Genomic DNA, 72,089 nt, shown 5'->3' with positions numbered 1-72,089 from the left:
GCAACTAGGTCCATGTAACAGCCCATTTTCAGTGATATCAAAATAGTGGTTTTGGGACCACAGTTTCATTGAGCAAATTATTATTTTATTATTTATTAGTGTCTACAGGATTTTATTAAGTTCGTATTAAAATTTCGTTAAAAAAATTTAATGTTTAAATGCTTAATTAATTGAAAATGATTCAATCGTAAAAGGTGAAAAAGTTGAGTTCTAATAGTTAAAAGATTCAAATGGTCTTATAAATGAAATTTAATGGACTTGAATGGTAATTATACCATATATGTCGATAATGGATGTACATGGATTTTGTATTATTGAAATTTTGATAATTTTTAAAGGGAAAAAAGGTAAATTAGTAAATAAAACTAAAAAAAGCTAAGAAAGCATTTTCATCATCTTCATTTCATCCTATCTGCACTGAAAATCACCATGGAAAGAAGCTAGGGTATTTGGTCAAGCTCATTTCATTGCATGTACCAACTAGCCTATACCTTTGTTTTTGAATCTGTATAAAATTTTGGAAGTTACCATTGATGAATCTTGAATGTTTGTTATGATAACCATGTGCTTGAAGCTTTGATTATGGTATTTGGTTGAATTGTGAAGTGATTTTTGTTAGATTTTGATATCAGGATTAAATTGTTAAAATGTCAAAATCTCAAGGTTTGATAGTGAATTTGATGTACAATAGGGACCTTTAAATGGCCTATAATATTCAGGTGTAACTTTATTATAAGAAAATAGTTAATTTGTTGATTTTCGGGTTAGAGGACTAAATTGCAAAAATTATAAAAGTTTACGAAAAATGTGCAATTAATGAGAAGTTAAGGGTTATGAAAATTGAATGGAATGTGTAATACGTATGAGATTAATATATTATATTTAATTATCATATAGATCAAAACTTGGATAAAAAAATATAATAACCAAGGAAAAGGGAAAATAGTGGATTAGTCCTTATGTGTTGGTCGAAATCAAATAGTTGGTAAGTTCATAGTGTTTCAATACGTAAATAAATTTCTACTTGCATTCTTATAATATAGTCCTTTAATTAAATGTCCATAGTTAATTATTGAATGATTGCACTTACATGCCCCTGTTTGTACTTCGGTACCCCTGCTTGCACTGACGTGCCCATATTTGTACTTCTGTACCCTGATTGCACTCTTATGCCCCTATTTGTACTTCGGTACCCCTGATTGCACTCCCGTGCCCCTGTTTGTACTTCGGTACCCCTGATCACACTCTCGTGCCCCTGTCCGTACTTCGGTATCCCTGATTGCACTCTCATGCCCCTGTTTGTACTCCAGTAAACCTAGATCAAATATTATATGAGCTTTACATAATGGTATTTAGATTAAGTGTTATACTATGTCCTTACTAAGCTTTGTAAGCTTATTGGTTTTTGTCAATTGTTTTGTAGATAGCCGTCACTGACACTTTGGAAGGATTATTCAACCGGCTCACACTATCCATTCAAGTTGGTAGTTTTTGTCTCTTAGGGTAGTGGCATGCATAGGTGGCTAAATATGTTGGTTTGGTACAATTTGATACTTTACTAAACTATGTCAATTGGTATTTTAACATTCTTGTAATTAGGTTTCTTTTTGGTGTAATTAAAATGGTATGAAAGTGAATACTTGTGGTGTATTTTGGTATATGTTTGAACTAAGTTACTATACATGAAATGAATCAATGTTGATATGTATTAATTGTAGATGTTTTGATATAATTGTGGTGCCTATGAATGGCACATTGATTGGTTGATTTTAGGACATTAAAATGTCATGTTTGTGTAGTGGTGAATGATGTTTATGTCTATTGGATGCACACTTAAATGGTTAGATTGGTTAGTTGTGAATTGCATGTGAAATGGCTTGATTATAGGTAATTTTTGGGTCCATGCGGCCTGGTGACACGATCGTGTGTCATCTGATGATATCCTTAGGTTGCAAGTCAGTGAGTTACGCGGCCTAACACTCGGCCTGGCACACGGGTGTGTCACACACCCGTGTGTTCCTAGTTCGAAGGTTAGACGACCTGGCCACATGGGCATGTGACCCCTGTTTCCAAATTTTTGAGACTTTTTCCTAGACTTTTCAATTTGTTTCAAATTGGTCCCAATTTACTTCTAAAATATTTCTAGGGCCTCGAGGGCTTGATTTAGGGATGAGATGTATGTATTTGATTATTTTATGATGTGTTTAATATTCTGATTTCTTTAGTTTAATTGGTTTTGATTGTTTGGTAATGCTTTATAACCCTAATTCAACGATGAATACGGGTTAGGGGTGTTACATTTAGTTGTATCAGACTTACGATTTAGTCGGTTCTAGGACTAGCGTAGTGGAATATATATTAGACGTCAGCTGAGTCAAACCGGGCTGTAGTTAACAAAGCTAAACGTAATGGTCAGGATTCAAACCCAGAAGTAAGTAATAGTGAATCAATTCCATAGTGCTTTGGGGACGAGATGAAAAATGTGTTTCCCGAAATGATGAGCTAGTGGTTCAATTAATTCAAACAAGCAAATCTTGCAACTCCGCCACCTCCACCTCCTACTGTGCCTCTTCCAACACCCTTGAATCCTCAAAATCCTGTACCTGTGATAGTTACTCGAGTATTTGTAGATAAAATATGGAAATGTAGAGTGGAAGAATTCAGAGGAAAAGTGGATGATGATCTTGCTAAATTTGAGTACTAGTTAATGAACACAGAGAGAGTCTTTGTGGAGTTGATGTGCACTCCTAAATATTTTTTGAGATGTGCTGTCTCGTTACTAAAAGATGAAACGTACTTATGGTGGGATACTTTAAGCATAATGACATCACATGATCGTGTTAGTTGGGACTTCTTCCAGACTGAATTTAAGAAAAAGTATGTTAGTCGGCTATTCATTGACAAGAAAAAGAAAGAATTTTTTGAGCTAAAATTAGGGAATCTGTCTGTAGCTGAGTATGAACGAGAATTTGTATAGCTAAGCAAATATGCTCATAATATTGTATCAAGCGAGGAGGAAATGTGTATTAGATTTGAAGACGAGTTGAATGATGATATTCGTATGTTTGTGGTAGCATTAAAGTTACGAGAATTTCTAGAAGTTTTAGAATGGGCTCAGAAATTAGCAAAAGTAAACAATAGTCAGATTCAAGATTTCAAGATTTTAATAAAAGAGGGTCATTTAAGCGTACACAATCGTCACCATTGAAGAAATTTAGAAGTGAGACAAATCAATCGGCTGCCCTTTCAGAGTTCACTAGTAGAGATAAATCGAGGCAAGGCAATTTTAAGTATGTTAATTCTCCAGCGGCTAGTGTCAGAAGTGTAAGGAATATTGAGAAAACTATTCTTGTTTATGATGTTTGCAATAAAAAGCATTTTGGTGACTGTTGATCAAAGTCGGGAGCTTGTTTCCATTTTAGATCTACCGATCATTTCCTTCGTGATTGTCTAAAGAGGCAGAATGATTTTGGCTATCAATCTAACAAGCTTGAAGCAACATCATAGAGATCCCGACGATCTAGAAACGCTAGAAACACTACTCCTAGTCGAGGGAAGAATTGCGAGATGAATGAACGATCTAAAGTGAGAACCCTAGCTAGAGCCTATAAAATCAGAGCTCCTGAAAAAGCTACTACTCCATATGTTATTGTGGGTACTTTTTCTCTCTTTGATATTAATGTATATGCATTGATTGATCATGGATCAAATCACTCCTATATAGATTGTGTTCAATGAATATACTGTCAAAGTTACGAATTCCTTAGGTCATTGTGTTTTAGTTAATCAAATAAATAGATTGTGTCCACTAAAAATTAAAGGTTATGATTTTCCCGCTAGTTTGATGTTGTTAATGACTAGTTGATTGAATAGGAACCCGAAGCAGGAATTAGTTATGACCACCAACGCGTGCTAACCACCTATAGTTAGATCTGATAAAGTTTAGATATTAATTTCCCAAAGTCTCTTTATTTATGCTATTCTCTTTATTATTACATAAACTGCCAAAAAAATCTCTCTTTATGTTTGTTTCTAATATAATTTATTTAAAGTACTAATTAGATCTAGTTGTGTTTAGGTTAGGATTAATTTAGTGCTAGACTCCCTTTGGTACGATCATCGGAGTACTTACCTACTTTGTTGTAACTATATTACAACCTGACCCATATACTTGCGAACAACATTTATTTCATATCTTTTGTGCAGACTTCTTACCCTGGACGTTGGTACATCCGGAGGTGATCATGTAGCACCACATAAGACGAAATACATCAATATTTAGGAACTTGAGGTAGTCTTCACCCAAATTTTGCTTACGATTTTATACGAAAAAGAGTTGTTACCTGAGTGACAATGCCCATGGCTTTATCCTTCCCTTAGTGTTATTGGAGGTCAGCTTTCATCTTCCACTTCATCCATTCTTTTGTACGATATTGATTTAATATGATATTGCACTTGGACAACTGTCAGCCTTGTCATAGTGGACATTGGTAGCTTACTTCATATATTAATGTATGTATAATAAACCACCATTGTTGGGCTTATTCCAAAACTTTTATCAGGTGAAGATAACAAGACAAGGGACTTCTACTGGAAATACCCACTTCAGTGTACACCAAGGTTGCGAGCCTATCATTCAGAACAGTATTTTAAAGTTACACTTAAAGAAAGAAAATTCGTAAGAGTCATCTGTAAACTTGAAAATGGCTTTTGGTTTTCCCACATGTTCATCCCTTCTTTAGGAAATTGTTTGTGCCCACTGCCAACCAGTCGATTCTCAAATGTCCTTGGAATAATAAAAATGAATTAAAAGGGGGCATGTATTGGACCACCAGTACGCCCAGTGGCACAGTGGAAAATATTCTGGCAATCCTCAACCATTGATCCATGTATCAAGAATGAAGCGAGTTGAAATAAGGTTGAAGATATACCTTCTTACCTAAAAAAAATGAAAAGGTGCTGCTAATTTGATGTCGATTCCAAGCCACAACAAAAACGTATCATCCTCTACATAGTCCATCCAGTATTAAAACGAACGATAAAAACTCTCGTAGAACTTTTCCGGTGAAAATTTCTTAAGACGGCTGCTAGACCTTTTCATATTTTCTTTTAAAACACTCTTACCCTAATTTGAGATTTTTGGTATCCATATAATGAAAACGAAATAATCCTATAGAGAATATATGGAAAGCATTAAAAACATTTTTCTTTCCAAAAAGAATTATAACTACCATGTTTCAATGTTTGATCGATATCATAATTATGATAATTCATTATAATAATTTTGGTAGACTATATTCTAGTAAAATTGAATATGAATCAAATTCATATATTATTTCTAACTATGTTCTTTATTTGAGTACAACAAGATTGTACATTTAATTCCTTTAATATTTAGCTGTCAAATTAATTTAATTTAATTCATGGGACAGTTAACCACAATACCAATTGTGTTTGGATTTTGTTCGTTTTAACCATAAGGTGTGACACTATAGGTTCTTGTAACATTAATAGTGTAACGCCGTAAAATCTCTTATATATTTTTTCGTATGTTTATAACACAATTTTATGTCTGCTTTAGTGGTTAAGTGTTTGGGGAAGTGCCTGAGAGGTCTTAAGTTCAAGCCTTAGGTTAGGCAAATTTTTGTTTTGAAATGAATAAACCTCTATCTCTAGTCAGTAAGCTTTTAAATAAAAATTGGTAAAATATATCAGAATGGGTATACAAGTCTGATGGTTAAGTGGAGAGAAAAGGAGCAGGAGGTTTGGGGTTCGAATCCTTGCGCAAACATGGAATTTATTTTTACTGCTTTTGTTGTGTGGGTGTTGTAGTTTGATCGAAATTTTGAAGAGTTCGATTGGAGTTTGGATTCCGTGGTTGAGGGGATTGTGTTGGAGGGATTTGGGGACAAAAATATGGGTGGAAGAGGTTGGATAGAGCCACGACTCATCATTCCCGTTTTGTTGTTGTGCGTTCGGTAAGTAATATTTCTGCCTCTTGTCTTTTGTTTCTTAGTTGGTGACTAAGGGGATTGTTGTACTTGTGGTAGGTGAAAGGCAGTGATCGGTTTGTGCTATTGCTAAGGTTGGAGTGTTAAGGACAATGTTTATCGTTGGTAAGTGAATCACGCGTATTGAATCATCTTCAGAATGGGGGTCTTGCCTAAATGTCAATTTAAGATTATTAATGGTGTTTTAAATGTTTGGTTTTTAAATAAGTAATTGGGGACCTTTTGTTAATTGTGATGATAGTTGAAAGTCTGGAGTGAAGGGCTGGGCTGGTGCCGAATTGTAGAGGGAAACATCCGAGGTTCATAAGGTGGGTATCATGCGATTGATTTGGAAGTACATTCGGCTTTGCGTTGTTGTGCTACTCATGAGTTGAGATTAACGATTAAGTTGAAATGTTTAATTGTAGGTATTACTGGTCTCGAAAGTGTTTTTGTTGCGACACCATAATAGGTGTGTAAACACAACTCTGAAAAACAAATAGCGGCGAAAAGCTGAAAAGTCACCCGTGTGGTAGGCCGTGTGACCGAACATGGGCGTGAGATCGACAAGGCTGGCCATGTAGGATTCATGGGCCGAGCCGAGTTGGACTGTGTGGGCTACTTGGGCACTTGGGCCGACATGGGTGAACCACATGTGCGTGTGGAACGTATTGGGCCAAGCCGTGTGATCCACACGGCCAATGCCATTCTAGGCCGTGTGGGCCACAGGGCCAACAACATGGGCATGTGGGCTCATTTTTCACTGTTTTGATGTTAAGGTTGCACGGGTCACCCAATACGGCTGTGAACCTTCTGTAGGTCGGTAAACTTACTTAGACCCCTAATTGACTGAATAACTATTATATCTATGAACGATATATATTGATGACTGTGTACAAAGCATGCTGTTAAATTGTACTGAATGCATGTATGATACCATGATATGACATGACATGATTGTATGATGCATGGCATGGGGATGGGTTATTATTGATCAGAGGAAGTGTTCTGGAAGGCTTCGAGCCTAACTTACTGGCAGCTCAGCTACATATTACTGTATAGTGTCACAATCGGTGCTACTTGGAGTGTAGGGATGGGTGGGTTGATTATATCCCCATATGAAGTGTAATGTTGGACGAAGTTGGAGTGTAGAGGCTGGCTGGGTAGGAATTGATACTGCATAACTCTTACTATACTGAATATTGATACTGTAATGGGCTAAGGCCCTAACTGAAATTGAAACTGTTACTGAAATGGGCTTAGGCCAGACAATGATTGCATTTTGACTGCTTGTTTTTATGGGGATTACACAGTGAGTTTTCATAAACTCTCTCTTTTGTTTTATCTGTATAGGTGATCCCCAAACTTTGGTGGATCTGAGCAGTGGAGGACTCAACAATGGCCACATGACCCCTTTTTACTGTTTCATACTTAACGATGATTTTAAATTTCATTTGGGAATTTTATTGTAAATATGGCCCCTATGGATTTTTCTTAAATTTTGGACGCTTAATTTATATCTACTAGTTTTAGGAAAACTCGAGTTTTCAAAAGAACCAAACGTTTTAACAAAATACTTACGATTATGCCATCTATTTTAAAAGCTTCCGTATAGATTAAACGTTTTGAAAGCTTTTGAATAATTAATTAACACGATATTAGAATTAATAAGTAATGATGAAAAGATTCTAAACGGAAAATGTTTTAAGCTAAGTTACGATTTCCCAACACAAGTTACAGCTTTCAAGCTCACTACCATGTGACATCACCAGATTTGGCCATAACATCCAGGCTGGGTTTGGGGTGTTACAAGTAGTAATACTAGAACATTTCTAATAATGCAAGCAATGAAGGGCATCTTTCAATGCATCATTTCTACCGAAGTTACAAGAAGTCGTAATTCGACATAACCTTTCTATGATAAACCTTTCATGTATTACATACTTTTGTCATTTATATCTAGATTGGACATAAGTCATGGAACAGTCACACTTTCATAATCCAATCTCATGTTTCTTGATATCTCGAGTAGACTACATTAAACAAATAAGTATGATATCGCATATCAACTTATTCGAGCATGGCCATGCATTTCTAGTCTCACTCAATTAAGTGGCCTAAGATATTTATCCCATTACGTAGGAGGGAAAATCCTATATTGATAAGCCATATCCCACTACATAGATTATGGCATATCCAACATCAGTTTTTTTAGTACAAACTGATACAGAAGATATTTTACTTATCAAAATATACGACTCACGATGTTTGGATAATGATGATCTCAAGTCTAAGAATAGTATACCTAGTTATCACTATGAGTAATGTTATTACCATTACATAATAATCCAAGAAACATACTCATAGCGGGTTAGTCCAATATGTTGTTCTCTAGCACATACTCATGTATTGATTTTGACATCCCTATGTTAATGACAACACTTTGTCATCAATCAACTACACATTAGTCTCAATGAATTATTGTTGTCGAAGCCCAAAATAATACTTGACTAAGGACCTTTCAAGAATAATCATATTTTTCTTAAGACTTTATTGGAATTCAATTTATTTCTATACACAAAAAAAGAAAGTGAAATAACAATGGTAGTGCCTTATATTAAAAAAAAGGTAAAAGAAGTATGTAGTTACAATCATCTCATGATTGGTCTTTGGGCATACTATAACAACTTGTACTTAAGTTGATGGAAATTGTTACAATTAGAAATGTCTTCCAAAATTGCTCACAGATTTTAAGCCCAGACGATCATCGGGTGACTAACCCCATCAGTTGGTTAGATCATTATAATGTGCCCTCAGCTTCAAAGGCTTGGCCACATAATGCTACTAGCAATTTAGCACAAGTCGTAACAAGGTGTATAGGGGAACCTCCCTTTTCTTTTAAAAAACTTTTGGAATTCGTTCTCGTAATTAGATTATCACACCTCCTGGTACTCTTTCGTCTTCCTCATCAAGTCAAGCTATTTCTCATATTGATGGGGCAGAATTTTCTCCGAATTCACAAAATATGACCGATCGAGCACCAAACATGGATATCACAACTCTCTTTGGTGAGGCTCGTGCAAACTTCTCCCTCAAGGAAACAAGTAGTGAAGAAAAATAAAAAGGCCTAAAGTAGAAGAGATTACTCAAGAAACTAAAGAGAGTGACCACGCCCAACTAAAGCAGCATAGACTTAGGAAGGGGCTCCCTACTCCTGAAACTCCTACCTCTCTAATACCTACATTTCCTACAGTAATAGTGGAGTCCACCCACTCTATAGATTCCCCAGTTCACAATGTTAATCCTATTCTGACTGAGTCTGCCCACTCTATAGAGCATCCTACTGTCCCTACCAGTTTTCAAATGATTTCTTCTAATAGCGTGAATTATTGAAATTAGGGCCATCTTCAATTTCTCTAAGCTCTATCTTCCAAAGTCAAAATAACATGATACCACCTTAGGTGAAAGTGTCTCTTTGCTCCTATCCTTTTTCCAATCTAGGACTATATCCTCTTTCATTATTGGCGAAGTCTTCACAAGCCTTCTCTGTGGAGTATGGGCTTTGGAGTGGGCTTCTTCAAGAAACCAGTAATTTTCATAATGTTAAGGTTGTGAGCTTAGTGGAGGCAGTCAAAGCTGGTGAATAGACTATAGCTGAACTTCGTCGAACTATTTAGATTTATAAGTACAAGATCAAACATTTCAATTCCTGTATCATGGCCTTGAAGACTAAGTCCAATGACACACAGAAAAAATGCACTTAACCAAAAGGGGAAGTCAAATCATTGAAAGAGAGCAAATTCTCTCTAAAGTAGCAACTTAAGGCTCATGAGCTACATCACAAGGCTAAGCTAGATGGTCTACTCCAATCTAGTGAGGAAACTTTTAGAAAATATTAGGAAGACACTACAACGAACTTGACTAAGGCCCTGCCCAAGTTAAGGTCTAACTTGGTTCTTCAATCTCAAGTGGCTGCTGGCCCACTGAATCTAAGACAGGTAAACTTCAACTTTCTTCAGGATATCTCTACTGAATATCTAAGCTTTAATGTTTATCACCCTAAGGGAAAAGATTGGGAAGATTTTCAAAAGAAGTGGAAACAAATAGTTGGTTTCTTCTTTCCCAATATGCTTGAAGTAGAAAATGAAGAAGAGAATTCGAAAGGTTCTATTGACTTGTAGAAAACTCCAGAGTATTATCCACAAGCAGGAGAGGTTCCTGCTGAACCCACAGACTATCATGCCGAGGGAGGAAACTAATATTTCATTTTGCTCTGTCTTTTACTTTTCTTGTAACACTTTAAACTTGATTTTTAAGGAGGAGTCGAGAATGATGTGTCACTACCTTAAAATCATTAGCTTTAAAAATTGTATCTGGCATAAACCAAGTCAACCTACGATTTAGTGTACATGAAATATAAACCATTTTCCATTTAAGGCTAAATAAATTATTGCACTTTAAAACCATAAGAACTCCACTGTGATTTCATTGGAATCATAGTTTCATGAGCACAAGTTTAAATACAAAATTCAGTCTTCAAAGTAAGTATCTTGACACCACCCCCATGTCATGCATAATACAAAATATTAGAAGTCTCACGACAACGATTGTCCTCTGGCCTAGTCTTTAGAATTTCCCTTACTTCGTTGGCAAGTCTGAGAAGGAAAGGTAACTAAGTAAGCTCAATGAACTTAGTAAGTTCCAGAGGAAAGCATTACAATAGTCATATATGATCCAAGCAAAAACTTTCTAACTTAACACAGTTACATAGCTCGCCAGATGGCAAGTGCCAAGCACAAACAAACTATATACCGAGCACTATTCCTCTGGTGTGTACACTACGCCCATACAATCATACAGACAACCTTCTTCGTGTTAGCCACACCCAAGTCCAGAGCCAAGCCATATCATTCGTTTCATCCATTTTCCTTTGTCATGATTTACCGAAGTGGTTTGCAACAAGTTTTGCCCTACCAAAGACTACACGACCATTTTCATGTATCACGATTTACCAGTTAAATGCTCATTTCATTGAAGGCAACTCCATTGACTCATTTTCCTTTTTCGATCCATATTGTTCATTGTAGAAGAAATAGGGTAATGACTTAAACTTTATCATTTTGACTACGAATTTAAATTTCCAAAAATTAAATTTGAATAAAAATAATAATTGATTATTACTCATAATTAAACAATCTTATCATTTTAAATTACTTAAAGAGAATGATAAACTTAACCATTCTTGTTCATTATTAATGTGCGATCCTATATGTTCAATTAACATTGGTAGTAGACCCAAATCATATTTGGTCCTACAAGTCATAAGTGGCCTCTAGCAAGACATTACGACTACCCAAGTTAAATAAAAGCTCATGATCCGAGACAACCTAAATACAGCTCATGACATAATCCTTTTGTCTCAAGATATCTAGATAGAATATAAGGCATGGATAAGGTCAACCTTATATCGTTCTATCTTTAATTTCTCGATACCCAATTAGACTGACAAAACAAATGGCATTGATCTCCATCAATTTATTCGAGCATATCCAAGCATTTTTCAGTCTCAATTGTCGAGGGGACTAGAGATATCTCTCTTATAATAAGAGGGACGAATTTCATCTTAATCACTCAGATCTCACTACATGATTCTAATTATGTTCAAGCATAAATTTTATAGTTGTCCGGTTAAAGACAACATTTGATTATGTCAAAACATAAAATTCCTCATGTTGAGAACTCTAGTGATTTTAGGTCTAAGGATTTAGTGACACACCTATTTAGAGATTTAATTTATGATTTTGATCCATGTATTAATCTCAGAACGGGTCAGTCCAATATTCATTCTCAACAAATACATATGAATATGATTTGTTTCTCAAACACATATTTCATCACACGAATATCTATCATATTCCATACTAATCTTAATTCATTGTTGTTCCCACAAAAACGACCTATTAGGGACATTTAGAATAAAATTATTCAATGATATTATTATATATTAAATATGCAAATTATAATAATAAATTCATTTAATCAAAATGAAGTGTCTATACAATAAGCCTAGGGCATTATTACTAACAATCTCCCACTTACAGTAGGCCCAATTATTAATGTATCTCATACCTATGATCCTAGCATGACGATCATGCTTTTCTTGTGGCAAAGGCATAGTTAATGGATCAGCAACATTATCATCTGGTGGAGCTTTTTATATCTTAACATCACCTCTTTCAACGATTTCTCGAATAAGATGATAATGCCTTAGAATGTGTTTGGATCATTGATGTGATCTAGGTTTCTTAGCTTGGCAATAGCACAATTATTGTCACAATAAACATCAATAGGATATGTGATGCTAGGAACCACTCCAAGGTCACTAATGAACTTCTTAATCCAAACTATTTCCTTGCTGTATTAGATGCTGCTATGTATTCAACTTTTGTTGTAGAATTAGCACCAGTGCTTTGCTTTGAACTTTTCTAGCTGATAGCACCACCATTTATACAAAACACATATCCTGATTGTGATTAGAAATCATCTTTGTCAGTTTGAAAGCTTGCATCTGTGTAACCTTTTACAACTAGATCATCTTCCAAACCGCCATACACGAAGAACATATCTTTGGATCTTTTTAATTACTTAAGTATGTTCTTTACTACTGTCCAGTGACTCTCACCAGGATCTGATTGGTATCTACTCATTATGCTTAAAGCATAAGAGACCTCTGGTCTAGTGTATGACAAGGCATACATGATGGATCCTATTACTAAAGCATAAGGATTTTTACTCATGTGGTCTCGGTCATCTTTTGTGTTAGGACACTGAGTTTTGCTAAGATTAATACCATGCGACATAGGCAAGAATCCTCTCTTCAAATCTTGCACACTTAACCTTTTCAGTATTTTTTCTATGTAAGCACTTTTACTTAAACAAATCAACCTACTAAATCTATCTCTATGGGTCTTTATCCTAAGGATGTAGGCTGCACCGCCTAACTCTTTCATTGAGAAAACTTCCCTAACCAAGCCTTGATATTCAATAAGGTAGGAATGTCATTCCCAATGAGTAAAATGTCATCGACATATAAGACAAGAAATGCAATTGCGCTCTCACTAATTTTTTTGTAAACACAAGGTTTATCTTCATTTTTGATAAATCCAAACTCTTTGACTAATTCATCAAAATAAAGGTTCCAACTTCTTGAAGCCTGCATCAAACCATAAATGGATCTTTGAAGCTTGTATACTTTACCAGAATTCTCTGGTTGTACAAAACCCTTGGGTTGTGTCATGTACACATCCTCAAAGTAAGTTTCCATTAAGAAATGTAATTTTGACATCAATTTGCCAAATCTCATACTCATAATATGCAACAATGGCAATGAGGATTCTGATGGACTTAAGCATGGCTACAAGTAAAAAAGTTTCATCATAGTCTATACCATAAGTTTGTTTGAAACCTTTTGCAACTAACCTTGCTTTGTAAGTATGCACTATGCCATCCATGTCAATTTTCTTCTTGAAAACCCATTTGCACCCAATGGTCTTTGTACCTTTAGGTGGATTGATCAAGGTCCATACCTGATTATCATACATGGATTGCATTTCAGACTTTATGGCCTCTAACCATTTCTTAGAGTCCAGATCTGACATAGCCTCTTGATTGGTAGTAGGTTCATCTTGATCAACTAATATTGTGTCATGGTTATTAGTTACAAGGTATCCATATCTCTCGACTCATGACGTGTCCTTTCACATCTACGTAATACTTGTGTTACTAGAGAAGTGTCAACAATGCTTTGTTGACTCTGAGTATCCAAAGATGATCAATGTAGTTTTCTGGTTCTCGAAATTCTTTGAGTTGTATCTTGCTCCCACTGGTTCCTTCAATAATAAATTTCATTTCTAGGAAAACACCATTCCAAGTGACAAACACTTTGTATTCGGTGGGATTACAAAAGTGGTATCCCTCAATTTTTGTAGGATACCCCAAAAAAATACATTTGTCTAATTTAGGCTCTAGCTTATTAGAAACTAGACGTTTCATATAAGCCTCACAACCCAAAATCTTAAGAAAAGACAAGCTGGGCTTCTTACTAGTCCACATCTCATATGGTGTTTTTTCAACTACTTTGGAAGGAACTCGATTTAGTGTGAATGCAGTTGTTTCAAGTGCATAACCCTAAAATGTAAACAAAAGATTTGTCAGACTCATCATAGATCAAACCATTACTAATAAGGTTTGATATCTCCTTTTTGACACACCATTCCATTATGGTGTTCCAGGGGGAGTTAATTTTGAAATAATTCCACAATTTCTAATATGGTCATCAAACTCTTGGCTCAAATATTCTCCACCTCAATCAAGTCGAAGGGCTTTTATTATCTTACCAAGTTGGTTTTGTGCTTCATTTTGAAAGCATTTGAACACTTCAAATGATTTAGATTTAAGTCTCATTAGGTAGACATAACCATATCTACTAAAGTCATCAGTAAATGTAATGCAGTACTTGTAACCTCCTCTAGCTATTGAACTTAACAATCCACATACATTTGTATGTATTAGGCCCAATAATTCATTGGTCCTTTCACTGTGTCCAGTAAAAGGATTCTTGGTCATCTTACCTAACAAACAAGATTCAAAAATATCATATGATTACAAATCAAATGAATTCAAAATTCCATCTTAATTGAGTTTTGCAATACATTTCTCATTTATATGGCCAAGGTAACAATGCCAAAGGTAGGTTGGATTTAAATCGTTAGACTTAAATATCTTAGTATTTATGCTATGGATTGAAGAATTGTTGGGTTTTTGAAGATTCAAAATATAAACCATCTTGTAAATCGACATTTGCATAGAATATATCTGTATAATAACTGGAGCAATTATTATTCTTAATAATAAAAGAAAAACCATCATTATCCAAACAAGAAACTGAAATGATATTCCTACTTATACTAGGAACATAAAAGCAATTGTTCAAATCTAGCGAAAGTCCACTAGGTAAAGTAAGTTCATAACTTCCTACAACTAAAGTAGCAACTCTTGCTCCAGTGCCAAATCATAGGTCAACTTCGCTTTTCTTCAATTGTCTACTCCTTGTGAGTCCCTGCACATAAATACCTTAAGAGCCGGTCTCACCAGTCTTTTTTTTATTTGGATCCTCTAAATATATTTTGTAGTTTCTTTCCGACTGACCATGTTCATTGTAAAAGAAACAAACACCCTCCTTAGGGGTTTTAGTCTTGGGTTTAGGTGTGGGCTTGGGGTGAGCATTGGATTTTCCAGCCTTTTCATTTCCCTTACCATTTCTTTTTCCTCTTTTCTTGGATCCATTTCCCTTTTGAACCATTAGAACATCATTAGACTTGGACTTGATATTTTACTTAGTAGTTTTAAGTATCATATGTAGCTCAGAAATTGATTTGTCCATCTTATTCATATTGTAGTTCATGAAAAACTGGTCATAACTTTTAGGTAGTGAATTCATAAATCAAATCAGTTGCCAACCCTTGGCTTAATGGAAATCAAAGTCCATCAAGGTGATCAATATAGCCTTTCATCTTTAGGACATGAGCGCTAACTGAAATAACCTCATCCATCTTACAAAAATGCAGTGCCTTGGTAGTTTCATACCTTTCTTGTCTTGCCTGTTACTAAAACATTTCCTTTAGATTGTAAATCATATCTTAAGCATCCATGTGTTCATGATCTTTCTGAACTTCAGAACTCATGGTAGCTAGCATCAAGCATGCAACATCAATAGATTCATTTTTATGCTTCTCATAAGCATTCTTTTCAGCTCTAGTAGCATTCTTAGTTGGTTCCTCAAGGTGAGGTTCATCTAGGACATAAAGCTTCCTTTCTTGTTTGAGGACAATTCTCAAATTTTGATACCAGTCAAGGAAGTTAGTCTCAATAAGTTTGTGCTTCTCAAGGACCGATTGTAGTGACATAGTAGAATTATTATTCTTGGTCATCTACATTAAAATTCAAAGTTTAATAAGAATTTTGATAACTGAAAAGCTTCCACTAAATCCATAACCCTAAAGAATAATCATATCAATTTAGTGAGCCTAAGATTCATATTTCACCCAACTGTAATTTAGCTTTGGCATGACATTAAAATTAAGTTATTTAGGTAGGTAACTCTTACAATTTACATTTAATGTAACACTTAGAAATCTATGAAATTTTTGACATCATATGTCCCGACATGTTTAAATCTCATCTTATGCCTTAGGCCCAAAACCATTTTGATAGTGTAACACCCATAACCCATATCTGTCGCCTGAACAGGGTTACGGAGCATTACTGGAGTCTACAGATCAACAGACTGAAATTTCAACATTTCAAAACATATCAATATTCATATAAAAAACCAACCAATATTATTCATAATGTCCCTTATGCGAGCCATCAAGGCCTAAAATATGCATTAGAAACAAGCTAGGACTAAATCAGAAACTCAGAGAATTTTTCAGAAAATAGTAAAATTTTTCAATACTGAGGGGCCACACGGCCAGCAGACACACCCGTGTCTTAGGCTGTATAGGCATTCGAAATGGGAACACACGCCCGTGTCATAGCCCGTATACGTGCCCGTGTAACTCTCTTACTTGGTCACACAGCTAAGCCACACGTCCATGTTCTAGGTCGTGTACCCTTCGAAACAACCTCACACGCCCGTATGTCAGACCGTCTGCTAGGCCGTGTAATAGCCTGGCTTGCAGCCCTTTTAAAGCTACAGGGGACACACGGTCGTGTCACCTGACACACGACTGAGACACACGCCCGTGTCGATGAAAATAGGCTATTTTTCAAGCCATTTTTCTCACCCAAATTGGTATATTCCTACAATCACAAATACACACATATACAAGTTATAATAAGGCTCTAAAACCAAGCATATTATAGCTTAATACATATGGTATGATCACATACAACCAATATGCCCTTAGGCACCTCAAATGACAATATATATATGTATAACTATGAACACAATTTGCTCTTTTGATCAACAAAGGCTTGACCAAAACTATACCAAAATGTACCATATATGGAATACAAAAATTAGCTCCAATTAGTCACATAATTCACATATATCTAGTGCACCAAAAATTATCATTTGTATATTTGAGATATAATATCATCATTCATAAAAAAGTTATTCACATACATGTCAAACTAAGCCATTATCTCATCAAAATCCCAAAACTCAATAAAGTCAAATGGCCATTACAACATTTCAAACACATAGGACAATATTAGCCAAAAATACCTATACATGCTATTATAACCAAAATTAAACATCCAAATGTACCAAAAGAGCCGATGGATAGAGTGATATAGCTCCGAAAAGCTTCCAACCTGAACGAGCTTCTGATTCACTATAAAACACGAAAATAACATGGAGTAAGCATTTAAGCTTAGTAAGTTCGTATAACTTAGAATTTAACTTACCATTTAATCAAGTAATAGCTCCGACAAGCTTCCAACCCAGACAAGCTTTTGGTTCACTATAAAACACGGAAATAACACAGAAGAAGCATTTAAGCTTAGTAAGTTCGTATAACTTAGAATTTAACTTACCATTTAATCAAGTAATAGGTAAGTATAAGGCATATCCCAACACATTTTGGCCAAATGCCTAAGCGCATATTCACCTACAATATTAGCCATATAAATACATATATGAACCAATAATCATGGATAAGCTCAACAATTAATCAAGTTCCATATACATGTATCATCCATTTCATATATCTATATATCATAAAACATCATTTCCATGTATTTCATGTGTATACCTGTAATAGTTCGTAATGAACTCATATCATTTAGTATCAGAACATTGCGCGTTAAATAGTTTAGAATACCGTTAGATGCTCGGGATAGCTTACACATAGTGTGCTAGCTCATTAACCGTAATCCATCAATTCATGTACGTGTATGCTCATATGAGCTATGAATCGGCATGCTCATTTGAGCTATAGATCAATATGCTCTTACGAGCTATAAATCGGTATGCTTTTAAGAGTTATAAATTGGTATGCTCTTACAAACTATAAATCGGTATGCTCTTACGAGATATGGAGTATCTGCAACACATGCAGCATCTCAACCAAATCATGTAACCCTAATGACATGTCATTTGTATCCTACGAATTCTTATGGTTCAAACAGGACTCGGTACTTTTCGTACATCATTGGATATGCAATCAGTAATAACTTATAACAATATATAACTTATATATATTTCAATTTAAAACATATAAACACTACTTAATTACACGAACTTACCTCGACGATTAAACATAGATACGTAGGCGACTAATTCGAGACTTTCTTTTTATCCCAATCTAACTCTGTAGAGGTCTAACTGGATCTATACAAATAATTTAACTCAATTCAACATATAATCCATTCAATTTAATCCAAAACATATTTTTGGAAAAATTACCATTTTACCGCTATACTTTTAATTTTTTTACAATTTAGTCCCTGGGCTCGGAAATGAAATTCATAAAATTTTACCCCTACCCAAGCCTAGTCGATTACTATAAAAACTTATAGAATCCCATTTATTTCAAAAATATACAAATTATTACATGAATTTATCACATTTTTCAATTTAACCCCTAATTGACAATTTCATCAAAAATCTCTTTACAAAAGTTGCTTATCTAATAACAACCATCCATTTTCTATCATCAAACATAAAAAATCATATGTACTCAACAATGGCAAAACCCTAATAGTTTAACTATTTCACAAATTAGTTTCCGAGCTTGCTAAATTAAGCTACAACGATCCCGAAAACATAAAAATCAATAAAAACGGGACAAAAATACATACCATGCACAAGGATTTAAGTTGGCCAGACCTAGGTTTTTCAATGGCTATTCTTATCTTTTAAATTTGGTTGAAAGATGAAAGTAAAAAGATGATGTTTTGTTTCTATTTTATTTAATTTATCTTTAATTACCTAATTACTTAATTATCCTTTAAAAACTCTATAAATCACACAAATGCCAAGCCATGTGCATCTACTATCACTATTTATGGTCTAATTACCATATAAGGACTTCCACTTTTAAGTTCTATAGCTATTTAATACCTTTAGCTATTAGAACACAACTTTTACACTTTACGCAATTTAGTCCTTTTTATCAAATTGAGCATGTAAACGGTAAAATTTCTTAATAAAATTTTTATATGGTAATACTATCATACTGTAGGAAATAAAAAAATAATAAAATAATTTTTTGACTTTGAATTTGTTGTCCCAAAACTACTATTCTGATTTCACTAAAAACGGGTTGTTACAACTCTCCACCTAAAGGGATTTTCATCCCCGAAATTCTTACCAGGAAAAAGGTTTGGATATTGCTTTCTCATAGCTTCCTCGGGTTCCCAGGTGACTTCTTCTATACCGTGTCGTTGTCAGAAAACAAAAGCTATGTTCTTGTTTCTTAATTCTTTCTTAATTCTTTCATCTCTCTGTCAGAATTATGATTGGTTCTTCACTGTACGACATATCAAGCTAAATTTCCAAATCCATCGGAGAGATAACATGTGAGGTGCTAGATTGGTACTGTCATAACATAAATACGTGAAAGACATTATGAATCTTTTCTAGTTCTGACAGTAAAGCTAATCGATACGCAATAGGTCTGATTCTTTCAATAATCTCATACGGTCCAATAAATTCCAGACTTAGCTTTCTTTTCTGACCAAACCGAAAAAATTTCTTCTAGGGAGATACTTTTTGAAACACTTTATCGCCAACTTAAAATTCTATGTCTTTACTTTAAGGTCCACATATGATTTCTGAAGATCTGAAGCTGCTTTCAAATTATTTCGGGTCACTGTAGCTTCTTCTTTAGTCTCACGAATCAAATCAACCCCAATATCTTTCTCTCACTGAGCTTAGTCTAGTATAACAGAGTACAGAATTTATGGCCATATAAAGCCTTAAACGATGCCATCTTTATACTCGATTGAAAACTATTATTGTAAGCGAATTCAACCAACGATATATATTTTTCCCAGCTGCCCTCAAACTCTAAAACACAGCGATGAAGCATATCTTCGAGAATTTGAATTACTCGCTCAGACTGGCCATCTATCTGAGAATAAAATACAATGCTGAAATGCAACCGTATTCGAAGAGCTTCCTGTAACTTTCTCCAAAATCATGATGTAAACCTCGAATCTCTATCCGAAATAATGGAGACTAGCACTCCGTGTAATCTGACAATCTCAAAAACATATAACTCAACTAATCTGTCAAGGGAGAAATCTGTACGTACCGAAATGGCATCGATAACCCAAATGGCATCATTTTGTCTCGGAGATAAGGGTAAACCCGATACAAAGTCCATAGTAAATCGATCCCATTTCCATTTCGGTATCATTACTAGCTGTAATAATCCAGAAGGTACCTGATGTTCAGCTTTAACTTGCTGACGTACTAAACATTTAGATACAAATTCGGATATCTCACGTTTCATTCCCGGCCACCAGTACATCTGTTTTAAATCACCGTACATCTTATTACTTCCCGAATGAATAGACAAGCTACCACTATGAGCTTCGTGTAAGACTTTCTTAATGAGTTCTGAACTCTTCGGTACACAAATTCTACCTCTGAACAATAAGCAACCATCGGATCCTATCGGAAATTCTGAATCAGAAGTTGACATTGTATCCGTTTAGCTAACAAATCGTCATCACGTTTCTGAGCTTTACAGATATGCTGTAAAAACATCAGTCTAGCTTTCAACTTGGCTAAGATCGAACCATCATTAGATAATGTCAATTGTGTATTCATCACTCGCAAAGCAAATAAAGATTTCCTACTCAGAGCGTCAGCAACTACATTCTCTTTTCCTGAATGATAATCAATGATCAACTCATAATCTTTTAACAGTTCGATCCATCTACATTGTCTCAGGTTCAAATCTTTCTCCAACATTAAATACTTTAAACTTTTATGATTGGTAAATATATGAAATTTTTCGCCGAACAAATGGTGTCACCAACTTTTCAACACAAACACGATAGCTGCCAACTCTAGGTCATCTGTCGCATAGTTCTTTTCATGCGGCTTTAACTATTTGGAAGCATAAGCTATTACTTTATCTTCCTGCATCAAAACACAACCTAAGCCATTTAAAGATACGTCACTAAAAATTACAAATTCTTTACCCGATTCAGGCTAAACCAGAACTGGTGCTTCAGTCAATAGTGCTTTCAACTAATTGAAACTTTGCTGACATTTCTCAGACCATTCAAATTTCACATCTTTCTGTAAAAGTCATGTCATCGGTGTAGCTATCATCAAGAACCCTTTAACAAACCTTCGATAATAACCAGCTAATCCCGAAAAACTTCTGACCTCGGATACATTTTTAGGTGGTTTCCAATCAACAACTGCTGAAATTTTACTTGGATCAACTCTGATGCCTTTAGCTGATACTATATGTCCTAGAAAATCGACTTCTCAAAGACAAAACTCACATTTGCTAAATTTAGCAAAGAGTTGTTTATCACATAGAGTTTGCAACACAATTCTCAAGTGTTCAGCATGTTTGGACTCGTCCTGATAATATATTAGAATTTCATCAATAAATACCACAACAAATCTGTCTAAATACGGTCTGAAGATTTTATTCATCAAATCCATAAATACTGCAGGTGCATGAGTTAAACCAAATGGCATCACAAGACTAGATCTAAATACAGTTTTCGGTACATCCGAATTTTTACTCGTAGCTGATAATAACCAAAATGAATATCAATCTTCAAAAATACTGTAGCACCTTTCAACTGATCGAACAAATGTCAATTTAGGGTAGTGGATATTTATTCTTGATTGTAACTTTGTTGAGCTGATGGTAATCTATACACAATCTTATCGATTTGTCATTTTTCTTAACGAACAGAATCGGTGCACCCCAAGGTGAAAAACTAGGTCGAGCAAAACCCCTATCTGTCAATTCTTGCAGCTGTGCTTTCAACTCTTTCAACTCAGTAGGAACCATTCTGTAAGGTTCTATCAATATTGGTGACATCCCCGGTACCAATTCAATAGCAAACTCAACCTCTCTAATCGGCAATAATCTAGGTAACTCATCTGGAAATATATCAGGATACTCACAAACCACTAGTACTGACTCAAGCTTCAATTCAGACACTTTAGTATCAAGTACACATGCAATGTAAGCATCGCAGCCCATTCTCACATATTTCTGTGCCGACATAGCTAATATAACCATAGGCAACCCACTCGGACTATCTGATTCAATACGAAGTGTCTCACCGTTCTGACATTTCAATACAATAAGCTTTCGTCTACAATTTAAAACAACATAATGTAGAGTTAGCCAATCCATGCCCAGAATCACATCAAATTCATCAAACGGTAACAACATCAAATCAGCTAGAAAACTATAACCCCAAGTCATCAAAGGACAATTCTTGCAGACTTTATCAACTAACACATACTGACCTAGGGTTTCGATACTTTAACCACAAATTCAGTGAACTCAATAGGTAAATTCTTAATAGACACTAAATTCGTGCACACATATGAATGAGTGGATCCTGGATCAATCAAAGCAGTAATATCAGTATAAAAAATAGAAAAAGTACCAGTAATAACATCTGTTACAGAGGCATCCTCTCGTGTGCAAATAGCATAAGCCCTAACTGGTGCTTAAATTCTTACTAGACACTAAATTCATGCACACATATGAATGATTCGATCCCGGATCAATCAAAGCATAATGTAATTATAAAAATAGAAAAAGTACCAGTAATAACATCTGGCGCAGAAGCATCCTCTCGTGTACGAATAGCATAAGCCCTAACTGGTGCTTAAATTCTTACTAGACACTAAATTCGTGCACACATATGAATGAGTGGATCCCAGAGTAATCAAAGCAGTAATATCAGTATAAAAAACTAGAAAAAGTACCAGTAATAACATCTGGCGCAGAAGCATCATCTCTTGTGCGAATAGCATAAGCCCTAACTGGTGCTTGTGCCATGGATCTCACAGCAGAATCTTTTGTAACACCATGGCTACCACTCACATTTCCCGGATTATGAGGTGGTCTACCTCTTGCAGCAGTGTTGCTCAGCCTCATGGTCTGAGCTTTTTCTTTCTCGAATTTCTTTGGGCAATCTTTAAGATAGTGGTCTAAGGAGCCACACCTGAAACACGCTCCATTCTTTAATTGACACTCACCATAATGTGGTTTCTTACAATGCTTGCACTCGGGCCAAACATCTCTAACACTTCCCACACTTGCTACAGATGTAGCCTGAGGTTTTGGACTAGAGCGTCGGGTACCACTATCTCTACTAGAATAACCAATAGAAGCTGTAGAAAAATTGTAATGTTCTTTTGATTTCTTTAATACTAACTGATAGGACTTCCCAGTCGATCTCATTCTTGAGTCTCTAGCTTCAAAATCAGCACTCTTTTCTCTTTATAGAGCTCATCAGCTTTATGTGCTCGATCAACCAATACAATGAATTCTTTCAGCTCAAGAATCCCAACTAGTAGCTTTATGTCTTCGTTTAGCCCTTCTTCAAACACATAGCAGTCTCGGTCGAAATACACTCACGAGCATATTTACTCAGTCTAAAAATTCTCACTCGTATTCTAACACAGTCATATGGCCCTGTTTAAGCTCAAGAAATTCTTTACGTTTCTGATCTAGAAACCTCTGACTAATATATTTCTTTCGGAACTTGGTTTGAAAGAATTCCTAGGTGATCCGTTCTCTCAGCATAATAGAAATCAATGTATTCTAGCACTGGTAAGTCGAATCTTCCAATAACGACACTGCACATTTAACACATTTAGCCGGTGAACAAGATAACTTATCAAAAATCCTAATTATATTCTCTAACCAAAATTTAGCTCTCTTGAGAACATCTTCAGTAGTAGCTCAGAATTCTTCAACCCGGTATTTACAAATCTTATCGGCAGGTGGCTTACTAACTCAGATTGGTTCCATACCTTGAGACATAACGGGAACCAATTGAGGAGCAAGAGGGGGTGGAGGTTGTTGAGTAGCCAGATTCGTCCGTACAAACTCAGTAAACCATTCATTCATTATCTAGAAAAATGCTTCTTTAACCTCTTCTTCCAACCCTCAGATACGTGCCTTGTACCGCTCAATGTACTCCGTGAATAGAGGCTTGAGCGTTACTCTCTACTTCATTGGAGTCAGCTCGATTGGATGTCATTGCTATATGAAAACTTGTTTTAAAAAGGTCAAGTAATATCACACTATCACAGATTATATAATGGCATGTATAGCTAGACTCTTACATTCTATGTTCAGTTCGAGAATTGACTTAACCGTAGCTCTAGTACCAATAAATGTACACCCCTAACTCGTATCTGTCACCGAAATAGGATTACAAAGCATTACTAGAGTTTATAGATCAAACAGACAGAAATTTCAACATTTCAAAACATATCAATATTCATATAAAAAACCAATCAAAATCATTCATATTTTCCCATATACGAGCCCTCGAGGCCCAAAATATGCATTAGAAATGAGTTGGGACTAAATCGAAAACTTAGAGAATTTTTCAAAAAATAGTAAAAATTTTCAATACTGCAGGGTTATACGGCCAGGAAACACGCCCGTGTCTCAGGCCGTGTGAGCATTTGAAATGGGAACACACGGTCGTGTCCCAGATAGTGTCCGTGCCCGTGTAACTCTCTGACTTGGTCACACAGCCAAGCCACACGCCCGTGTGCTAGGCCGTATACTCTCTAAAACAACCTCACACGCCCGTGTGCCAGGCCGTGTGCTAGGCTGTGTAACAGCCTGACTTGCAACCCTTTTAAAGCTACAAGGGATACACGGCCGTGTCACTTGGCCGTGTGTCACTCGTGGCTGAAACACACGCCCGTGTGGACGAAAATAGTTTATTTTTCAAGTCATTTTACTCACCCAAATTGGTATATTTCTACAATCACAAATACACACATATACAAGCTATAATAAGGTTCCAAAACCAAGCATATTTTAGCTTAATAAATATGGTATGATCACATACAACCAATATGTCCTTAGGAACCTCAAATGAATATATATATGTATAACTATGAACACAATTTGATCTTTTGATCAACAAAGGCTTGACCAAAACTATACCAAAATGTACCATATATGGCATGCAAAAATTAGCTCTAATTAGTCACATAATTTACAAATATCTAGTGCACCAAAATACCATATTCACCTACATCATAGTGACACTTATCATTTGCATATTTGAGCTATAATATCATCATTCATAAATAAGTTATTCACATATATGTAAAACTAAACCATTATCTCATCAAAATCCCAAAACTCAATAAAGTCAAATGACCATTACAACACTTCAAACACATAGGACAACATTAGCCAAAAATACTTATACATGCCATTATAACTAAAATTAAACATCCAAATGTACCAAAAGAGCCGATGGATAGTGTGATATAGCCCCGACAAGCTTCCAACCCGAACAAGCTTCTAATTCACTATAAAACACAAAAGTAACACAGAGTAAGCATTTAAGATTAGTAAGTTCCTGTAACTTAGAATTTAACTTACCATTTAATCAAGTAATAGCTCCGACAAGCTTCCAACCCAAACGAGCTTCTGATTCACTATAAAACACGGAAATAACACAGAGTAAGCATTTAAGCTTAGTAAGTTCATATGACTTACAATTTAACTTACAATTTAACCTAGCTTCTTCAATGGCTATTCTTCTCTTTTAAATTCAGTTGAAAGATGAAAGTAAAAAGATGATGTTTTGTTTTTATTTTATTTATCTTTAATTACCTAATTACTTAGTTATCCTTTAAAAACTTCAAAAATTACACAAATGTTAAGCCATATACATCCACTATCACTATTTATGGGGTAATTATCATATAAGGACTTCCACTTTTAAGTTCTATAGCTATTTAATATCTTTAGCCATTAGAACACAACTTTTTCATCTTATACGATTTAGTCCTTTTTATCAAATTGAGCATGTAAATGGTAAAATTTTTAATGAAATTTTTATACGGTAATACTATCATACTGTAGGCAGTAAAGTAATAATAAAACAAATTTTCTGACTTCAAATTTTTGGTCCTAAAACTACTATTCTGATTTTACTAAAAACGGATTATTACAGATAGTCTAATTAAGTTAAACCACTTTAAATATATGAGTAACACCATTACCCATCTTGTCTTACTAATATAACCTAATGTTCTCCTACTTTTGTAGAACCCACATTAAAATGACAAAAGCCTTGACAAGTATTCTAAAATAGATGGTATATAAACTTAAAATTTTATGTGAGGGATCTTTGTTGATTTTTTTAATATTTAGTATATATGTATTAACAAAATATGAGTATCACATACTAATAGATATCATCCAAGGAATTCCATATTCATAACATCACATATATGCATTAAAATAAACGTGACATAGTATGGCCTTAATCTAAATTGATCTTCATAATAAAAAATGAAAATAAAAAGTTAACCTAAGGTAATAAGCATCTCCATGGCATCGTCTTGGACCACCAACTTGTATATAGTCATTTAGCTCCTCCATCATCATGGTCAGATGGCATGACTCCAAAGGGGTTTACAATGTCTTCTTGTTATAATACAATAAAATTTACTTCTATTAGAGAAATAAAATTACAATAAAACAAGACAACATGTAGGCCGTATTTAAAAATTACAACCCCTTGTAAAAAAAACAAAATAATATGGCATTCATATAAACCTAAAAGGCCATACTATGCACCATGCAATAGGCAACACTACATACTACATCATGCGATTCAAACATAGTGCAAGCACGATAAATACGCAAAGCAAGATGCTCTGATACCCATATTGGGATACGGGATAGAGCTCAAATCTTATACGAACATAATGCGACAGAAAATAAAATTGATATCCCATAAACTACCAAAGGTATCATGCAATACATGCAAATCGAAAAGGGAATAACGAAAATTACCTTTGTTTCGTTAAACTTCTAGATACTAATGCTTGATTTGAATCGGATCTCCAAAGGTACTACATTGTTGAAAGACGACTGCCCTCTACAAGTATCCGCACTCGAACGAACGACGAATGGTCGAATGGAATGTTAGTTCCAACTTCGTTTTCTTAAAAATGTTTTTGGTTTATTCTCTCAAACGGCCGATAGCCAAAAACTTGTGTTACTGGAGAAGTGTACCTATATCACATATATATAGGGTTGGGCAAAACTGGATTTGAGGTTGTATATATATTTAAAATTATTTTAAATAATTCAAAATCTCTTTTCTTGTCTGATAAGAAATATCATATTTTATCTTGAAATTTAAAAACTCTTTTAAATAATAATTAAATTCTGTTTTAATTATTATTTATCCAAAACTCTTTTAAATAATAATTAAATAGAATTTAATTATCTGTTATTTTAAATAAAAGATAATTAAATTCTATTTAATTATTATTTATATAAAACTCTTTTAAATAATAATTAAATTATATTTCCTTATCTAATAAGGAATATATCAAACCCTTTTTTATCTCGTTTATTATTATATCCGAATTTAACAGGAAATAGTAACAAAATTACTATTTGTTATCATTTTGACTATAAATTTAAGTTTTCAAAAATTAAATTCGAATAAAAATAATAACTGATTATTTCTCGTAATTTAAAACAATCGTATCATTTTAAATTACTTAAAGAGAGTGATAAACTTAATCATTCTTGTTTATTCTTAATGTGCGACCCTATAGGTTCAACTAATGTTGGCCTAAAAATAACTCATGACATAATCCTTTTGTCTCGCGATATCTAGATAGAGTATAAGGCATGGATAAAGTCAACCTTATATCGTTCTATCTTTAATTTCTCGATACCCAATTCGACTGACAAAACGAATGACATTGATCTCCATCAATTCATTCAAGCATGGCCATGCATTTTTCAGTCTCAATCGTCTAAGGGACCAAAGATATTTCTCTTATAATAAGAGGGACAAATTCCATTTTAATCACTTACATCTCACTCCATGATTCTAATTATGTTCAAGCATAACTTCTATAGTTTTCAGTTTAAAGACAACATTTGATTATGTCAAAACATAAAATTCCTCATGTTGAGAACTACAGTGATTTCAAGTCTAATGATTTAATGACACAACTGTTTAGAGATTTAATTTATGACTTTGATCCATATATTAATCTCAAAATGGGTCGGTCCAATATTCATTCTCAACAAATACATATCAATATGATTTGTTTCTCAAACACATATTCATCACATGAATATCTATCATATTCCATACTACTCTTAATTCATTGTTGTTCCCACAACAACGACCGATTAAGGACATTTAGAATAAAATTATTCAAGGATATTGTTATCTATTAAACATGCAAATAATAATAATAAATTCATTTAATCAAAATAAAGCGTCCATACAATAAGCCTAGGGCACTATTACTAACATATGTGAGTTTAGATATGGGAGTTCTGACTCTCGATTAGTTGCAGGTGGCTCTCATCTAGTACAAACTATACGCCAGGCCTATTCATTCATAAACTTAATAAAGGCCTTCATCCTTGCATTCTAATACAAGTAGTTGGATCTATCCAACATTTGGGAACGTGAAACAAATGAACTTTAAATTACTAGAAAAAAAACCACCATGAACACCACTAACTACGTTAAGTGTTAGGCTTTAATCCTAAATTGAAAATACATTTGGTTTTTGCAAGTGATATAGGAGCAGTTATAACTGAGGCATATAACAACTAAATGAAAACAAAAAGATGATTGGCTATGTAGTTCGATATTCACATATGTTTGTAAGGCTTGCCGAGAGAGACAATCTACTATCTTTAAGCTTGTACAATGAATGATTTAAGTCTACTATCTTCAAGCTTGTGCAATGAATGATTTAAGTCTTACAACTCACTATGTAGCAATTTTACACTTGTACTTCAGATCTAGATTACTCTCCACCCCCTAAAAACTTAGCTTTAAAACCAAGTGACTTTCTTATGTTTTACTTGCAAAATGCACTCACTAAATAGGTTCCTTGTGAACAAAATAAAGTGTTAAAATCTCATAAATATTAACTAAGTCAAGACTCAATGTATATGTATTTAAGGCTTGTTGAGATAATGATAAATTACCATACAAATCCCCACGAAAGTAACCATCAAAATAGGATTACAAATATCCTAATAAAGTTTAGGATAAATAAGAGATCTTCAAGACATTCTTCAAGTCATCTAATCCAATCTCTATCAAACAAGGGATTTGATTTATATGATTTGGTTGAATCTAATCTTCTTTTATTTATTACTCCATAAAACCAATCTTCATAGACGGGCCAACACACTTCCACGAGATCAACTTAATCATGACCCAACTGTTTTTGTTCAAAATATTGTCAATAACAAATATGGCAAGTTATGGTTCCTAAGCAGTTATAGGCACAATTGTAACTATTGTACTACATGCAACCAGAATAGCTCCAACACAAACATGGAAAATAAGAAATATATTTTTGAAAGTCATTTTGCAGAAAATGAATAGACCATTAACCTTCTTTATAGAGTTAAAAAAACTCTAGTATCAATATAGCGAATAATAACCCAACATAATTAGCTACTGGTTTTATTAATTCAATAGTTATTATTATGAATTTAACGAAAGAAAGGTTTGGTTGTGAATTGAAACCAAGGCAGACACTACTGTACTAGTGGACATACCATTTTTGTCTTGGTACTGGTGCATTCTAGTACAGACATGTTTTGGAGTACCATTTCAGGTGTATCAATATTTTTAAATATTTTTCATATATTTATAGTCTAAATTTTTATAGATTATTAATTAAAATCAAATTGAATTCAATTATAATTCAAGTAATAAACTGAAGTAATAAACCTATTCAATTATATAAGTAATAAACTATAAAAATATATAAGAAATAAATTGAATTCAATATTTTTAACTATTTTTAATTAAAATCAAACTGAATTCAATTATAATTCAAGTATCTAATTCGGTTGTTTTCTAATTCTCTATTTCTAATTAAAACATATAAGTAATAAATTTACCACAACCAAATGAAATAAACAAGCAATTTCAAATTTTAATTCAATTAAATTAAAACAAGTAAGTAATAAGAAGTACTTACAAATGCAATTAAGGAGAGCTTAAAATGAAGTTGTTTGATTAGACAATTCAAATGAGCCTATCGAATACTTCTTTTGTAGGGATCCAATTCACTGTTTCAATAAAAAACATAATAAATAAATGATAAGATAAATTGTCATTAATATATATTAATTCATGTTATTTAAATTTATTGAATCCCAAGCAGTTAGATGCATATGCAAAATTGCAAATTGGTGAATGCATAGTGGAATTAAGCCTTGCACATGTACCTCCCGCACTCAGATCTGAACTCTTCTCAATTATTAACTTGGGATGCATATGCTGCATTCAAACCAAAGTCAACATCATCTCCAAAACAAAATCAACTGCATAAAACAAGTTTTGATAAAGATAATATACTATTGTACAAAGTTGATCCATGCATACCAAGTGGCTAAATTTAGAAATATTTCATCTTCAGAATCTACACAAGACTAGGTTCAGAGAAAATACTTTAACTGAACTAATAAAGGCGGAGAAAATACTTTCAATAATAATAATCAAGTTCTTAATTGATATTGATTTTAAGTTCGATCATTGAACAAAATTTAAATACACTCCAATAAGACTTAAATTTAAGAACTCAAAATTCACTTTTACTTCATTGTTTTATTTCAAGTTCGATCATTAATTTGACTTAAATCTAAGACAATGATACCTTTAGCGCATAGTCCCTTTGTGCAACAAACTTATATACAAATTTCTCTCTCAAAAATTTCAAGTTAAAGGCCGCAAATGATTTTCTAGTCCTAGTTGTAAAATAAAAAAACTCGTACTCTAGTATATATTCAGTGACTATTTTTTAAATATTCTTATATATATATGGGATAAAAAAACATTTATTAATTTTTTATTAACTTGAAAGCCTTTTTTTCTTAAAATTATATTATTTCCATTGACAAATATTATGTTTCAAAAATTTTGGGACTAATGAGAAAAAGGGAACTGAAATAGAACCAAAAAGAAAATTGTTTGGTAGAGACTTAAGAGAATTGACCGATTTATCCTATAATGAATAAATTAAAATGATAATGATTTCAAATTAGAAGCTAAATTACAAATTAATTAAAAATGAGTAGTTAACAACAAAGAACACATAGCTAAATAAAGAAAATAAAAATTATGAGTACAGTGTGACATCCAAATGCAAACAGCTCATCATCACCCATTCCTATTAGGGTTTGAAAGGAGATTAAAAGATAGAACCAAGCCCAAAACGCAGCAGTCACCTACTTTGAATCAATCAACACTAAAGAAATTTAAACAAAATATATATATTATAGCATTAGCTCTCTGCCGCAAAGCAACTGCGTACCTTCACATAGATAAAGTTAAAAATCAACCCTCCGAACTGATCACTTACAGGTCCAACAGGAACACCATGAATAAACCTGCATGAGTTGGGATATAACAGGCTGTCTAGACCATCAAAGGCAAATAAAACTGGTCCTATGATCAAGCATGTCAATCAAAGGCCAAGTGTCGTAGGACATCAATACGGCTAGAAGACAAAAATGACCGTGGAAGATAAGCATGCGTTGGAATTTAAAGATGTACACACGAAGAACACTTGCTAATACATACATAAACATAAATAGAGGCAGAAAGGATAGATCTAAACAAAGATGCAAACTTTCAAGTAAATACTTTATAAATCACAGTTCATAAGTAGAGATAATGGTCCAACATACATCTAGCTGTAAAAGAGCCTTGCTACAAACATTGCATGGTTGATAAGGTGCATATTTTATTTATCTAATTTTCTTTCCATTCATTGCTTAGTAAAGTTGAAAAAAAGATATTAAAGAAAATGAAAATTCCAAAAAATAAAATATGCACACTTAATTTTTATCTATATAATTTTCTCTCTTATAATTCCAATTTAGAAAGATTTATGAATTAAAAATAGTCATCTTTCATATTTTCTTCTTCCTTTTCTCTCTTATCACGCATGCTTGAAATTTATTACTTTTCCATCTTTCCACTCTACTCTTTCCATCCTTCCACTTCCCCATTCAATCAAACATACCCTAAATATGACTGAATGCAATTTTTTTATCAGTCAAGAGTGCAATTCTGCATCTCTCAACCAGCTGCAATGCATGGCAAAGGAAATATACTAGACCAACTTACTGAAAATAAATATAGAAGAATGGTATAGCAAAGGATACTGTAGAGAAGCTTCACTCTGGCTTTCTGCTTCTTTTATGCCTTTTCTTTTCTTTGGTAATGGGGACTGCCTTGGTTTCCTTTTACTATTTGGGCAGAGAACTATTGATTTGAATGATTGATACCAGTCGTGGAGATTGAACTGTTGGAATATGTGTGTTTCTGCACACATCTCATGCATGAATGTTAAGCTTTATTTACTAAATAACTTTAAGACGGTGCATTACCAAAGAGGGAAACTCCATGTAAATATTAATTGCAAATGTTTCCAAATACTGGCGAACAGAAGGTAAGTTTTTTCTCTGCAAAAGAGATATGACCAGAAAGTAGTGGAGATATGTTACACAATCCAAAGTCAAAATAATTAATTAAAGACGATTCAGTATTATCAGTTTCTTCTAACTAGCAATGGCAGCCAATGAATTAATCTACAAAGTGCACCATACAGCAAGTACATTTACCAGGGATATGCAACAAAATAAGAAAATTACTGTGTTAACACTACCTGATTTATGGAACCACCTAACAATAACCTCTGTCGACACCAAATAGAAGCATTCAGTGTTTTGGAATTATAAAGTAAACTAAACATTACATACAAGAACCCAGAGCAGGCATTCAGGAAAAGGAAAAATATTCGAGATAGGCTTTCATGAAATTTCTTTCAAAACTAAAAAATTACTTGTTATTCTCTCCTAAACAACTTATCAAACTTACCATATTATGAAACTTAAGCGAACTATAGTAAGTTAAGAAAGTACTATTAGATTTTCTAAAAGAAGCAACAGTTACTTACATAGAGAGCTATTTGCAAGCACTGTGTGACTTCTCCAACTATATCATCATCAACAAATTGTGACAAAACACATATTATTTGCCAAGCACGTATTTTTCGCCTATGGATCTGTTGAAATATAATAGGACAGATAAGCATTCCGACCAATCTGAAATATAGAATTAGAAACCTGAAGAGAATGAAGAGAAAAGTATCAGCTACCGCGCTATACTTCTTATACAACTCTTTTGCAAGCTTCTTATCATTTAGCTGCATAAAAAATGAATTCCATGAGAACTAGAATCCAAACATTTTCTGAGGAGAATTTTCTCCTATAAATAAATGCAGAAAAGTAGAATGTACTTTCTTTTTAAGCAAGTTTGGATCGAAAATCCTTTTGCAATGGACGGAGCAACATCAACGAAGGAGACAGAGATTGATGGCAAATGCACAGTCCACGGTGATGTAGCAGACGGATCACTGGATAGACAACCAGCAGCAAATGGATGGAAAAGAAAAAATTAAGTTAGGGATTTGGGGAAAATGATTTGGGGAAAAAGAGTTGGGGGCTTAGCTATAAAAATGGCGTTTCAATAAAAATTAAAAAGTATTCGCGGCGTTTATGGATAAAACGTCGCTATTGCTTTACCTTTAGAGGCGTTTATGATAAAAATGCCGCAATTGTTTTTAACCTTTTGTGGCATTGATGCAAAAACACTGCTATTGTTTTACCTTTTGTGGTGTTTATGGGGAAAACGCCGGTAACACTGTTCCTATTTGGTGTACCTTTGCGGCGCGTAGCATAAAATGCAGCTAAATATGTACTACTTGCGACGCTATTTCAACAAACGCCACCATATAACGACTTATTGTGGCGTTTTTCGGTTAGTGCCACTAATGGTATATATTTGTGGCATTCTTCAATACAGTGGCCGTTAAATGTTTGACCTTTGCGGCGTTTTCGATTCAAACACTACTAAAAACGTCGCTAAAAACTTAATTTGTTGTAGTATTTTGTGCTTATTTTATTTAATTATAATTATTTAAATATATTTTATTTGTAATTGTATTTAAATTGAATTTCTTAATTTATTATTTATTAAATTTAATTAAAAATATTTGTCACACTAATCAAAAGTAAACTGATAATAAAGAAAGTTAAGGTATAATAGAAAATAAATAAATATAACATATGATAATTTTTAACTGCTCATAAAATAAAAAAAATAATATTTACTAATATATATCAAGAACTAACTCATAAATTTATTTGAAATTCATTAGCAAGGCAATACATAATACTCTTTTGGATAAAATACGAAATATATCATGTAACAAATTTATTCGGATACCACATGATTATCTTCATTAATATTAAGACTCATGTTGCATGAATGAGTTTAAAATAATTTTTAAAAGAAAACATAGAAAATTTAAAAATAGAACAAAATTGACACAATAAAAAAGTATACACCTTTCACCGTCCAAAAAAAATATTGAAAAGAAAATTATTGAAAAGGGTACACAAAATAAACATAAAAAAGGGTGAAAATAATTTTAAAAAAAAAAAAAGATATTGAGAGAACATGTAAGAGAAGGGAAGGAATGACGAAAGGGAGGCTTGTCTTGATGCTATGTAAGAAGATACGAAATAAGAGAAGGAGAGATGGGCGCTCAAAAGGTAAGGCTTACAGCTCGATCGGTGGCCCCCCAACGTATCGCCCCGCATCACGAATCACGACATAAATTTTAGCTGCTTCAACAGTGACACAAATAACCCACCTTTTCGATCGATCCCCTCAATTTACTCTCATTTCTTTTTCTACTTGAAATGATTATTTTGGAGGTTAAAAGAAGGAAAACTTAGATTCTACTACTACTACGAACTAGACCACAGAGTATCGAGAAAGAGAGATCCTACTTTTACTATTCATATGGGATGACCTTATGTATGTATTTGTTTATGCATATGGGATAGCTTTTGATTCTTTCTCTGTCTCCTTATATACTTTCTTCTTCGTATTTTGTTGGGTTTTTACTCTTAAGTTTTTCTTTTTTTTGCCTTGTTGTTTCTTAGTGGATTGAAAAGATTTTCAAAGAAGTTAAGGGAGGTAAAACTCCCCTATAAGGGAGCAAGAAGCCCTTTATTTTAGTTTTGCTTTGGTTAAACCATAGGAGAAAAAGCTGAAATCTTTTATGTTTATGGTAATTTTGTGTGATTTTTTAATTCTGGTTTTGCTGGTATTGAAGGACCCAGAAGAAGAACTGAAAGAAATAGCAGCTTGGCTAACCACAAGAAACTAGAAACGATAGCAAGCAAGCTAATAAAATTAATAAGCTTTGTAGATGGCCGCCGCCTCATCGTCCACACCTTTTTTTGGAACCAGGGAAGAAAATCAAAACCAGATGATGCAAGTACAATCATCCACCGCTACACCCACTTCGTCAACTGCTCCAACCACTGCACCTCAGAAGAGAAAGAGAAATCACCCTGGAACATCATGCAAGTATCTCTTTACATACATCTGATTATGGTCTGTTTGCTGAGCAGAAAAAAAATATTATGGTTTGTTTGTTTGTTTTCTTTTCCCTAAGGCTTTTTAGCTCAAGTATCCAATGAGTAAAGTCAATAGAGAAAGAGGGTTTATGTTCTTGTTCTTGTTCACTCCTTTCTTTCTTTTTTTTATTAAAAAAATGAATATTACCTCTCAATGAACCCTAATCTAAAAATTTGTCAGTTTTCATCATGATTTAATCTTGACAGTTCTCAGATGGTTATTCTTTCACTCCCTCGATTAAGCCTTATATATATATTGTTTTTCATCCCCTATTTTTCTAATGATTTGTTGTTTGTCATTTCTCAATAGCAGATCCAGATGCGGAAGTGATAGCACTATCTCCCAAGACTCTAATGGCAACAAACAGGTTCATTTGTGAGGTATGCAACAAAGGGTTCCAAAGGGAGCAAAATTTACAGCTCCACAGAAGAGGACACAATCTGCCTTGGAAGCTAAGACAAAAGACAACAAAAGAAGTGAAGAGGAAAGTTTATCTTTGCCCAGAACCCACATGCGTCCACCATGACCCTTCTAAGGCACTTGGCGACCTCACTGGCATCAAAAAGCATTACTCAAGAAAACATGGTGAGAAGAAATGGAAGTGTGAGAAGTGTTCCAAGAGGTATGCCGTGCAATCGGATTGGAAAGCTCATTCAAAGACTTGCGGCACTAGAGAGTACAGATGTGATTGTGGCACTCTTTTCTCAAGGTAATTAATCATTAACGTTGTCAGGAAGGAAGCTCATGTGAGTTTTCTGTACGTATGTTTACCGCCTTGGTTTGATCTTCCCCTTTGCCCTTTGCTGCTAACTCCTTGGTTTTTGCCCACCGTAAAAAAAATACATACAAAGATATTAGGTTTTTGGCCTGTGGGTCTCTTCTCTTCTCTCCCTTACTGAGCAGCTCGTGGATCGATTTGAATGTGTGTGCTTTATTTTACCAGTCATTTTGAAAGTCAACATCGATTAAGCTAGCTAGCATTAGGGTACTGAAAATGTTTTTGTCATTTACATTAAAAGCTTTTCACGTTTATGGAAAAATATTCTTTTAATTGCATGAATGATTGACTACTGTTCAGGGTTTTCTTCCACTTATGACAGACATCAGTCCCAGGAATTAATAGGTTTCTATGAGATATCTGGATTTTTATCAACCAGGAAATGATTCCCCCACTTCATTTATTAAACACCCATTCCTCAATATGGAAATTCAACTTTGAATTCATTCATCATTTTCAGGTTAAACCAAGAATTTTTGTCCCTTCTTATTTTTCTTAGGAAACTTAAATTTTGTTCAGCTTTATTTTCCACCTTAAACAGCACCATTACTTCAATAAAATGGAAGTCTATATATTGTCGTATTATTTATTTTTCTTGTGATTTCTTGTTTCTAGGTACCCGCCATATCCCTCTCTCTCTCTCTCTCTCTCTCTCTCTCTCTCTCTCTCTCTCTCTCTCGGTTTTCAATTAAAATATTGGAAGTTAGTGCAAATGGTCACACATGATCTTCAATGTAAAGGTCCCCCATCCCCAAGCATTTGTTAGCTACAATGAGGCTAGTTTCGTTTCTCAAATGGCTAGACATTAATCCCCTTTTAACTTTGGGCCTTATTGATCAAAGCTGACGAAAAATTATCTTCTATCTTTACTACTACTGCAGACGTGATAGTTTTATTACTCACCGGGCCTTTTGCGATGCACTGGCTCAAGAGAGTGCTAGACACCCCACCAACTTAAGCACAATGGGCAGTCATCACCTCTTTGGAGGTAATCATCACATGAGTTTAGGGTTATCCCATGTTGGTTCTCAAATTCCGCCACTGCAAGACCAGAATCAAGTTCAACCGTCGAGTAATCTGTTGAGGTTGGGAAGTACATCTGGAGCGGTAAAGTTCGATCACCTTATTTCTCCATCAAACCCTTCTTCATTACAGAACATGCCATCGTCTATGTTCTTCATGGCAGAGGCAGCAAACCAAGGCTTTCATCAAGACCATCAATCTCACCATGGGCACGGATTATATCCCAACAAACCATTGCATGGGCTTATGCAACTTCCTGACCTTCAAGGAAGTACTAACAATTCCCCCACTTCATCCAATTTTTTCAATTTAGGCTTCTTTTCCAATACCAGTGCTACAAGCAGCATAAGTACCAGTGAAATAGGTGGCGGTCAAGGGCCCGCATTGTTCCCTTCTAACATGGGAGATCAGGTTGGTTCAGGAATGTCCTCTCTTTATACCACTTCCATGCAACATGAGAACATCTCTCCACATATGTCGGCCACTGCATTGCTTCAAAAAGCTGCTCAAATAGGTTCAACTACAAGCAACAACACTACTTCCACTTTGCTAAGGGGATTAGGAAGCTCATTATCAGGTGGGACTAAATCCGACAGACCTGTTTTCTCCCCTAACTTCGGCAGTAATTTCGAGGGTGGCAATGGAAGTGAAACCCTACGATCACATATGGAGGATGATAGCAATCTGCAAGGATTAATGAACTCACTTGCAGCAAATGGTAACTCTTCCATTTTCGACGGCGGCCCAAGCCATGGGCAAGATAACAACTTCGGAGGGTTCAATGGAAGTGGGTTGACACTAGAACCGCAAAGCAGTAATGCTAACTTTTGCAACGTTAACGAGGCAAAGTTGCATCAAAATCTCGCCGCAGGCATAGGCGGGACTGATAAATTGACCTTGGATTTTCTAGGCGTTGGAGGAATGGTTGGAAACATTAGTGGTGGTTTTTCGCAGAGAGAACAACATGGGATCAACATTAGCTCCTTGGAACCTGACATGAAATCATCAGTTCAACCAAATACTGAACACTTTGGTCATGCAAAACTTGCCAAAGCGCCTAGGCAAGCGTAGCTCTGTAGGGTTTAATATGTAGGGAATTAAAAAAGGAAACAACTCTTTTCTTGCTTTTTTATTTCTTTTTATTTTATGGCATGAACTAGGGTTTCATTCATAAACTGTTTTAATGCTTACTCTAGCTAAGATTAATAAAGTCATTTTCTTTTGCATGATCTTGTCGTTGATTTCCGCCATTAACAGAGATTTCAAGATTCTCCCTCTCTTTCCCTACCATTACATGGAAATTTCCTCGTCTTTTCAGTTTTGCCCAAAAGCTTCAGATTTACTTTTACTGTTTGTAATTTTTAATAGTTAGGAAGTTCAAATTTTAACTTTTACTAAAAAAATTAAGGATAAAATTGGAGAAGAACTTACACATGAATATATAAAGGGAGTTGAACTTGAACGTCCAAAATTCTAAAGCCTCTGCTTACCAACACAACAAAGATCTCATAATATTACCACGTTTGAACTTTGTAGCAATAGGTTTATTTATATTTTTCCGTCTGAATCATGCTTAGATATTGGCGATTTTATTATCTATTTATTGTTTTAGCCAGATAGTAATATATATGAACCTATGCTTATATTAATCTAGTTAGTTGAAGCAATCAATAATCTTTTTCTAGAGCTATGATCATCTTCAGATAAAAGATCGATGTTACATATACAGAAAGTAGATTAATTGAACAGAAAAAAATTGTATTACAAATAGTATATTTGGATATCAAATTTTATAATTGAATTAAGCTCACCAAATTCAATATTTGATCAACTTCAATATTTGGTTTCACTAATTATTTTATTTCTGTTTAATCACATTTCTTTTTAATGATAAAAGTGTTATTACCAAATCACAATAATTTATTGGAGAGTTGATGACTTGAAGAATATTGACATGTTGACTACATTCCAACACATTCGACAAGTGAATGATTATTTTATCATTTATTTTATTCCTTTAATTTCTATAGAATTTCGATCTAAAGATCATTCGTTTGGCTACCTAATACCTAACCACAGGACTAATATTCGGGACTAATTAATAAAACACCAAAAACAAATTTTTAATTAATCGATGGGTGATTTTTGTTTTGGAGTGAACTGTTTTATCATCTTTGAGTTTCCACTGTTTCCTGTGGTCATCTTCCATTTCTATTTAATTTTTATGCTGAGAGAAAAAAAAAACACTTTCTCAATTATTTTCTTTTGAATTACTTTTTTTTTCTGAAGGCTAACTTGTAATGTATGTAAGCAAAAATTGGTGATCATCTTATATGTACACAATCACCTAAATATATGCATATAACTGTTTTATAATGACATTTCCTTTGTTTTCAAAAAAAAAAAGCATTTTATTTTGTATTTTGTGTGTATACATATATCATTTCTCTTAAAAAATATATATTCCTATTAATTCGATTGACTGATTATTATAGTAATATTTGATAACATGCAGGCTTTTAACTTTGGTATTCCTTTCTCCATGTGTAGAACTTTAAAGGTATTGTTGACTTTGCATTGATTTTTTAAGTATAATCATTCGACCCACTTCAAACGGAACCTACTATTCGTGTTCATAGGAGAATGTTATCCTAACGTGAATACACTTCTAAGACAATAAGGAGTCTATTTAGGCTTAATTACCTCATATTGATAGAATCCCATAATATGTGTCCATGATTATTCATTACACGTTTAACGGGATTAAATACTTATCTAGCCAATATCATACCAATAGACAATGAGACTTTTTCCTATAAATACCCCGAAAAATGATAGAAAAGGGATCGACCATTTTTATACCCTAGAGTTAGTCTAAGCATTTACCTTTTCAATCAGTCTGTCCTCTTGTCCTTATTCTGGCTCTCGATCTCTACAGATGAACTGGCCTCCACTAGATCACCTTGATCTCCTCCTTGTTCCATCTTGTCTTCCTCATTTGTTATACTTTGTATCAAAAATTGGTGCAGTGAGAGTGTGAAACTCCTGGTTACCCTAATTACCCCGAAAGTTAGGAAAGCTAGGATTAAATTGAAAGGACTAGTAAATTGCGGGGCTCCAATAAGAGGCTAGAAAATTTTAGCGGCTAAATTATAAATAGCTGGAATTTGATTCCACTTCAGTTGGATTGGAACTTGCTGGTTCCAAAGTGAGAGACAAAATCATTATCTTTTCAATCAGTCTGTCCTTTTGTCCTTATTCTGGCTCTCGATCTCTACAGATGAACCGGCCTCCACTAGATCACCTTGATCTCCTCCTTGTTCCACATTGTCTTCCTCCTTTGTTATACTCTGTATCAACAATTGGTACAGTGAGAGTGTGTAACTCCCGGTTATCCTAATTACCCCGAAAGTTGGGAAATCTAGGATTAAATTGAAAGGACTAGTAAATTGTGGGACTCCAATGGGAGATTAGAAAATTTTAGCGGCTGAATTATAAATAGTTGGAATTTGATTCCACTTCAGTTAGATTGGAACTGGTTGGTTCCAAAGTGAGAGACAAAATGATTAGGAATGGATGGTGGGAAAGGCAAGTAAGGACTGTGCCTAAGGAGTATATATAAGGGCGTGAATGGAGATAAAATTTTCTCAATTTTGTTTATAAATCTTCTCCTCCCCGTAGCATCATCTTCTTTAGTCGTTCTGAAGAAGAAGGGGAGGCAGATGAAGAAAGTTTTGCATGTCGCAGTCAGGGTGTGAATCTAAGTCTGGTGGTAGAGAAATTGAGGAACTAGTATGCTTCATTTTCTCTATCCAGGTTTATGTATTAAAGAAATGAGTAGAGTAAGACTCTCAAAGCGTCTATATAATTTAAGGATTTTGGTTTCTAAAGATTGACCACCATTAGATTAACCGATGAATGGTTGACACGTTTAGCTGCTAGAACGAAAGAAGCTCTAGCATTGGACAAGCTAAGTTGTCGAGGCCAAGAAAGCAAGGTGAGTTTTTGTACTCCATTGTTAAAACGATTAGCAACTGTCTTTACTTTGTGATAAGTGCGGTGATGATAAATGAACTCTGTTGGCTGTGTATGAGAAGTCTGCATGAAATTTGCTTGATGTATGGGTATTCACCAAAGTAGTGCAATATACGTAGCATGTTTAAAGTTGTAACGTATTCTATGTTGGTATGTAAGTGAAATGCATATATCACATTATTAAAATGTAGGGAAATAATTGACGGGATAGATGAAGTTAGGATGGGAAAAAGTGTAACTCTATTACATACCACCATATGGTATTGTTATGTGTAAACCGTGATGTACGAAGCTTCAGACCTTGTGGAGGGAACATTGCGATGTTCGAGCATTAAGGTTAGGACAACAAATGGATGAATTGATTGAGGAAAATAAGAAATTTGAATTTCGTTAAGATTCTTCTATTTGTGAATGCTAGGAGCAAACTGTGATGTGTGAAGCTCCGGGCCTTGCTGGAGGAGGGCCACTTTGGTGTTCGAGCATCAAGGTGGATACAAGATGAGATGATACTGACTGCTATTAGGTTCCATAGAGCAATATTGTAACGACAGTTAGCAGGCTCTATGGGGCGACACCGTGATGGCAATAAGGTCATTCGGAGTGACACCTCTAAGAGGTTCAAGGTGTAAGACCATGGCTCGGCTATGGAAACCAATATAGTTAATAACTCTTGAAAAGAGTTATAATTCATGCTTTTAGACTGGGTCAATTATTTGTACTTAAGTTAACTTATTTGCATTTTAGGATATTACTTTAGCATTTTTAGAATGTTGTATAAGAAGCTTGGATGTTACTTTTAATTGTCTGCAGGAAAGATTTGTTTTGTAGTAATCGACAAGTGCAAGATATGGAAAGGGAGTAGAGGAGTGAAGGTTTGTCGTTGCACAAGGTTGAATAGTTTGTCAACATGGATGCCGTGACAATTCTAGGAAGAAGACCGAGTCAATACTCAACGCATATCAGTTTCAGCCCAACTGTACTTATACCAGAAAAATCTGCCTATAAAAGAGGGAAGAAAATCATGGGCTATTTGATTTACCCTAGGGAAAAAGATTATAAAAAGCCTAAAGAGGACACCTTAAAGAAGGGAAAACAACAAAAAGGGGAGATCTTTAGGCAAAAATAGAGGGTCGTGGCTGAGTAGAGTCGAGAAGAGGAAGACATAGGTAGACCCTCTCAGCCACCACAGGACACTGTATCGCTAGAGTGTAGGTTGGATAAGCGAAAGCTATCCTCCCAAAGTTTTTCCATTATTTCTTGATTGCTCTTCATTAATTGAATTGTTGAAACAATGTTGAATGATATTTTTTATTTGAATTTTGACTGCCAAACCATAAGCTAAATCTCATTAGGTTGAGCTTACTAGATGAAACCTTTATTTTCTTTAATGACTGAAGCAGGAATCTATTTTAAATATACTATTTCATTCAATGGTTCTTTACAAAATTGCATGTTTTCAAACTCTTGACATAGATGGGTGTACATCATGTTCATTAAATTAATCTAATTCTGACAGGGTTAGGTTAATGAGATTGAAATTTAATTATATGAGCAAGTGTTCAACCGAATACTTGTAGCAGCATCTAGATATAGAGTAGCGTTCATACGGAAAGAAAACAAATCAATGCAGGGTACCGTGTTAAAGGCCTATAGACATATATCCCTTAAGGCAAGGTAACTTGAGGTTTTGTTCTAGAAAGAAGTAGACCATTTTAGAACTTTTTTGAGTAGTAGAATCGAGTACAGTTTTGCCAAGGCATTACTATCAGTAAGGGCAGGTTCTTAGTAATCTCGACCTTCCAACTCAACATCGTAGACCCTCTAACCTCTATTATTTGTCGTAGTATCTTTGCCATAGCATTCTCAGTTGTTTATTTATTTGTTTGGATATTATTAACATAATTATTCTCGTAATTACCATTACATTTTTACTCTTGTCTTGTCATAGCATTTTCCATCATTTATCAGTTATTACACATTATTATTCTTTCAAATTACTACTGTAGTCTCAACATTATTTTTGCCATAACATTAATCGTACTTCAGTATAATAACTTGACCATTTTATACTTAACCGATCATTATGGAGACGATCTCACTTATCACTTTATTACTTGATTCGACGTGTATACTTGCACAATTCACATACCATTTCACATGCAACAAGTTTTTGACGCCATTGCCGAGCATCAACAATTTGGTGAAATTTGGTTTTGTTATTTTACTTAGTTCCATTAGTTTTATTTAACTTAGTTGTATTTAATTTTTACAGGTTTGTCATCAATGTATAAGAAGAGGCATTCCTACTAATGAAGAATATTCTTTTGATCCAAATATCGATAGAACGTTATGAAGAAGGAGAAAAGAACTGTGAAACATGGCTAGAGAAGGGAATGATCCTAGTCTGAATGATCACGTTCTCAATGATAATACAAATGGTCAGGATGTTAATCCTCCTATTCCTCATGTGATAGATGGTTGTGACAGACCAATTCGAGAGCATGTTGTTCCAATTTTAGAGGATTTGAATCCAGGATAGTCAGATTGCACATACAAGCTCAGCAATTTGAGTTGAAACCGGTAATGTTTCAAATGTTGCAAATAGTAAGACAATTTGGTGGATTACCCACTAAAGATCCAAGACTACATTTAAGACTTTTTCTAGAGGTTTGTGACTCATTTAGACAACAGGGTGTTCCTGAAGACACTTTACGATTTAAACTATTTCCATATTCTTTGAGAGATCGTGCAAGAGCGTGGCTAAATGTTTTGCCGTTAGAAACAATGGCATCATGGAATGATTTTTGCCAGATCTTTTTTCTACGGTATAATCCCTCAAATATGAATGCTAAGCATAGAAATGACATCACATCTTTTTGGCAATTAGAGGATGAAACACTATATGAAGCTTGGGAACAAATTAAGGAATTACTTAATAATTGTTTGATGCATGGGTTTCATCACTGGACACAAATGGAGATGTTTTATAATGGGTTGAATACACATATGAGAATGATAGTTGATGCTTCTACCAATGGTACCTTGTTGGGTAAATCTTACAATGAAGCGTATGATATTTTAGAACGGATTGCCAACAATGATTATTAATATCGTACCATACGAGTTGAGACTGGAAAGAAAGTTGCTAGCACCATGGAACCTGATGTAATCACTTTATTCACTATCTAGGTATCATCTTTAAATAATATGATCAAAACAATGAAGAGACCAACTGCAGTTCAGGAAATGAAAGCAGTCGTGTGTTGCATCGAGTGCTACAACTGTAGTTATTTTGGTAACACAGCCGTTAACACATCGTTTCATATTTTGGTAAATCAACATTTCGATGCATATTTATTTTTCTACAAAATAGAGTAAAGCAAAACCTCTCGAAAAGTATTGACATTAGAAACGTTCAAAGCAGGAGTTATTCTAGTGAACAGAAATTGTAGCCACATTTTTGCTTCAGGAAACATTATTGCTTGATTAAAGGAGGTTGGGATATCGGTACCTAGGTGACATTTCCATTCACCCATTCCCTATGTTAAAAATTTTATAATGTTACCCATATCTATGTCTTGGAAATATTCCAAATCAGTTTCTTCTATAAAATCTTTTTCATAGAATAGAGCATTGTAAAATTCACAAATAACTTGAGGGTTGATTTGTACATCTTTCCCTCACACACGTATTAATTCCCATGTATGACCTTTGATTTTTCTAGGCTCTTGGTCCCGTAATGATGCATAAAATTCCTGAACTATCAGAACCACAACAAAGTCTTTTGGGATCGTACAAAAACGTTCCCATTTATGATATCTAACTAAATGCCATATTTCCTGACAGAGAACAATCAATGGTTCAAAGCCCCTCTCTTGAATAAACATTGTTTCTTGAAGTTTTACAAACTATTTTTCAACGTTTAGGTTTAAAAAATTAAAGGGGTTTGGAACCGTAGAAGGTTCTAGTTCATTAGTTCTTCTAACCTTTCATGGAGGCATTTTGAATATTTCTTCAAGTTCAATGACTAACGAATTAACAAGCAAAGTTTCCAATGAAATAGTAAAAATAAAAGTTAGGAAACCTTAACCATAGAAGAAAATGCAATGGATTGCTTATACTATTCATTTGTGGTTACTCCTTCTAGTGCTTTGTTTTCCCCCGATTGTGGTAATCCTATATTTAACTAATAGCAAAGGGGTTTTATATTTAAGAGAGTTTTTAAGGTGTTTACAGTTTTAAGAAAGGTTAAAATGTTGGGTTAGGTTGTTTTTAGGGAAAACTTGATACTTTGGGGGTTAAAAATTGGGTATAATATTGGGTTAGCCCATTGGGTTATGAAAACGGATCGGGTCAACCTTGTAGAAAATTACAGCGATGTCACGACACGAGGGTCTCGTGTCACAACATCCATGTAAGTTTACTATTGTCGTGACATCAGGGGTTCAATGTTGCTACACACTCTGGAATTTTAAATTTCTGGGTATACTGGCTTTGGTTTCGCGACACGCAAAGTCTATATCGCAACAACAAGATTATTTTCTCAATTTTATCAATTCTGCCCTTGGTGTTGCGACACAGAGTTACCGTGTGGCAATATTGGCTCTATTTTCACCTAAAATTCTAATTTCTAGAGTATTATGGTTTCTAAAAAATATAAGGATGATTCTCTGGTTCTTTTAGTATTAGCCCATCGCTCGTCGCTCCACTCCACCTTTGCTCACTTATCTATTTCCTTGGACCTATTTTTTTTACCTGCATGGATTAGAGGAAGTCCATTGCCCGTTATGCCACTCCTCCTACCTTCCCTACTCTGTTGGTGACCATATTTAAAGATTTTGGTTTCACCATTATTCTTCATTATTAATTCCTTGTTTTCTAGGTCAATGGTAGACCTTGAAGTGGCTAAGAAAGGTCTTCTTAACAGGATTGGTATCTCTCGATCTTCTTTAAAGTCTAGGACTACAAATTTAGTTGGAATGATAAAGTTGCTCACTTTGACTAACACATCTTCTAGTACTCATTTCGGATACACTGAGGATCCATCAGCCAACTGTAGTGTTATCTGGGTGTTTTTAAGGTTCCCTAACCTGATTTTTTTCATAAATAGATAAAGGCATTAAATTAATGCTAGCTCCTAGATCACATAGAGCTCTATTAAAATGAATGCTCCCTATCTTTATGGGAATAGTAAAACTTCCAGGAACTTTTAACTTTTGGGGAACCTATTTCGAAATAGTAGTACTACAGGAAGCACTTATATTAACTTGTTCACATACCTTAATTTTCCTACGCCTAGACATAATTTTATTTAAAAAAATTAGTGTACTTAGGAAATTTTTAAATCAATTCAATCAAAGACAGGTTGAGATTTAATGTTTTTAACAAGTTTAGAAAACTTACCAACTCGTCATCATCTCGATTTTTCTTTTCCTCTAACCTTGGAGGGAACGGTATTTTTACAACAGTAGAATCTTTAATTGTCTCTTTTTCTGGTTCAACTGCTGTTGTAACTACTTCCTCTAACTCTGGTTCATCATCAGCTTTTAGGGGTTCTTCTTGAAGATCATCAGTATTCTCCATATTTACCTCTTGAGTTGGGTTCTCTAGGGTACTCAGTAATTTACTTGATCAGAGTGCTATTGTTTTTACATGCTCCTTCCCTTTTCTACGAGGATTATTTTCAGTATTACTAGGAATACATGTGCCAATTTATCTTTTTATATCACCCATAATGCTCATCAATTGGTTCATCTGATATTCAACTTTAGTCAGTGCTCTCTTTGAATTGGTGCACTCAGACTTCACCTGCTTCACATTTTTTCTCATTGACTGCATCTCCCCCTCGATTTTATCAAGACATTAACCATATACAGTATGGTCATTTGGGTTGGCCCTTTCCTGAGGTTTCTATAAATAAGGAGGTTGATAGTTTGGTTAGAACTATTACCTCCTTTTTTGTTTCCTCCCCATCTCAAGTTAAGGTGATCTCTCCATCCGGGATTGTATGTATTCGAATGGGGATTTCTACCCCTATTTCTGATGTAGTTCACATCCTTTGTAGGATTATTGATGTAGTGGAAGATCATTTTGAGTCCTTCATACAAAAATAATGTATTCTTCTTAGCCTCTATTCGGTTGATTCTATCCACTAATTGTTGATATCTATCATACTCCTGGACAACCTTCATTGTAGATGGTCTTTGGCCGTATGTATATCATTCAATTCGCCACTGGTAGGAATTCAGTGCATACTTTCTATTAATTCGTACGCATCTTCATACTTTTTGTTCATTAGGGCACCTCCTGCTGCTCCATCTAATCCTGATCTTGAATGCACATCTAACCCATTATAGAAAATTTGCAATTGTAACCACTCAGGCAAACCGTGGTGTGGGCATTTCTGAATCAACATTTTAAAATGCTCCCATGCTTCATGAAAACTTTCCCCCTCTAAATGTTTGATCATTAAAATTTCCCTTCTTAGTTAGACTGTTTTGCTAATGAGGAGGAATTTTTGTAGGAATTTCCTTACGAGTTCATCCCATGTTGTGATTGATCTTGGTGCCTGTGAATCTAGCTAAGAAAATGCATTATCAATTAATGGAAAGAAGAACAACCAAAAACGAATAGCGTCATCAATGATCCCATTACATTTGAAAGTATCAAAAACTAGAGGAACTATTTTAGATGTTAGCTCATATCCTCTGTCATTGTTCCGTGAAATTGTAAATTATTCTGGATCATAGCTGCCTTAATATCAAAATTATTGGCCGTGATGGTTGGCTTTGTTGTACTCCTTTGAACCATGTCTGAATTCGGTAGCGCATACTCTCTCAGAGTCCTCTTGTTACAATCCATATTTATATTTATGGGTAGTTATGGTGGATCTTCTAAATTATTATTGTTAGCCTTTTCGAACAATGGATTCTCACGTGCAGGTAGATTGCCTCCAACAAGTAACTGATTTTGCATTTGTTGTTGCTACTATTGTTGTTGCTGTCGACGATTTCTTCAGATTATTGTATCTAGATCTATGACTGGCTCTATAGGTGTTTCCCTACTTCGAGTTATACACTAAACCTAGAAATACAGGTTTAGTAGAAAATAAGAAAAATAAATTCGTTGCTATAACTTAAAGATTTCCTAATTATTCTATTAACATGCAAAAATTAAAATTAATATAGTGACGTTACCTCCTCAGCAATGACGTCAATAACTTGACTGCCTCCAGACATACTAACGTCTAGAGTAGAAATCCTACACAAAATATAGTTACAATAAAATAGGTAAGTACTTTGAGGATCGTACCCAAGGGAGGCGAGCACTAAATTAATTCTAATTTAAACATACATAGATCTAATTAGTACTTTAATTAGATTATAGTACGAAGAATAAAAAAGAATGATTATGGTAAACTATACTAAAAATAATATGTAAAGAAAGAAAGAAAATAAATAAAATTTGGAAATCAAAAAGTAAAATGTATCAAATCTGGGTATGAGTTATTAGCTTGCTTGAATAATCATTTTCAATTGTCATCTCAGGTTTTCTTGTTCAATCAACTAGTCAATACCCCAACAGGATCTTTTGATTATTTTACTAGAATATTGAGTCAGTAAGAACTAATTATCTCTCGACCCTACAATCCAGACCGATTCAGAGTTAAGGTGTTCAAGAATAGGCCATACCAAATCTGGGTTAATTCTCACCTTAATGACTTCCTAGGGTTGTCAAGACAAGGGTTTTATGTTCTTCTTTTCCTGAACAATTGATCCACTAAAAAACCCCTACAAAATAGTTAATTAATCATACCTCTATTCGCTAATTCCCCATAGGAGGATTAGTTTCTCATAGATCTAGTAAATAATATAAACTTGATATAAGGAATAAACATGAATAATTATGATAAAAAGAATTACGATGTAATGAAATATGAACATGTTGTGATGGCTGTTGTGATGATAAATATGAGGATATGTTACTCATGCTATGTGATAGTGTGTATAATGTGCTAATTATATGATTATGTAGTGAATACGTGCAAATAATCGGTAAGTAATATTTGATGACATTATAGATATCTTGGCCTTGTGACTTGATGAAATCGTTGGAAACAGTTGGCATGCTATAGGATTGTGTGTACTGACTTATTTATATTGTGATATATGGGGTGCTAAGGCCCAGGGACAGTTTTGGAGAGATAAGGGAATGTGAGCCAAGCTCTATTCACTAGGATATGTATGTGTGGTATGTTGGAGAGCATTAGCGATATGCATCACTTATAGGATATGTTTGACTTTACAAGTCTATGTGTGGTTTGTTAGAGATCCGTGTATCCGATTAGTGGTGATAGAGTCCACTTTACGTTTCACAAACTCAGAAGCCAAATTATCATGCACTGACTAAATGTCATTGTATGTAATTATATGTGCTTATATGTGATTGATATGTGTCAGAATATTGGTATATGTATGCCTAAACGTTCGTATAGATAATGTTTAAAAGAATGCATGGAATATGACTAAATATGTGAATTATGGGATATAGTTAATGGTGTTTTGGGGAATATTTTGTATATTGTTTGGTTGATGCATGATGATTTTTGTGCGTAGTGATTGTTCTATGCATTCACTGAGCTTGTTAAGCTAACCCACTCCATTTATCCTTTCCAGAGTAGTTGCATTCCTGGTGTGAGCGGTGTGGCCATCAAGGGATTGATCCAAGCCATTCTTTACTCACTAGAATAGGTGTTTTGCTTATTCTAGCTCAAGGGATCGAAAAGCCAATGTGGTAGACATTTTTAGTAGTTTTGGTAAGACATATTTGGGATTATTTGCATATTGTGTAAGTTTTGAAGCTTGAGAACTTGGACATGGTGTTTGGTTTATTGTTTAGACATTTTGGTGCTTATGTGACTAGGTGAATGAAGCAGGATGTTTAGGGACTAAGTTTGAATGATTCAAATGCCCTTATATGTTGAAATTTTGTAACCTGAAGCAAAGGTATTGATATTAAGGCTTTTAAAATGATACACCTGTATTTACAAAATTGTAGGGAGTCAGAATATTGTTATCGATACCTTGGCCCGAGGATTGATACTCGGGGTGTAATTATTGATACCTTACGAAATGTACCAATATTTTTTTATGTTTGAAATTTGGTGAGAAACAGAATGCTAGTTTAGTATCGATTTTCCAGGTGGTATCGATACTACTTAAAGGAAGTATCGATACTACAAAGGCGGTATAGATGCCTACGTAACATTTTTGGGAAATTTTACTAAGTGGCCCCAATGCTCGAGATATGTACATTTTATGTTTTTTTTTCGTATCTAAGTATGATTAAATGCTAAACTAAGGTTGCATAACTTGATATTCTCATAAATGTTAGAGTAATCAAAGTAAAACGAAACTAAGTGTATTTTAATTTTGGTAATTACAATAAAATTGATGTAAGACGATAGTGTGGCATCTCGATATTTGGCATGGTGTCTAGACCGAGTATGGGTTTTTACATTTGGTGGTATCAGAGCCTAGGTTCAATAACTCTCAGACCTAGGTGATTGTTTTTTGTTTGGAGTTTTGAAACTCATGAGTTTAAATTTCCTAGCTTTCATGAAGTGACTGATATGAATTTGTTTGAAATGCATGTGATAACTCTTGATTGTAATGTATGTAGTATAGGAATGGGTACACATTGCCTTTAATTTCAAATCTTTCTTGTAGGAATGAGATTTGGATCATCTCCCCGCCACTCACATTGTTTATTTGTTTGTGTGTGTATGCCAAATAATTAGATATGCCCCCTAGACATATGAATGTGAGAGTTACTGCTCAAGAGGATGGTACATTCTCTACACCTCATGTGCTGTCGCGTAGGGTGAATATACTTGATGAGTGCATACACCCTCTGATGGAAGCGATAATTGGAGCGTTTCAGTGGATTGCTGGTGCTAACCCTGCTCTTGCACCTGCCAATCCTACACTTGTGAATCATGGGCTACATTTGAACATCTTTGAGTGTTAGGTGGTAAAGAGTTTTCTGAAGTTAAAGGGACTGATCCGACCATAGTTGAGTACTGGTTAGAAGAAGTGGAAAGGATCCTCGAGTAGATGTCCTATTCTGATGAGGAGAAGTTGGGGTGTATTGTGTCCCTACTTGGTGGGGAGGTGCATCATTGGTGGAATACTATTCAGAGAGGTACAATCATTATTCGTTTAACATGAGATTATTTCCTAGAGGTTTTTAGGATGAATTTATGGGCGAGTAGTATATGGAAGCTCGTATGCAGGAATTTTTAAATCTTGTGCAAGGTAGCTTTTCTGTGGCTGACTATGAAGCAAAGTTTGTGAACCTTAGTCATAATGGTTCTGAGATGGTTTTGATTAAGAAGGATCATTGTAAGAGGTCCCATTTTGGGCTCAATTATGAGATTCGAGATTACCTAGTGGCCTAGAGTACAGAGTTGTTTGATGAGCTTGTGTAAAAAGCCAAGGCAGTTGAGGAGACTTTGGCTGAGCCAGCTCACTCTGTGATGACTAAGACTGGTAAGACAGTTTTTGATGGTGCTTTGGGACGTGTACCCAAGAGAGGACGTGATAATTATAGTTCTAGTAGAGGCGCAAGATGTGGGTCTCGATCGAGTCAGTCTAGGCAACAGAGTAAAGTGGTGAATAGCATTGGTGGTTCTAGATGGCCGTTTTGTGCTCATTGTGATCGTAGGCATCCTGGAGAGTGTTGTAAGTTGACTGGTGTCTATTATAAGTGTGGTTTGAAGGAACATTTTTTGAGGGATTACCCAAATAGAGTAGAGGTTTCGCAGACTTAGAGTTCGACACCTATTTTTATACCTACTAGAGCTTAAGGTCTTGGTAGAGGTAATGAGAGACTGGTTGGGCAGCGGGTTATTGCTCACACTGTTGCCTCACAGGTTGAGTGTGGTGGTCTGACCTAGGTTTATACTGTTAGGGAACCTAAGGATCAAGATCCGACTGATGTTATTGTAGGTACTTTCACTTTGCGATCTATCCTATTGTTTGCCTTAGTTGATTCTAGTTTTACACATTCGTACATCTTGAGTGAATTAGTTGGTCAACCAGGGATTTCTGTAGAGATAACTGATTTGGGATGACTGTAATTAGTTTCTTTGAAGATAGTGTTATTGTGAATAGAATTTAATTTAGATGTCCTATTATGATACAAGGGCACGTTTTCTCTGTTGATTTCATGGAACTACCATTTTATGGGTTGATGTTATTTTGGGCATGGACTGGTTGACTGAGCATAAGGCTAAGGTGAATTTGAGACTATGTGAATTACCTTGAGAGATAGTGATGGTTTGGAAATTGTTGTTGTGGGTGAAAGATCGGGTTTTATGTCTAATATTGTTTTGGCTATGAAGGATGAGAAGTTGATGGGTAAAATTTGTGAAGCTTATTTGGCTTATGTGATGAATTTAGTTAGTGAGGAGTTGAGAGTTCAGGATATTTGAACCATTAGAGATTTTTCTAAAGAGTTTACTGGTTTGTCGCCGGAAAGAGAAGTGGAGTTTGGAATTGAGCTTTATCCTAGTATTGTACCAGTGTCTATTGTACCCTATTGCATGGCACCAAAAGAGTTCAAAGAGTTAAAGATTTAGTTGAAAGAGTTGTTGGATAGAGGGTTCATTTGACCTAGTGTATTTCCATGGGGTGCACCGATTTTTTTGTGAAGAAAATGGATGGTATGATGTGGATGTGAATTGACTATAGACAATTGAATAACTTAACTATTAAAAATAAATATCATTTTCCTCGAATTGATGACTTGTTTGATCAGTTTTGAGGTGCAATGGTATTTTCAAAGATTAATTTAAGATCTGGTTATTACCAATTGAAGGTGAATGAGTCAAATGTTTTGAAAACTGCTTTTAGAACTCGGTAAGGGCATTATGAGTTTTTGGTGATGCCTTTTAGATTAACTAATGCCCCTGATGCGTTAATGAATTTGATGAACCGAGCATTTCATTCGTACTTGGATCAGTTTTTGGTCATATTTATAGATGATAATTTGGTGTGTTCTCGTTTTGAGGAGGATCACGACGGGCATCTAAGGGTTGTCTTGCATATTTCCAAGGGTAAACAACTATATACAAAGTTAAGTAAGTGTGAATTTTGGCTTAGGGAAGCGGCGTTCTTAGGTCATGTGGTTTCGGAGGAAGGGATTAGTATGGACCCATAGAAGTGTGAGACGAGTGGAAGCCGCCTAGGAGTGTTACTGAAGTTTGGAGTTTCTTAGGTTCAACTGGTTATTATCATAGATTCATTGAAGGGTTTTCTTTCATTGCTGCACCCTTAACGAAACTACTTCAAAAAAGTGTGGTATTCGAATGGACTGATGAAATGTAGAAGAGTTTTGATCAGCTTAAGGCAGTGTTGACAATGGCACCTATGTTGATTCAATATGAACCTGGAAAAGATTTTGTGGTTTATAGTGACACTTCGTATACAGGGCTCAGTTGTGTGTTGATGCAATAGGGTAAATTATGGCTTGTGCTTCAAGGCAGTTGAAGACGCACGAACATAACTATCCTACTCATGAGTTGGAGTTAGCTATTGTGGTGTTTGCACTTAAGATTTGACACCATTATCTTCATAGAGTGAAGTGTGTGATTTACATCGATCATAAGAGTCTTAAGTATCTCCTCTCCCAAAAGGAGTTGAATTTCAAGTAAAGGCATTAGATTGAGCTTTTAAAGGACTATGACTGTGTGATTAAGTATCACCCTGGCAAGGCGAATGTTGTTGCTAATGATTTGAGTAGGAAATCAATGACGGAGTTGAAAGCTATGTTTGCATGCTTGAGTGTAGCTAGTGATGGTGGTTTGTGTGCTGAACTTCGAGTAAGGTTGACTTTTTTGCAATAGATTAAGGAAAAACAACCTTAGATTGGGATTTAGTAAAGTGGATTCGGAAGGTTTAGCAAAGAATTAAGGGGGATTTCCATGTAGACGGCGATGCTATCTTAAATTTTTGAGGTAGATTATGTAGGCTGCAAGATGTGGATTTAAGGCAAGCGATCCTTACCAAGGTGCATAGTAGCTTGAGTTGAAGTGTGATATTACGATTTCGTGGCTCGATGTTTGGTTTGTTAGAAGGTGAAAGCTAAACATCAATTTCTTTCGGGGTTGCTGTAAGTTATTACGATTCCTGAATGAAAGTGGGAAAGGCTTACTATAGATTTTGTTTTAGGTTTGTCATTGATCCATTAAAGAAAGATTCGGGTTGGGTTATAGTAGATTGATTTTTGAAGGGTACGCATTTCCTAGTACTGTATACCAACTACTCATTGCAGAACTTGGCGGAGTTGTATATTGTTGAGATTGTTCATCTTAAATAGGTTCTAGGTGGTTATTCCTAATAGGGATCCGAGGTTTACTTCATGGTTTTGGAAGAATTTGTAGGAGGATTTGGGATCGAAGCTTACTTTCAGTATGGCTTATCATCCCCAAACTGATGGTCAATCAGAAAATTCAAGTATTAGAAGATATGTTGCGAAGCCGTGTGATTGAGATCAGTGGTAATTGGGAGCGATATCTGCCCTTAGCAGAGTTTGCTTACAATAACAATTTCCAAGCAAGTATTTGCATGGCACCATTTGAGGCGTTGTATGGTAGGAGGTGTAGGACTCTCTTGTGTTAGACGGAGTTGGATGAAAAGTGTGTTTTCAAACTAGATCTATTTCGTAAGATTGAAGAGAAAATAAAGTTGATATTTGAAAGGTTGAAAGTGGCAACAGATAGGCAGAAATCTTATGTGGATTTGAAACATCGAGATATAAAGTTTCAAGTTGGCGATAAGGTGTTCTTGAAAGTTTCCCCGTGGAAAATGGTTTTAAGATTTGGTATGAAGGGTAAATTGAGTCCAAGGTATGTTGGACCATATGAGGTCGTCGGAAGGGTTGGGCCGGTAGCATATCAACTCAAGTTACCACCGGAACTTGAGCAAATCCATGATGTTTTCCATGTGTCTAGGCTTTGGAGGTATCGTTCAGATCCGTCACATATTGTGTCAGTATATGAGATTGAGGTTCAACCTAATATCACTTTTGGTGAGGAACTAGTAGAGATTTTAGACCATGAAGTGAAAGTGTTGCGAAACAAGAGAGTCTCGTTGGTTAAAGTTTTGTGGCGCAACCACAAATTGGAATAGGCTACTCAGGAAACTGAGAAAGCGATGAGACGTCAAAATCTATATTTTTTTAGCTCAAGTAAATTTTGAGGATGAAATTCTTTTTAGTGGGGGAGAGTTGTCACACCCTAAAATAGGCCTAAGAGTTTTATGGGTATTTTACGAATTTTGGCCTATATGAGCTTAGAATTTAGTAACGTTGGTACTCGATAATGTTTTCGACAATGGTTTTCGTAAAGTTAAGTTAATTTTTGGAAACGAGTTTTAAATGTCTTTAATTTTAGAAAAGGGTATGATTTGTAAAAGGGTCAAAACTGTGACTCTTTATAAAGCAATTAATCCAGTTTTTCAAAATCAACCTAATAAACCCTCATTCTCAGTTATTTTCACGAATGCTTCTTCCTATCTCCTTAGTGTTGTCATTCCTTGCTATTCTTCACTCTCCCAATTTATTTTTGACTCCCAAACTATAATACTTTGAATTTTTATCATTTCCAAGCATTAAACCTCTCTAAATCTTCAAGAAATTACCCAAAAATCTCACAAAATTCATAATCTTCTCTAGTTGTGGGTTTCCCAATTCGGTATTGAAAACAAGTTATTCCTCTCATTAAAGGTAACCATTTGCATTCTCATTAATTTTTAATGTTACTAAGTTTTTAAAACTAAATTTTTAGATGTTAAGTCACATGTTTTGATTAAAAGCCAAAAATTAGGTCTTTAATGGTGAATTTCGAGTTTGTGGATGAAAACTTGGTTTTAAAGTGTTTTAAAGTTAGTTTTAATCTAATTAGAAGCTTTCTAAAGGAACTTTGAAATTTCATCAAGGATTTCTCGGGTTTTAATGAATTTTCGTTGTAATGGCCAAAACTTGTTACCTTAAAATGCGTAATTTTGTGAAGTTTAAAGGTTGGGAATTAGTTTTAGATGAATATGTAGATGAATGCAATTTGTTTCATGTAAAAAGATTAAGTATAGACTGAGTTATTCGAATTGTAGGTTTGTTGTGCTAAAGGTTTTGGTTAGAAAAGAATGTAGCTTAGGCTTGTGTTTGTGGTTCTTTGAGGTGAGTTATTGACTGATTGTTGACTAGATATATATATGGTTTGTCTTGTTGAAGTGTCTGTAACACCGCAAAAATTGTGAGTTTTCTTTTTAGGTTATGTCAATGGAAATGTGGGTGTTTTGGTGCTAATGTGCTTTTGTTGCTCACTGAAGGTTTGAGGTTCAAGTCGCATCTTTTGAAGTTTTGCGTATTCTTTAATTGAACTTTTAGACTTGCATGTATCACTTAAGTTAGATTTTGTGCATTGAGGTTCCAAGAATGAGTCTGTTTGTTCAATGGTTAAGCATATGTTTGTGTCAGTGGTCTTGTGTTCGGATCTTTGCGTGTGCACCAAGGATTAATGTTTTTGCACTTCTCCATAAATACCAATCTTAGAATTTGAAATGAATGTTCTTATACGTTAACTACACTCCCTCACTATTTATTTTTATTTTTATTTTTATTTTTCCGTTTCTTCTTTCTTTTGGCATCGTTCTTGAATTTTCACTTCGTATAATGTTCGGTTGGGTTAATCGTTGAATCGTATTGTACTGTTGGTTGTTTCTGTGCCTAAAGGTAAGATTTAATCGTAGCAATTTTGGTTTTTATGTATGAATTTCGAATTTCTCAAAATTCTGAGGTGATGGCATTGATCAATTTTGTTTTGCTTTGTTTGCTCGTGGTTACGGAAGCTTAGGGGAAGGTTAAAAGATGCCTAACGTTTTTATCATCGTCTAGAATGTAAGCGTGCACCACTGAACTTTCGTTAAGTAAGTTTTGTTCATTCGGGTTTGTACATTGAAGGTTTTGGCATTGATTGTTGTTGCGATTTAGCGTATCTCTTGAATTTTTGTTAATTAAGTAGTTGGATTTTTTTTAAGCTTTGGGAGTCCCGGGTTGTTTCAGGGTCATCGTTATTTTTAGGTAGGGTATCAAAACCCTTTTTTTCTATATTTTTGTCGTTGAAAAAGGGATAGTTTACGGCACATGGGTTGCCACATGGCCATGTGGAATGCCGTGTGGTGGACAGTGTACCTGACTAAATTTGGATTTGAGACACGCAGACGAGCTACACAAGCGTGTGGTAAGCCGTACATGAGATATTAAGGTACAATGGTCACACGGGCTAACACATGGGCATGTGTCTAAACCGTGTGACTCATTATTTTTGTATCAGGAATACACGGGCAAGGGACACTGGCGTGTGCCGGATCTTGTGAGGTACACGGGCATGTGCCTAGACTGTGTGACTCTCTAATTTGGTGCATAAGGGCACGCAGGGAACCACATGGTCGTGTAGGGTCAAACGGGCACCCGCATAAACATGTGAGCCTAAATTGCCAAATTTTTGCTAACGCTATAATCACTGTACGAGGAGAGTGTAAGTTGTCTATAAGATATGTATGAACTAAAGTCAACTGTATGATCTGCTTTATTATGATTATAAACTAGTTCTACATATCTGTATAAGACAATTCACAAGAATTCCAACCCTCTATTATATTGGAACTATATGATTGTATCTACATAAGTATATATATAGGTCATCTGTACTCTGCATTTGCATGGGGTAGGAATTATGAATTTAAGGAAGTGTTTTGTACTAATCTGGTGGTCAAATAACCTATACTTATATCTTAATTGGTAGTGAAACTGTAAACACTGCAACGTGTCGTATTGACAGTATGAGGTGTGTAGGGCTGGACGAGTATTATATACCTACTAGTGTGTTGGGTTGGTCGGAGATGGTGTGTAGTGGATGGGGGTAGGATAACTATTTCTGTATCTGTAATTACATCTGAATATATTTCTGTATCTGATTTGTTGTGTATTTGAACTACTCTGTATCTGAAACTATTGTGAATTATTAATCTAATTGCATAAGACTGAGTGTGTTGTCTGAATTCTCAATAATATCTGAGTTATTTTATGTACGTTGAGTATTTATATTTTACATTAGGTTGCAACGTACTAATTAGATTAAATGCATTTCAGGAACATCCCAGATCCAAGCAATCTGTGGACGTGGGACTCGGTCACCTAATGATTCCATTTTAAATATATATGTGTGTGTGTTTAAAAGTGTTATTTTTTTTACTTTAAGTTTTAAGATTGAATTATGTAGGTGGTTTTATGACTTATCTATGTAATGATTAAATCGGCTTTAAGTGCATCTGTTTTCTGGTAAGTTCACTTGACATCCTAGACTTGGTTTTTCCGTTTAGCTCGAGTATAGGGTGTTATAGTGTCGGAGTAGATAGGACCTTTATCGAGTAGAGATAAAAGCAACGGGAAGCTTTTCTCAGCTTTCCATTTTTTGGCAAAATAAAATATTTTGGTGACCATTTTAGAATCACTACTCGTCGATGATTCGTTGTGTATTTGGGAAATTAAAGGTAGCCTAAACCCCTTCTCTAAATTCTAAGTGTAAGTGTTCTTTTACCTATGATAAATATCTGATAAATATGTTTGTAAATTGTGATAAAAAGAATGATGAAATGATGAAATATGAAAATGTTATGATGACTATTGTCACGGTAAATATGAGGGTATGTTATACTTGCCATGTGACAGTGTGTATAATGTGCTAACGATATGATTATGCAGTGAATACGTGCAGATAATTGGTAAGTAATATTTGATGACATTATGGATATTTTGGCCTTGTGACTTGATGAAACCGTTGGATATAGTTGTCATGCAATAAGATTGTGAGTACTCACTTATTTGTGTTGTGATATATAGGGCGTTGAAGCCCAAGAAAAGTTTTAGAGAGATAAAGGAATGTGAGCCAAGCTCCATTCACTTGGGTATGTATGTCTAGTGTGTTGGAGAGCCTTAGCTATATGCTTTGCTTATGGGATATGTTTGACTCTACAAGTCAATGTGTGCTATGTTGGAGATTCGTGTATCAGACGAATGGTGATAGGGTCCACTTTATGTTTCATTTACTCAAAAGTCAAATTATCATACACCATGACTAAATGTGATATTATGTAATTATATGTGCTTATATGTGATTGATATGTGTCAGAATATTGCTATATGTATGCCTAAACGTTCGTATAAATAATGTGTAAATTATGAGACTTAGTTAATGATGTTTTGGGAATCTGTTGTATGTTATTTTATTTATGCGTGACGACTTGTTTGCATAGTGGTTGTTCTATGCATTCACTGAGATTGTTAAACTCACATACTCTATTTTATCCTTTACAGAGTAGTTGCGTTCTCAGTGTGAGCGATGTGGCCGTTAAGGGATTGATCCAAACCATTCTTTACTCACTACATTAGGTGTTTTGCTTATTCTAGCTCTAGGGAATGAAAATGCAATGTGGTAGACATTTTTATTGGTTTTGTTAAGATGTATTTGGGTTTTTTTGCATATTGTGTAAGTTTGGAAGCTTGAGAACTTGGAGATAGTGTTTGGTTTATTGTTTAGACATTTTGGTGCTTATGTGACTAGGTGAATAAAGCATGATGTTTAGGGACTAAGTTTGAATGTTTTAAATGTTCTTATTTATTGAATTTATGTAACCTAAAGTAGAGGTATCGATATAAAGGCCGTTAAAATGATACCTCTGTATTTACGAAAGTGCAGGGAGTCAAAATACCAATTTGGCATCTATAATATCCCCAAATCGGGTTTAGTAGTTTCGGGCATATTTTTTGGGTTCTGAGTGTGAAATTAGGAATTTATAGGGTTTTTTGTAATTTTTAATTTAATTTAGGAAGTTAATTTCATCTGAAATCGATTAAAACAAAATATTTTTGAAAAATTAATTTTAAAGATTTTAAATAATTATTAGTGAAAATAATTTTGGTTGAAAAAGAATTGTAAAATAATTTTTATTAGGTGTAATTTGACTAAAATTTAAATATTAATTAAATAAGATTTAATTGTAAAACAAGGGAAAATTTAGAGTATTTATATGGAAATAAACCTTAAAATTTGAATTTTTGGAGGGAGGGGATTAAATGGTAAAGTAAGGGAAATGTGGTAGTGACCATTAGGCAAATGTCCCAATTTTTTAATTTTTGGCAGGTGGTTTCAGTTTTAAAACTAATGTATCTAGCCCATTTTTCACACATTTTACATTAGATTAGAGAACTTTAAAATTTGTTTTCTTTGCATGATTTTAAAGATTTATCACCAAAGAATAGATCCAACCAATTTCCTTCTCAAAATACTTTATCAATTCATCCGAAATTATTCTCAAAAGTAATCAAAAATATTCTGAAATTTCTCAAGTTTCTTGAATCAAGATTTTCAATAAACGAATTTAAAGTGAATCAAAGGTAATCTTCAATCCTAAACTTGTTTTTATGATGATTAGAAATATTTTTACCTAATTGGAGAGTCAATTAAAGGATTTTTATCAATGTCATCTTCTTCTAAGAACACATGGTTCTTTAATGGTGGAATTTGACTTTTGAGAGGAAATCTACAAGTCAATAGATGTTCCAACTCAAAATGGATCTATTAGAAGGTTTTTGATCTTATTTATCAAGATTAAACATGATTTGTGAGGTAATTTAAAGAAACCCAAATTTCATCATCTTCATGAACTGATTTTTTAAAATTTTGTGAAATTGATTTAAAGATGAAATTGATGCTTAGTATAAGTGTATTTGGTCTAGTATTCATGATTGAAAGTGTTTAGGAGGGCTAGGGAGATTGATTTTATGAGGAATCGAGTTTTTGACTTGATGTTACAAATCTGATAAGGTAACTCTGTGAAAGGATTTCAATTAGTATAGTTAATTAAAATTCATGTTCGTTATATCATTGGAAAGATGGTAATGGTTACTTTATCTCTGTTGAAGCTCTGAACCTTGAAAAGGACTAAGCTAACCAGAATTGAAGCTTGAATTTGCTTGGTTGATCACTTGTTTGTGGTAGAATAAATTGTGTGGTAAGTGTTTCTAAGGGTAATTTGGTAAATTAACCCTCATTTATGTTTAATTAGTAGCTTAATTGATGATGTCAATTGATTAATTATGGTTGAATGGCTGATTTTTGCAAGATTGATATTATATGTACAAAAGTTTAATTTTTATTGAATAATGGTAAGTAAGCATTTAGGTGGTTTTGTGTAATTTAATTAGGCTAAATAATTGATGATTAAAGCATGTTTACTGGATTTTTTGATCATGATATATTGGTGTTACAATTGGTAATTGAACATTGGAAAATGGCAAATGAAATGCTTGATTTAATTAGATGTTAATTGGCTATGTTACATGTTACACATAAGCATTTTGTCACATTAAATTGAGCATAATAATGACTGATTTATATGCTATGTTTGACTGAATATATTGACAACATGCATGGTGGATCCATTGGATATAGTTGGCATGCCATAGGATTTGGGAGTACTCACTTTTATTTGTGACATTATGAGCATATGGCTCTAGGTAGACTGATTTGTTTGGAGTAGATAAGGCTGTGTTGAGCATGAGTCTCCACACATTGGGTTATTTAAGGCACTATAAACGAGCGTGTGCTTCAGCCTACTTAACTCGGTGGACTGTATTTGATATTTGTGGGAGTTCAGAGATCCGTTTATCCGATGTATAGTCACCCGATTAAGCCATGAGAAGTGTATGCTAATATATTTATGTCTGATTATTGTTATATCATTCGATGTTTGTAAGCCACGAATAATGGATTCTTGATATTAATAAAGCATATGGAAATTAATTTGACATGTTTCATTATTATGTCTGATAATTAGTGGTTGATTGGATGTGATTTAAGCATGATTTGGATGTTGATTTACTACTCATTTTTATTAACATTCACTGAGCTTTTTAAAGCTCACACCCTCACAATTCGTGCAAATAATCATCGAGCTTGAGGAGCTGAGGAGCCGAGCAAGATATTTTCAAGAGATTTAGGCTTGATAGAGACTTTATTACACGTTTTAGAGACTATAATCAGGCATTGTGGAACTCTCGGGAATTAGTTTAATTTTGGTTGTAGTTGGACATTGGACATTGCACATTTTATTTTGGATGGTTTAATGAGGCATGTTTGAGTTTAATTATTGAATGATTTACGGTGTATTGTTGCTTGATAACACGATGATTGGTAATACGGTGCATGAGGCACAAAATTTATACTAACGATTGTTTAAATGAAGCTTCCATGGAGTGGTTTACTAGCAACTAAGGTACACCACTTGTTTGATTTATCCGGTGTTTGTTATGCATGAAATTTATTGTCTAATTCTATATAATTGAGGCTTAATTGATGTCGATAAATTCAATTAAAGGTGTGTGTATATGTATGTTAATTAATCGTAGTTAAATCAGGTTTAATTGGCTATTAAAATATGCAAAATCGAGTTTTAAAAGGAGTTTTTCCAAAAATAGGTGTAGTGGCTTTCACACGGGCGTGTGAAGGGTTACACGCGGGTGTGGGTAAGTGACATGGGTGTGTGGAGACTGGAGCTATCACACGTTCGCGTGTGGGATTTCCACTCGGGCGTGTGCGATCGATCTAAAAGTTTTTCACAATGTTAACATGGTCGTTTAATGACACACGATCTGGGGGACATGGCCGTGTGGGTTTTGGGGTTTGAATTTTTGTCTTTTTAATTTGGTATTCTAATTTGTTTAAGTTACAATTTAGTTTTGAAAATTGATTAGTCTAATTAGAGCCTTAGATGATAAAGAAACTTGGTAAAATTATAGGAATAGTCTCGTTTCGATAGAAACACACTTAATTTATAATTCAAAATAGGTTCTGATAGTTTTTATTTGTTACAATTTAGTCCCTAATAATAAAACTTGAATTAGACATAGTAAACGAACTCAAATTAAGCTAAAATTTTTAGGCTTGCATAATTTTGACTAAATAAAGGCAGTAAACACTTATATCTAAAATCAGGTTAGTTTTACCATATGTGGTAAAATGACGAAAATGCTCTTAGGTTCAATTACATAGGAAAAGTTTAAAATTTGCTCATAATTTGCTTTTGCATTTATATATAACTAATAATTAGATAAGATTGAGGTGTTATAAGGTGTGGGTGTGTCTTGGGTGGTCATTAGCCAAAGGGTCAGTGAAGTGGCTAATGTATTGCTTCGAATTCGAGTCGGTTCGTCCCGGTTGGATTTGGGGTGTCACATTTTATGGTATCAGAGCTCTAGGTTTAAAAACTTAGGTTAGCCTAGGTTGCTTGAATATTAATAATCTTGGATTATGATGTTTGCTTGCTTGTGTTGATTAAAAATTTCGTATTTTTGCCTATACATGATCTTTGTGATATAAATTGTTCTTGGGGTAGGATTGGGAACACAATGCCCTATAGGAACTGTACTTAGTTAAATCTTAGATCTCTTGCCGCTACTCAGTCTTGGTACGTTTTCTTTACTATTTCTCTTCAGTATACGGTAGTTGTTATGCCTCCGCGTCAAGATCGGGGTAGTATGGGTGACGATGAGCCGCCGCGGGATGATGCTTAGATGGGCCATGTCGTGCAATTCTTGTCTGAGATGGTAGGAGCACTACAACGTATCGCCAACACTACTCTAGCTCGTCAAGGTTTTCCACTAGAGCGTTTACGATTCAGTTGGTTTGAGTGAGTCATTGTTTGTTACTTGACTGTGTATATCTTGTGATTGATGTGTGTGAAGCCTCAGATTCATTAGAGCCTACAACGAGTTGAAGGAAGAGCTAGTTCAAGGTCTCGGTTTTCGACAAAATATGATAATTGGTGAGTGTTTTAGGATCACTGCTCGTAGATGATTCGTTGTGTATTTGGGAATTTAGAGGTAGCCTAAACCCCTTCTCTAAATTTCGAGTGTAAGTGTTCTTTTACTTATGCTAAATATTTGATAAATATGTTTGTGGCTTTTGATAAAGAGAATTACAATGTGATGAAATATGAACATGTTCTGATGACTGTTTTGATGGTAAATATGAGGGTATGTTATTCATGCCATGTGACAACGTGTATAATGTGCTATTTATATCATTATGTGGTGAATACGTGTGGATAATCGATAAGTAATATTTGATGACATTCTGGATATTTTGGCCTTGTGACTTGATAAAACCATTGGAAACAGTTGGCATGCTATAGGATTGTGTGTACTCACTTATTTGTGTTGTGATATATGGGGCGCTGAGGCCTATGGACAGTTTTGGAGAGATAAGGGAATGTGAGTCAAGCTCTCTTCACTAGGATATGTATGTGTGGTGTGTTGGAGAGAGTTAGCTATATGCGTCACTTATGGGATATGTTTGATTCTACAAGTCTATGTGTGGTGTGTTGGAGATCCGTGTATCCGATGATTGGTCTATTTTATGTTTCATAAACTTAAGAGCCAAATTATCATACACTATGACTAAATGTGTTTGTATGTAATTATATGTGCTTATATGTGATTGATATGTGTCGGAATATATATATGTATGTCTTAACGTTTGTATAAATAGAGTGTAAAAGTATGCATGGAATATGACGAAATATGTGAATTATGGCACTTATATAATAGCGTTTTGGGTAATATGTTGTATGTTGCTTGGTTGATGCATGACAATTTGTTTGCGTAGTGGTTGATCTTGGCATTCACTGAGCTTGTTAAGCTCACACACTCCATTTTATCCTTTGTAGAGTAGTTGCGCTCCCAATGTGAGTGGTGTGGCCATCGAGGGATTGATCCAAGCTATTTTTTATTCATTATAGTAGGTGTTTTGCTTATTTTAGCTCTAAGAAATAAAAAGGCAATGTGGTAGACATTCATATTGGTTTTGTTAAGGTGTATTGGGGATTATTTGTATATTATTCATGTTTGGAACCTTAAATCTCAAGTACGATCATCGATTCAACATCTAGCGGCAATTGGGGACTCAAGTATTGATGATGATTGCATTTTGGACTTGGCATGTACCTAAAATGTCTTATGGTTGCATTGTTCATTTGGCTTTTGAAGATTATATATATGAATGTATATGAATGTGATAGAAATAGCCATGTCGTTATCTTATTAGGTAGCTTGGTTTATATGCCTAATGATTTAATGATTAAGGAAATGTTATGCTATGTGATGTGGTTTTGATTTGATATTTTGGACTACGGAATAAAATCAAGTGTTGGTATTTGCTTGTAGCACCTTATAGTTCGGGTTCAACGATCGGACCTGGTATGGGGTGTTATAGTATTTAGGTGTTTTGAGCATGAAATAGGTATTTTAAAGATAGGATTTAATCATTTTTTAGCTCCAGTATCAATATTTTGATATTTGGTATTGATACTTGACCATATGAACCGTTTTAAAACAAACAGAACGCCAGAATGGTATCAATATTTATATAAGTATCGATATCTATCATAAAAATATCAATACTTATTTCTTTGGTATCGATACCTAGTTCTAAAGTTTTAAAAATTTTCAAATTGCTCCATAATCTTACTTGAACCTATTAAACTATGTTAGATTTAGTCTCTACTTTACCAATAATTTCTATTATGCATGAATTTGGATTAATTTGATTATTTTAATTGAATTCAATGTTATAATTTTTGTGTGAATATTACAGTGTTTGTTGTAGCATTCTATAACTCGAGTTCGACAACTGGGCCGGGTGAGGAGTTTTACAATTTTGTTACTATTTGGTGTATAGATGGTAAAGTTAAGGGTAGAATTAAGTAAGTGAAGTATTTGTTTTGGCTAAGTAGAGTGTTTTGTGGGATTCACCATTTGGCTAGCACTAAGGTGTGGAGGACTATTCTATTAAGTATCTGCCCACCTCAGATGTTTTGAGTGAACTCGTTATGTTTGCAATTGTTATAAACTTGTTTTATTTAGAGCTTAATGACTTAGTTAATCATGTTGGGATTTAATTGAGACTTAGTTAGAACCAAACTAGAATACTGTAGATGATTTGACCTAAAACTTGTTAAGTGCGTTTAATCACGAGAATCAAGGGTGTTAGTAGAATTATCTGATTTTTCCACTAAACCTTATCTCTGTGCTTGTGTATATAAGGTTAAAGCTGGCCATCATTAAGGACCTTTGACCTAGTCCCTAAATTTTTCTGTAAGTTTATGAAAAACCTTAGTATAGAGAGCTTCTTCGAAGAGAGTTCGCAGAGCCTAGATAGCACCCACATTAGTACCAGTTTATTGGTAATTTCTAGTGAACCTTTAGGTTATTATTGATGTAATTCATGTGTGTATTGAATGATATGCATATATATTAGATTTGTTTGTAAGGAAGGAAACTTCCTGATTCTAGGTCATGTGTTATTGATTCTTGCATGCATGTTAAGTTTTGATAGTTTGATGATCTGATAGGAATAAGTATCTTTATTTTAGCTCAAGAAACTAATGAGGGTCCCAACAACAAAGGTAAACGACTTGTTGTGTAGATCACTATACTAGAGTTTTCTTGTGAATTCCTTTTTTACTTTCATGTGTTGTAAATTCCATTATTATAAATTATGAAAGGTGCGTAATCTCTCTTAGTAACGTATGAAAGGTATATGTATGGGTAATGAAAAATTGTGTCACCAGTCTAAGTTTAGTCTATATGTGTTATGAATTAAAAACCATCATTCATGCCCAAGTTAGTACCACTGGTTTGTGATATATGAGATGTGATAGGTGGTGATGGAAGGGGAGATATTTTTGTGATGCCTCTGATAGAGCATTTATATTGCCAACTGGACTAGCAAATCACGAGAAAAATGCTATTTTAAATGAAAATGATATGAGGAGTTAAGAGGGAGTATGTATGTGAAGAAGACTATAAGATATGCTCATGATTCTGAATTCTAGGTACGAGGCTGGCATGAGGATGAGTTGACTATGTCGTGTTAAGTTGTTGTACAGTAGTCGTCCATGTGTTATTTATATTGATGTATTAAGTTTGTCTGTGTTCTATATACGTCGTTGGGTGTTTTGTGTTCATCCTGTGTAAATCCTTCTAAAATGCTTGATATTGAATTGAGCATTAAAAGTAAGACTTATATATACTCATTTATGTTTTGGAACTCACTAAGTTCGTATGAACTTACTCTCTTATTTCTTCCTTTTCAGGCTTGTTGACTAAAGGAAGGATTTTTGTGAAGGAACTACATGAGAGCACTGTTAATATTGTCAGCCGTCTAATTAGTTTTGTATCATGCATGATCTTCTGGGGGTGGCATGTAAATTTGTATTTTGTGATCAACTTGTATAATGATCTACTATTTTGTCAAAATATTTGTTTGTAAGAATCTTTATACTTAAATGCTTGAATTTAAGTTGTTATATTTGGTTTTATGATTACCGCTTTGAATTTATACGCTAAACGGTTTGATTATTGTTTTAACTACCAAGGACATACACTGAAACCTTTTTAAAGTAATAGGCTATCCCACATTGTAGATTTATAAACCTGTAAAGTATTACAGAGCTTTCGCTGAATAAATTATTTTAAAAAATCTTTGTTTAAATTCTTTTGATATTATGTTGTGATATACCATTCCCGGATCCAATTATCAAGTTAGGTAAGGTGTGTTACAAATTTTTCAAGGTTGTTATTTAATTGTTAAATTTTATTTGTACAAGTTATTTGCATGTACATAGAGAAAACCAAGTATTGTTTATGACTTCCTTGAAAGGTTAAGAGAAATTTTTGAGTTATAAATTGGTTTCAACATATTTATGATTTGGAATTATGTTTAAAATGATTTGAATTTTTTTAGATGTTTTGGAATGATAAGTATGATTTGATGGTGTTTAAGAATGTTTCAGAGTGTTTTTGAAGTTTTTATGACATCCTGACTTTATATTGCAACGTCATGACTTCGGAGACCAACGCCCCAACTTTGCAATATTCAAGTCAAGACATCACCAAATAGCAAGTCACTTCGCAACTTTGTATGTCTCAATGTCACGACTTGCACCCTATTTTAACCTTGCATTGGTTTAAGCCGTTTTGATCTTTCGGGGCCATTTTGGGTTCCAACTACCTCTGATCAGTCGTAAAAATTTTCTTAATGGTTTTTAATATGATTTTAAAGCTTTTAGAATTATTTTTAATATATTTTTATGATTTTATTTAAATTCTTTAAAATTTTAAATTATGATACAATTAATACCTCATTCAATCTAAACGACCTCATTTTAAACCGAAGAACATCAAACATTTGTTTTATGTTGTGGACTTGTCTAAACATCTATGAAGTGTTTCAAAATGGTTCTAAAAAGGTATTCAAGCTTCCTAAATGTTGATATTTGTTTTAAAGAATTTTTATTAAGACCTCAAATGATGTTTTATAAAAAGGAAAATTCTGTACTAATTAAGAAAATGCTTTGGTAGTATCTCCTATCCATTCGGGTCATCAAGATGAGTATTGAGTGTTACATCTTCTTTTAATTGACCAATGTACCCCATCATAAAAAATTTTAACCATATAGGGTGAAATACTATATTGACAAATGAAATGAAACTTCATGTATCAAAATTGACATTTTAAAAGTAAAGGTACTACCTTAGAACTCACCTTAAAACTAGGGGTGTGCATGTTTTTCAGTTTCAACTTGTTGGGGATCGACCCAATTAAGCAACAAACAAGTAAAAATAGCGGAAGAAATTGAGAAATTGAACATACAAATTTAATGTGGAAAAACCCCTCCAAAGAGGATAATTTTACTATGATGGCAAAAGAATGAAGAGTACAAAAGATGGAGTTAAAACTAAATCTCAAAACCCAAAAATAAAGAACCCTCAAAACATAAACACAAAATTCTCCAAAAGTGTTATGAGTTCTAATCTCTAATGGGTGTATTTTTTAAGGTTGTAAAAGAGCCTATTTATAGGCTAAATTTGTAGGTCAAATAAATTACGCTAATAAATGTTAAATATATTATACTAATAAATACTAAATCTTCTAGAAAGAAAATATATTTTGTTTAACTTGATTTGCAAGCAATCTCATATTTGACTGAAATATTAGGCATACTCAACAAATATCCACCTTGACTCGTATTTCCACAATGCCATCTTTGCCAAAGCCCGCCACGGGCCTATCTTGAACTATGCAGGGAATTAACTAAATCGAATAAGTGCTTAGAACTTTGTAGCCTTCTAGCTTTCGACTTGTGCACTACCAAATTAAAACTAACACGGGTCTAATTTTCACAAACACAATGCCCTAACTTATCAAAACCTACATCCAAAAGAGAACATCTCTTCAACAAAACAGTGATACCTTTTTCCCTCATATGACCAAGTTGTCTCCGCTCAAAACAAATTGACTTCCACTCATTGTAGAACCTTCAAGAATATAAATGCTGCTGGTCCTTTTACCTTTTAACAAAACGATAGTCTCACGAAACACCTTAATGCCGCTTGACTCGGTGTTGATTCTGCAACCTTTCAAGTCTAAAATAATCAAAGAGATGAGAGTCTTTCATAAATTAGGTACATACCAAACATCTGAGAGTGTCCTAATCATCCAATTGTGCATTCTAATTTTAACAGTACAAATACCGAATCCACTTTCAACCGAACTGCATGTGGAGAATCATTCTCTATTGGGACACATGTAGAAAGAACATCCCGAATCTAGGATCCACTCGAACGTAAGTTCAGAGCTTTTTCTCGTTGACACTAACAAGAAAATCACCACCGCTTTCACCAGTCAAATTAGCACCAGCTACATCTTCCTCGTTACTCTCAGCAATCTTTTTATTTCGTAATTTATAACAATTTGCTTGACGTGACCTAACTTCTCACAATAGCAGCACCTTTTGTCTCGCTTTTTTTATGCTACCAAAATGGAAGCTTGTCTATCTACCTTGCTATCCAAACCAAACTCATTGTCGATTTTGTCTTTACTCAACAAATGATCGTTCACATCCTCAAACGAGAGTTTGTCTCTCCCATAAATTAGGGTCTCCTTGAAAGACTTGTATGAAAGGGGTAAAGAACACAATAATTGCATAGCCTGATCTTCATCGTCAATCTGAACCTCAACATTATTTAAATTATTTAAAAGGGTAATGAATTGACTGATGTGATCTTTAAGAAGCTCACCTTCATTCATGCAAAACATAAATAGGCGTTATTTCAAAACTAAACTGTTAGCTAGAGACTTAGTCGCATAAAGAGTTTCTAACCTTTTCCATAAGGCAAATGAGGTCTTCTCCATCAACATCTTCTGCAATACCCTGTTAGTGAGGCACAATTAGATTGTAGACATGGCATTTTCATCAAGCTCTTCCCATTTTGACTGATCTAGACTCTCAGGCTCTTTCCCGGTAACAACCTTTTTTAGGCCATTCTGAACTAGAATTGCTATCATCCGAACTTGCCACAAATTGAAATTTTTGACACCATCGAATTTCTCAATATCAAACCTTATTGTTTCCATCTCTGAATGGGTTGATCTGTGAAAATTGAACTAGCTTTGATACCACTTGTTGGGGATTAACTATTTTAATCGACAAACAAGTAAAAATACTGAAAGAAATTGAGAAATTGAACACACAAATTTAACGTGAAAAAACCCCTCTTAAGAGGATAAAAAACCATGGGCAAAGATGATTTTACTATAAAGGGAAAAGAACGAAGAGTACAAAAGATGGAGATACAACTAAACTCCGAAACCCAAAAACAAAGATCCCTCAAAACATAAATACAAAATTCTCCAAAAGTGTTATGAGTTCTAATCTCTAATGGGTATATTTTCTAAGGTTGTAAAAGAGCCTATTTATAGGCTACATTCATAGGTCAAATAAATTATGCTAATAAATGCTAAATATATTATACTAATAAATTCTAACTATTCTAGAAAGAAAATATATTTTGTTTAACTTGACTTGCAAGCAATCTCTTATTTGAATGAAATATGAGGCATACTCAACACAACCGAGTTAACTAATCAGACCGAATTACTACAGTTAATTAGTTGGTCATTGAATTTAATTCGACATAGAACAGTTAAAGATATTTTAAAATTTTGGTTATTGATTAATTCTGTCGAAACCATTTTTTTTATTTTTTGAAAAAAACAAAAATTTGTTGTCGATGAAAATTTGGAGTCGCCACCAATCTTTTATTAAGGTGTGATTGGATCACCTAAAACGACTTTGGTCTACGAGTTTTTAGAAAAGCAGGTTCGGGAGTTAGTTACGTTTGAGGAAGGATTAGCACCCTCGTAACGCCCAAAAATTGGTATCAAATTGATTAATTAATGTCTTAATGTCGAGAGTTAAAAAATACGATCCTTAATTAAATTAAGTTATTTAATG

General features: G+C 34.4%; 2 protein-coding genes, 1 long non-coding RNA gene and 2 other non-coding genes across 11 annotated transcripts; 2 read left to right on the top strand and 3 right to left on the bottom strand.

Moving 5' to 3' along the window:
- Positions 1 to 22,338: 22,338 nt before the first annotated feature.
- On the bottom strand, positions 22,339 to 23,461 carry LOC121214561 (uncharacterized). The gene is made up of 2 exons (XM_041088339.1): positions 22,984 to 23,461; positions 22,339 to 22,358 (listed from the first exon to the last, which is right to left on the bottom strand). Exons 1-2 carry the CDS (start codon positions 23,459 to 23,461, stop codon positions 22,339 to 22,341), a joined length of 498 nt encoding a protein of 165 aa, XP_040944273.1.
- Positions 23,462 to 25,328: 1,867 nt separating this feature from the next.
- Positions 25,329 to 33,958, bottom strand: LOC107909937 (uncharacterized). 4 transcript variants are annotated; one of them, XR_005910259.1, is made up of 10 exons: positions 33,583 to 33,954; positions 33,442 to 33,489; positions 33,241 to 33,348; positions 31,591 to 32,746; positions 30,506 to 30,557; positions 30,256 to 30,346; positions 27,065 to 27,286; positions 26,577 to 26,689; positions 25,640 to 25,695; positions 25,329 to 25,566 (listed from the first exon to the last, which is right to left on the bottom strand). It is a non-coding gene; the product is annotated as an uncharacterized lncRNA (long non-coding RNA). The 4 variants fall into 4 exon arrangements; XR_001687407.2 differs by lacking the exon at positions 26,577 to 26,689 and having other exon boundaries at positions 31,591 to 31,666; positions 32,409 to 32,746; positions 33,583 to 33,945; XR_001687405.2 differs by lacking the exon at positions 26,577 to 26,689 and having other exon boundaries at positions 33,583 to 33,951.
- A 929-nt stretch (positions 33,959 to 34,887) lies between these two features.
- LOC107909938 (protein indeterminate-domain 5, chloroplastic) lies at positions 34,888 to 38,804 on the top strand. 4 transcript variants are annotated; one of them, XM_016837650.2, is made up of 4 exons: positions 34,888 to 35,168; positions 35,470 to 35,722; positions 36,090 to 36,486; positions 37,437 to 38,804. In XM_016837650.2, the coding sequence occupies exons 2-4, from the start codon at positions 35,566 to 35,568 to the stop codon at positions 38,647 to 38,649; spliced, it is 1,767 nt and encodes a 588-aa protein (XP_016693139.1). In that variant the 5' UTR covers positions 34,888 to 35,168; positions 35,470 to 35,565; the 3' UTR covers positions 38,650 to 38,804. The 4 variants fall into 4 exon arrangements, with proteins under 4 accessions (XP_016693139.1, XP_016693137.1, XP_040944189.1 ...); XM_016837648.2 differs by having other exon boundaries at positions 36,087 to 36,486; XM_041088255.1 differs by having other exon boundaries at positions 34,888 to 35,330.
- Positions 38,805 to 44,463: 5,659 nt separating this feature from the next.
- LOC121215142 (small nucleolar RNA R71) lies at positions 44,464 to 44,570 on the bottom strand. The gene has a single exon (XR_005910871.1). It is a non-coding gene; the product is annotated as a small nucleolar RNA R71 (small nucleolar RNA).
- A 3,426-nt stretch (positions 44,571 to 47,996) lies between these two features.
- LOC121215048 (small nucleolar RNA R71) lies at positions 47,997 to 48,103 on the top strand. Its single transcript, XR_005910784.1, has one exon. It is a non-coding gene; the product is annotated as a small nucleolar RNA R71 (small nucleolar RNA).
- The last annotated feature ends 23,986 nt before the right edge of the window (positions 48,104 to 72,089 follow it).

The sequence above is a fragment of the Gossypium hirsutum genome, chromosome D02 (genome assembly GCF_007990345.1).
Source record: "Gossypium hirsutum isolate 1008001.06 chromosome D02, Gossypium_hirsutum_v2.1, whole genome shotgun sequence".
Lineage (NCBI taxonomy): Eukaryota > Viridiplantae > Streptophyta > Magnoliopsida > Malvales > Malvaceae > Gossypium > Gossypium hirsutum.
This window is presented reverse-complemented; position numbering and strand designations above follow the sequence as displayed.

Bases quoted from the DNA above. Each gene is read 5' to 3' on its own strand.
- LOC121214561 (XM_041088339.1), bottom strand. From the start codon at position 23,461: ATGAGATCGACTGGGAAGTCCTATCAGTTAGTATTAAAGAAATCAAAA. The intron at 22,359-22,983 runs GTACTTTTTCTA...TTTAAATTGTAG, and splicing joins TGCGCCAGATGTTATTACTG to ACGAAAGCTTATTGTATTGA.
- LOC107909938 (XM_016837648.2), top strand. From the start codon at position 35,566: ATGGCCGCCGCCTCATCGTCCACACCTTTTTTTGGAACCAGGGAAGAA. The intron at 35,723-36,086 runs GCAAGTATCTCT...ATTTCTCAATAG, and splicing joins AAATCACCCTGGAACATCAT to CAGATCCAGATGCGGAAGTG. The intron at 36,487-37,436 runs GTAATTAATCAT...CTACTACTGCAG, and splicing joins TGTGGCACTCTTTTCTCAAG to ACGTGATAGTTTTATTACTC.